Genomic DNA, 71,283 nt, shown 5'->3' with positions numbered 1-71,283 from the left:
CAACTCAGCCCTTTGCGGAGACCACTACCCTGCTGTGGGTTCGGCGCCTGGAGTTCCTGGGACGTAACCCTAAACCTAATCCTACCCCGAACCGGGAACCTCCACTGAAACCTAAGCCTACCTGGATCCCTAACCCTGCGATTGAGCCGCCTTCTGGCATGGGCCCTCACTTCAGCCCTCGAGGGAGATAACGAGACTGGAGTCGCTTCCGCCCTGGCAACGTCCCTGGAAGGAACCCTAACCCTAGCTAAGGCTCTTTCCCCATGGGGACCCAATTCACAAGTCTGACAACACCACCTCCTGGATGCGGTTTTTCCGCCTCCTGGATGCGGTTTAATTCCCAAGGTTTCCAGGGATGAGCAAACCTTCACAAAGAGAGAAAGCACAGGCCAGGCCAGCCAGACTCCTTATTCTGTCGAGGAACAAAGTGCCAGCCTGGTGGCACCAGGAACCAGCACCAGCACGGCGCTGCCTGCCCCACCATCCAGACCATCCAGAGCGGGAAGCTGGCCTACGCTCCCTGCTCAGCCCCAGAACGCATCCCCAAGACCAGAGGCTGCACGCACAGCCTCAGGGAGGAACCGGCGGTGGGCCTACATCTCTCCTCTCTGTGCCTGAAGCTGCGCAGTAGGTTCTGGGTCCGTGCCTCCTTGACTTTGGCTTTCTTAGAGGCCAGCTTCTTCCGCTTCTTGGGAGGGTGGACGAGACGATGCAGAGCAGGAGGGACAAGATAGTCAGGGACATGGGCCAGGTGGGGCTTCACCACAGCAGGGTGTAAGGCAGTTCATGCCACAGCAGCTGGAGGTCAGGGGGGTTGTCTTCGAAGTATGTCTTGTGCCTCTCTGAATGCAGAAGTTCACCACTCCTGGGGTCCAGAAGCAGTGCATGCTGACTCGGCATGCAACCAGGAAGCTCAACATGTCATTTCCAGGCCCGGCTGCAGCAGCCCGAAAGGATTCCGGAGGCCTCCTCGACCACGGGAGGAACAACATGTGTGGCCGGGGCAGCCAAAGAGGGATCCTGACAGCCACCATCCCTTGTGCCCTCAACTCAGCCCATCGGGGAGATCACTGCCCTGCTGCGGGTTCGGCGCCTGGAACCTCCTGGGACCTAACCCTAACCCTAACCCTACCCCGAACGGGGACCCTCCACCAAAACCTAGGCCTGCCTCGAACCCTAATCGTGCATTTGAGCCGCCTTCTGGAATGGGCCCTCACTTCAGGCCTCGAGGGAGATCACGAGACCGGAGTCGCTTCGGCCCTGGCGACGTCCCTGGACCGAACCCTAACCCTAGCTAAGGCTCTCTCCTCATGGGGACCCAATTCCAAGGTCGGACAGCATCACGCGCCTGGGGTCCAGAAGCGGTGCAGGCTGACTCGGCATGGATCTTGGAATCTCACCATGTCGTTTCCCAGGCCCGGCTGCAGCTCCCGAGAGGATTCCGGAGGTCTCCTCGACCAGGGGCTTATCGACGTGTGTGGCCTTGAAAGCCAAAGAGGGTCCCTGACCGGCACGGTCCCTTGTGCCCTCAACTCAGCCCTTCGGGGAGACCACTGCCCGGCTGTGGGTTCGGCGCATGGAACCTCCTGGGACCTAACCCTAACCCTAACCCTACCCTGAACCAGGACCCTCACCGAAACCTAAGCCAGCCTCGATCCCTATTCTTGCATTTGAGACGCCGTCTGGCATGGGCCCTCATTTCAGGCCTCGAGGGAGATCACCAGACCGGAGTCGCTTCGGCCCTGGCGACGTCCCTGGACCGAAACCTAACCCTAGATAAGGCTGTCTATGCATGGGGACCCAATTCCAAGGTAGGACAGCATCACGAGCCTGGGGTCCAGAAGCGGGGCAGGCTGACTTGCCAAGGAACCTGGGAGCTCACCATGTCGTTTCCCAGGCCCGGCTGCAGCTCAAGAGAGGATTCCGGAGGCCTCCTCGACCAGGGGCTTATCGACGTGTGTGGCCTTGGCAGCCAAAGAGGGATCCTGACCGGCACCGTCCTTTGTGCCCGCAACTAAGCCCTTCGGAAAGAACACTGCCCTGCTGTGAGTTCTGCGTCTGGAACCTCTTGGGACCTAACCCTAACCCTAACCCTTTCCCGAACCGTTACCCTCCACTGACACCTAAGCCTGCTTCGTTCCCTTATCCTGCATTTGAGCCGCATTCTGACATGCGCCCTCACTTCAGCCCTCGAGGGAGATCACGAGAGCGGAGTCGCTTCGGCCCTGGCATCGTCCCTGGACCGAACCCTAACCCTAGCTAAGGCTCTCTCCTCTTGGGGACCCAATTCCAAGGTCGGACAGCATCACGCGCATAGGGAACAGAAGTGGGGCAGGCTGACTCGGCAAGGAACCTGGAAGCTCACCATGTCGTTTCCCAGGCCCGGCTGCAGCTCCCGAGAGGATTCCGGAGGCCTCCTCGACCAGGGGCTTATCGCCGTGTGTGGTCTTGGCAGCCAAAGAGGGACCCTACCGGCACCGTCCCTTGTGCCCTCAACTCAGCCCTTCGGGGAGACCACTGCCCTGCTGTGAGGTCAGCGCCCGGAATCTCCTGGGTCCTACCCCTAAACCTAAACCTAACCCGAACCGTTAACTTCCACCGAAACCTAAGCCTGCCTCGATCCGTAATCCTGCATTTCAGCCGCCTCCTGGCATGGGCCCTCACTTCAGCCCTCGAGGGAGATCACGAGACCGGAGTTGCTTCGGCCCTGGCGACGTCCCTGGACGGAACCCTAACCCTAGCTAAGGGTCTCTCCTCATGGGGACCCAATTCTAAGGTCGGACAGCATCACGAGCCTGGGGTCCAGAAGCGGGGCAGGCTGACTTGCCAAGGAACCTGGAAGCTCACCATGTCGTTTCCCAGGCCCGGCTGCAGCTCCCGAGAGGATTCCGGAGGCCTCCTCGACCAGGGGCTTATCGACGTGTGTGGCCTTGGCAGCCAAAGAGGGATCCTGACCGGCACCGTCCTTTGTGCCCAAAACTAAGCCCTTCGGAAAGAACACTGCCCTGCTGTGAGTTCTGCGTCTGGAACCTCTTGGGACCTAACCCTAACCCTAACCCTTCCCCGAACCGTTACCCTCCACTGACACCTAAGCCTGCCTCATTCCCTTATCCTGCATTTGAGCCGCCTTCTGACATGCGCCCTCACTTCAGCCCTCGAGGGAGATCACGAGAGCGGAGTCGCTTCGGCCCTGACATCGTCCCTGGACCGAACCCTAACCCTAGCTAAGGCTCTCTCCTCTTGGGTACCCAATTCCAAGGTCGCACAGCATCACGCGCATAGGGAACAGAAGCGGTGCAGGCTGACTCGGCAAGGAACCTGGAAGCTCACCATGTCGTTTCCCAGGCCCGGCTGCAGCTCCCGAGAGGATTCCGGAGGCCTCTTCGACCAGGGGCTTATCGACGTGTGTGGTCTGGCAGCCAAAGAGGGACCCTACGGGCTCGTCCCTTGTGCCCTCAACTCAGCCCTTCGGGGAGACCACTACCCTGCTGTGAGTTCGGCGCCCGGAACCTCCTGGGACCTACCCCTAAACCTAAACCTAACCTGAACCGTTACCCTCCACCGAAACCTAAGCCAGACTCAATCCCTATTCCTGCATTTGAGCCGCCGTCTGGCATGGGCCCTCATTTCAGGCCTCGAGGGAGATCACAAGACCGGAGTCGCTTCGGCCCTGGCGACGTTCCTGGACCGAACCCTAACCCTAGATAAGGCTCTCTATGCATGGGGACCCAATTACAAGGTAGGACAGCATCACGAGCCTGGGGTCCAGAAGCGGGGCAGGCTGACTTGCCAAGGAACCTGGAAGCTCACCATGTCGTTTGCCAGGCCCGGCTGCAGCTCCCGAGAGGATTCAGGAGGCCTCCTCGACCAGGGGCTTATCGACGTGTGTGGCCTTGGCAGCCAAAGAGGGATCCTGACCGGCACCGTCCTTTGTGCCCGCAACTAAGCCCTTCGGAAAGAACACTGCCCGGCTGTGAGTTCTGCGTCTGGAACCTCTTGGGACCTAACCCTAACCCTAACCCTTCCCTGAACCGTTACCCTCCACTGACACCTAAGCTGCCTCGTTCCCTTATCCTGCATTTGAGCCGCCTTCTGACATGCGCCCTCACTTCAGCCCTCGAGGGAGATCACGAGAGCGGAGTCGCTTCGGCCCTGACATCGTCCCTGGACCGAACCCTAACCCTAGCTAAGGCTCTCTCCTCTTGGGTACCCAATTCCAAGGTCGCACAGCATCACGCGCATAGGGAACAGAAGCGGTGCAGGCTGACTCGGCAAGGAACCTGGAAGCTCACCATGTCGTTTCCCAGGCCCGGCTGCAGCTCCCGAGAGGATTCCGGAGGCCTCTTCGACCAGGGGCTTATCGACGTGTGTGGTCTGGCAGCCAAAGAGGGACCCTACGGGCTCGTCCCTTGTGCCCTCAACTCAGCCCTTCGGGGAGACCACTACCCTGCTGTGAGTTCGGCGCCCGGAACCTCCTGGGACCTACCCCTAAACCTAAACCTAACCTGAACCGTTACCCTCCACCGAAACCTAAGCCAGACTCAATCCCTATTCCTGCATTTGAGCCGCCGTCTGGCATGGGCCCTCATTTCAGGCCTCGAGGGAGATCACAAGACCGGAGTCGCTTCGGCCCTGGCGACGTTCCTGGACCGAACCCTAACCCTAGATAAGGCTCTCTATGCATGGGGACCCAATTACAAGGTAGGACAGCATCACGAGCCTGGGGTCCAGAAGCGGGGCAGGCTGACTTGCCAAGGAACCTGGAAGCTCACCATGTCGTTTGCCAGGCCCGGCTGCAGCTCCCGAGAGGATTCAGGAGGCCTCCTCGACCAGGGGCTTATCGACGTGTGTGGCCTTGGCAGCCAAAGAGGGATCCTGACTGGCACCGTCCTTTGTGCCCGCAACTAAGCCCTTCGGAAAGAACACTGCCCGGCTGTGAGTTCTGCGTCTGGAACCTCTTGGGACCTAACCCTAACCCTAACCCTTCCCTGAACCGTTACCCTCCACTGACACCTAAGCTGCCTCGTTCCCTTATCCTGCATTTGAGCCGCCTTCTGACATGCGCCCTCACTTCAGCCCTCGAGGGAGATCACGAGAGCGGAGTCGCTTCGGCCCTGGCATCGTCCCTGGACCGAACCCTAACCCTAGCTAAGGCTCTCTCCTCTTGGGGACCCAATTCCAAGGTCGGACAGCATCACGCGCATAGGGAACAGAAGCGGTGCAGGCTGACTCGGCAAGGAACCTGGAAGCTCACCATGTCGTTTCCCAGGCCCGGCTGCAGCTCCCGAGAGGATTCCGGAGGCCTCCTCGACCAGGGGCTTATCGACGTGTGTGGTCTTGGCAGCCAAAGAGGGACCCTACCGGCACCGTCTCTTGTGCCCTCAACTCAGCCCTTCGGGGAGACCACTGCCCTGCTGTGGGTTCGGCGCCTGGAACCTCCTGGGACCTAACCCTAAACCTAACCCTACCCCGAACCGTTACCCTCCACCGAAACGTAAGCCTGCCTCATTACCTTATCCTGCATTTGAGCTGCCTTCTGATATGGGCCCTCACTTCTAGCCCTCGAAGGAGATCACGAGACCGGAGTCGCTTCGGCCCTAGCATCGTCCCTGGACCGAAGCCTAAACCTAGCTAAGGCTCTCTCCTCATGGGGACCCAATTCCAATGTCGGACAGCATCACGCGCATAGGGAACAGAAGCGGTGCAGGCTGACTCAGCAAGGAACCTGGAAGCTCACCATGTCGTTTCCCAGGCCTGGCTGCAGCTCCCGATAGGATTCCGGAGGCCTCCTCGACCAGGGGCTTTTCGACGTGTGTGGTCTTGGCAGCCAAAGAGGGACCCTGACAGGCACCGTCCCTTGTGCCCTCAACTCAGCCCTTCGGGGAGACCACTGCCCTGCTGTGAGTTCAGCGCCTGGAACCTCAGGTGACCTAACCCTAACCCTAACCCTACCACGAACCAGGACCATCCCCCGGAACCTAAGCCTGCCTCGACACCTAATCCTGCATTTGAGCCGCCTCCTGGCATGGGCCCTCACTTCAGCCCTCGAGGGAGATCACGAGACCGGAGTCGCTTCGGCCCTGGCGAAGTCCCTGGACTGAACCCTAACCCTAGCTAAGGCTCTCTCCTCATGGGGTCCCAATTCCAAGGTCGGACAGCATCACGCGCCTGGGGTCCAGAAGCGGTGCAGGCTGACTCGGCATGGAACTTGGAATCTCACCATGTCGTTTCCCAGGCCCGGCTGCAGCTCAAGAGAGGATTCCGGAGGCCTCCTCGACCAGGGGCTTATCGACGTGTGTGGCCTTGACAGCCAAAGAGGGTCCCTGACCGGCACGGTCCCTTGTGCCCTCAACTCAGCCCTTCGGGAAGACCACTGCCCGGCTGTGGGTTCGGCGCCTGGAACCTCCTGGGACCTAACCCTAACCCTAACCCTACCCAGAAAAAGGACCCTCCACCGAAACCTAAGCCAGGCTCGATCCCTATTCCTGCATTTGAGCTGCCGTCTGGCATGGGCCCTCATTTCAGGCCTCGAAGGAGATCACCAGACCGGAGTCACTTCGGCCCTGGTGACGTCCCTGGACTGAACCCTAACCCTAGATAAGGCTCTCTCCGCATGGGGACCCAATTCCAAGGTAGGACAGCGTCACGAGCCTGGGGTCCAGAAGCGGGGCAGGCTGACTTGCCAAGGAACCTGGAAGCTCACCATGTCGTTTCCCAGGCCCGGCTGCAGCTCCTGAGAGGATTCCGGAGGCCTCCTCGACCAGGGGCTTATCGACGTGTGTGGCCTTGGCAGCCAAAGAGGGATCCTGACCGGCACCGTCTTTTGTGCCCGCAACTAAGCCCTTCGGGAAGAACACTGCCCTGCTGTGAGTTCGGCGTCTGGAACCTCTTGGAACCTAACCCTAACCCTAACCCTTCCCCGAACCGTTACCTCCACTGAAACCTAGCCTGCCTCGTTCCCTTATCCTGCATTTGAGCCGCCTTCTGGCATGGGCCCTCACTTCAGCCCTCGAGGGAGATCACGAGACCGGAGTCGCTACGGCCCTGGCATCGTCCCTGGACCGAACCCTAACCCTAGCTAAGGCTCTCTCCTGTTTGGGACCCAATTCCAAGGTCGGACAGCATCACGCGCATAGGGAACAGAAGCGGTGCAGGCTGACTCGGCAAGGAACATGGAAGCTCACCATGTCGTATCCCAGGCCCGGCTGCAGCTCCCGAGAGGCTTCCGGAGCCTCCTCGACCAGGGGCTTATCGACGTGTGTGGTCTTGGCAACCAAAGAGGGACCCTGACCGGCACCGTCCCTTGTGCCCTCAACTCAGCCCTTCGGGGAGACCACTGCCCTGCTGTGAGTTCAGCGCCTGGAACCTCCTGGGACCTAACCCTAACCCTAACCCTACCCCGAACCAGGACCCTCCACCGAAACCTAAGCCTGCCTCGACACCTAATCCTGCATTTGAGCCGCCTCCTGGCATGGGCCCTCACTTCAGCCCTCGAGGGAGATCACGAGACCGGAGTCGCTTTAGCCCTGGCGACGTCCCTGGACCGAACCCTAACCATAGCTAAGGCTCTCTGCTCATGGGGACACAATTCCAAGGTCGGACAGCATCACGCGCCTGGGGTCCAGAGGCGGTGCAGGCTGACTCGGCATGGACCTTGCAATCTCACCATGTCATTTCCCAGGCCCGGCTGCAGCTCCCGAGAGGATTCCGGAGGCCTCCTCGACCAGGGTCTTATCGACGTGTGTGGCCTTGACAGCCAAAGAGGGACCCTGAGCGGCACGGTCCCTTGTGCCCTCAACTCAGCCCTTCGGGGAGACCACTGCCCTGCTTTGGGAAAAGCGCCTGGAATCTCCTGGGACCTAACCCTAACCCTAAGCCTACCCCGAACCAGGACCCTCCACCGAAACCTAAGCCAGCCTCGATCCCTATTCCTGCATTTGAGCCGCTTTCTGGAATGGGCCCTCACTTCAGTCCTCGAGGGAGATCACGAGACCCGAGTCGCTTCGGCCCTGGCGACGTCCCAGGACCGAACCCTAACCCTAGTTAAGGCTCTCTCCGCATGGGACCCAATTCCTACGTAGGACAGCATCACGAGCCTGGGGTCCAGAAGCGGTGCAGGCTGACTTGCCCAGAAACCTGGAAGCTCACCATGTCGTTTCCCAGGCCCGGCTGCAGCTCCCAAGAGGATTCCGGAGGCCTCCTCGACCAGGGGCTTATTGCCATGTGTGGTCTTGGCAGCCAAAGAGGGACCCTGACCGGCACCGTCCCTTGTGCCCTCAACTCAGCCCTTCGGGGAGACCACTGCCCTGCTCTGAGTTCAGCGCCTGGAACCTCCTGGGACCTAACCCTAACCCTAACCCTACCCCGAACCAGGACCCTCCACCGAAACCTAAGCCTGCCTCGACACCTAATCCTGCATTTGAGCCGCCTCCTGGCATGGGCCCTCACTTCAGCCCTCGAGGGCGATCACGAGACCAGAGACGCTTCGGCCCTGGTGACGTCCCTGGACTGAACCCTAACCCTAGCTAAGGCTCTCTCCTCATGGGGACCCAATTCCAAGGTCGGACAGCATCACGCGCCTGGGGTCCAGAAGCGGTGCAGGATGACTCCGCATGGAACGTGGAATCTCACCATGTCGTTTCCCAGGCCCGGCTGCAGCTCCCGAGAGGTTTCCGGAGGCCTCCTCGACCAGGGGCTTATCGACGTGTGTGGCCTTGACAGCCAAAGAGGGTCCCTGACCGGCACGGTCCCTTGTGCCCTCAACTCAGCCCTTCGGGGAGACCACTGCCCGGCTGTGGGTTCGGCGCATGGAACCTCCTGGGACCTAACCCTAACCCTAACCCTACCCCGAACCAGGACCCTCACCGAAACCTAAGCCAGCCTCGATCCCTATTCCTGCATTTGAGCCGCCGTCTGGCATGGGCCCTCATTTCAGGCCTCGAGGGAGATCACCAGACCGGAGTCGCTTCGGCCCTGGCGACGTCCCTGGACCGAAACCTAACCCTAGATAAGGCTGTCTATGCATGGGGACCCAATTCCAAGGTAGGACAGCATCACGAGCCTGGGGTCCAGAAGCGGGGCAGGCTGACTTGCCAAGGAACCTGGGAGCTCACCATGTCGTTTCCCAGGCCCGGCTGCAGCTCCCTAGAGGATTCCGGAGGCCTCCTCGACCAGGGGCTTATCGACGTGTGTGGCCTTGGCAGCCAAAGAGGGATCCTGACCGGCACCGTCCTTTGTGCCCGCAACTAAGCCCTTCGGAAAGAACACTGCCCTGCTGTGAGTTCTGCGTCTGGAACCTCTTGGGACCTAACACTAACCCTAACCCTTTCCCGAACCGTTACCCTCCACTGACACCTAAGCCTGCTTCGTTCCCTTATCCTGCATTTGAGCCGCATTCTGACATGCGCCCTCACTTCAGCCCTCGAGGGAGATCACGAGAGCGGAGTCGCTTCGGCCCTGGCATCGTCCCTGGACCGAACCCTAACCCTAGCTAAGGCTCTCTCCTCTTGGGGACCCAATTCCAAGGTCGGACAGCATCACGCGCATAGGGAACAGAAGCTGTGCAGGCTGACTCGGCAAAGAACCTGGAAGCTCTCCATGTCGTTTCCCAGGCCCGGCTGCAGCTCCCGAGAGGATTCCGGAGGCCTCCTCGACCAGGGGTTTATCGCCGTGTGTGGTCTTGGCAGCCAAAGAGGGACCCTACCGGCACCGTCCCTTGTGCCCTCAACTCAGCCCTTCGGGGAGACCACTGCCCTGCTGTGAGGTCAGCGCCCGGAATCTCCTGGGTCCTACCCCTAAACCTAAACCTAACCCGAACCGTTAACTTCCACCGAAACCTAAGCCTGCCTCGATCCGTAATCCTGCATTTCAGCCGCCTCCTGGCATGGGCCCTCACTTCAGCCCTCGAGGGAGATCACGAGACCGGAGTTGCTTCGGCCCTGGCGACGTCCCTGGACGGAACCCTAACCCTAGCTAAGGGTCTCTCCTCATGGGGACCCAATTCTAAGGTCGGACAGCATCACGAGCCTGGGGTCCAGAAGCGGGGCAGGCTGACTTGCCAAGGAACCTGGAAGCTCACCATGTCGTTTCACAGGCCCGGCTGCAGCTCCCGAGAGGATTCCGGAGGCCTCCTCGACCAGGGGCTTATCGACGTGTGTGGCCTTGGCAGCCAAAGAGGGATCCTGACCGGCACCGTCCTTTGTGCCCAAAACTAAGCCCTTCGGAAAGAACACTGCCCTGCTGTGAGTTCTGCGTCTGGAACCTCTTGGGACCTAACCCTAACCCTAACCCTTCCCCGAACCGTTACCCTCCACTGACACCTAAGCCTGCCTCATTCCCTTATCCTGCATTTGAGCCGCCTTCTGACATGCGCCCTCACTTCAGCCCTCGAGGGAGATCACGAGAGCGGAGTCGCTTCGGCCCTGACATCGTCCCTGGACCGAACCCTAACCCTAGCTAAGGCTCTCTCCTCTTGGGTACCCAATTCCAAGGTCGCACAGCATCACGCGCATAGGGAACAGAAGCGGTGCAGGCTGACTCGGCAAGGAACCTGGAAGCTCACCATGTCGTTTCCCAGGCCCGGCTGCAGCTCCCGAGAGGATTCCGGAGGCCTCTTCGACCAGGGGCTTATCGACGTGTGTGGTCTGGCAGCCAAAGAGGGACCCTACGGGCTCGTCCCTTGTGCCCTCAACTCAGCCCTTCGGGGAGACCACTACCCTGCTGTGAGTTCGGCGCCCGGAACCTCCTGGGACCTACCCCTAAACCTAAACCTAACCTGAACCGTTACCCTCCACCGAAACCTAAGCCAGACTCAATCCCTATTCCTGCATTTGAGCCGCCGTCTGGCATGGGCCCTCATTTCAGGCCTCGAGGGAGATCACAAGACCGGAGTCGCTTCGGCCCTGGCGACGTTCCTGGACCGAACCCTAACCCTAGATAAGGCTCTCTATGCATGGGGACCCAATTACAAGGTAGGACAGCATCACGAGCCTGGGGTCCAGAAGCGGGGCAGGCTGACTTGCCAAGGAACCTGGAAGCTCACCATGTCGTTTGCCAGGCCCGGCTGCAGCTCCCGAGAGGATTCCGGAGGCCTCCTCGACCAGGGGCTTATCGACGTGTGTGGCCTTGGCAGCCAAAGAGGGATCCTGACCGGCACCGTCCTTTGTGCCCGCAACTAAGCCCTTCGGAAAGAACACTGCCCGGCTGTGAGTTCTGCGTCTGGAACCTCTTGGGACCTAACCCTAACCCTAACCCTTCCCCGAACCGTTACCCTCCACTGACACCTAAGCTGCCTCGTTCCCTTATCCTGCATTTGAGCCGCCTTCTGACATGCGCCCTCACTTCAGCCCTCGAGGGAGATCACGAGAGCGGAGTCGCTTCGGCCCTGGCATCGTCCCTGGACCGAACCCTAACCCTAGCTAAGGCTCTCTCCTCTTGGGGACCCAATTCCAAGGTCGGACAGCATCACGCGCATAGGGAACAGAAGCGGTGCAGGCTGACTCGGCAAGGAACCTGGAAGCTCACCATGTCGTTTCCCAGGCCCGGCTGCAGCTCCCGAGAGGATTCCGGAGGCCTCCTCGACCAGGGGCTTATCGACGTGTGTGGTCTTGGCAGCCAAAGAGGGACCCTACCGGCACCGTCTCTTGTGCCCTCAACTCAGCCCTTCGGGGAGACCACTGCCCTGCTGTGGGTTCGGCGCCTGGAACCTCCTGGGACCTAACCCTAAACCTAACCCTACCCCGAACCGTTACCCTCCACCGAAACGTAAGCCTGCCTCATTACCTTATCCTGCATTTGAGCTGCCTTCTGATATGGGCCCTCACTTCTAGCCCTCGAAGGAGATCACGAGACCGGAGTCGCTTCGGCCCTGGCATCGTCCCTGGACCGAAGCCTAAACCTAGCTAAGGCTCTCTCCTCATGGGGACCCAATTCCAATGTCGGACAGCATCACGCGCATAGGGAACAGAAGCGGTGCAGGCTGACTCGGCAAGGAACCTGGAAGCTCACCGTGTCGTTTCCCAGGCCTGGCTGTAGCTCCCGAGAGGATTCCGGAGGCCTCCTCGACCAGGGGCTTTTCGACGTGTGTGGTCTTGGCAGCCAAAGAGGGACCCTGACAGGCACCGTCCCTTGTGCCCTCAACTCAGCCCTTCGGGGAGACCACTGCCCTGCTGTGAGTTCAGCGCCTGGAACCTCAGGTGACCTAACCCTAACCCTAACCCTACCACGAACCAGGACCATCCCCCGGAACCTAAGCCTGCCTCGACACCTAATCCTGCATTTGAGCCGCCTCCTGGCATGGGCCCTCACTTCAACCCTCGAGGGAGATCACGAGACCGGAGTCGCTTCGGCCCTGGCGAAGTCCCTGGACTGAACCCTAACCCTAGCTAAGGCTCTCTCCTCATGGGGTCCCAATTCCAAGGTCGGACAGCATCACGCGCCTGGGGTCCAGAAGCGGTGCAGGCTGACTCGGCATGGAACTTGGAATCTCACCATGTCGTTTCCCAGGCCCGGCTGCAGCTCAAGAGAGGATTCCGGAGGCCTCCTCGACCAGGGGCTTATCGACGTGTGTGGCCTTGACAGGCAAAGAGGGTCCCTGACCGGCACGGTCCCTTGTGCCCTCAACTCAGCCCTTCGGGAAGACCACTGCCCGGCTGTGGGTTCGGCGCCTGGAACCTCCTGGGACCTAACCCTAACCCTAACCCTACCCAGAAAAAGGACCCTCCACCGAAACCTAAGCCAGGCTCGATCCCTATTCCTGCATTTGAGCTGCCGTCTGGCATGGGCCCTCATTTCAGGCCTCGAAGGAGATCACCAGACCGGAGTCACTTCGGCCCTGGTGACCTCCCTGGACTGAACCCTAACCCTAGATAAGGCTCTCTCCGCATGGGGACCCAATTCCAAGGTAGGACAGCGTCACGAGCCTGGGGTCCAGAAGCGGGGCAGGCTGACTTGCCAAGGAACCTGGAAGCTCACCATGTCGTTTCCCAGGCCCGGCTGCAGCTCCTGAGAGGATTCCGGAGGCCTCCTCGACCAGGGGCTTATCGACGTGTGTGGCCTTGGCAGCCAAAGAGGGATCCTGACCGGCACCGTCTTTTGTGCCCGCAACTAAGCCCTTCGGGAAGAACACTGCCCTGCTGTGAGTTCGGCGTCTGGAACCTCTTGGAACCTAACCCTAACCCTAACCCTTCCCCGAACCGTTACCTCCACTGAAACCTAGCCTGCCTCGTTCCCTTATCCTGCATTTGAGCCGCCTTCTGGCATGGGCCCTCACTTCAGCCCTCGAGGGAGATCACGAGACCGGAGTCGCTATGGCCCTGGCATCGTCCCTGGACCGAACCCTAACCCTAGCTAAGGCTCTCTCCTGTTTGGGACCCAATTCCAAGGTCGGACAGCATCACGCGCATAGGGAACAGAAGCGGTGCAGGCTGACTCGGCAAGGAACATGGAAGCTCACCATGTCGTATCCCAGGCCCGGCTGCAGCTCCCGAGAGGCTTCCGGAGCCTCCTCGACCAGGGGCTTATCGACGTGTGTGGTCTTGGCAACCAAAGAGGGACCCTGACCGGCACCGTCCCTTGTGCCCTCAACTCAGCCCTTCGGGGAGACCACTGCCCTGCTGTGAGTTCAGCGCCTGGAACCTGCTGGGACCTAACCCTAACCCTAACCCTACCCCGAACCAGGACCCTCCACCGAAACCTAAGCCTGCCTCGACACCTAATCCTGCATTTGAGCCGCCTCCTGGCATGGGCCCTCACTTCAGCCCTCGAGGGAGATCACGAGACCGGAGTCGCTTTAGCCCTGGCGACGTCCCTGGACCGAACCCTAACCATAGCTAAGGCTCTCTGCTCATGGGGACACAATTCCAAGGTCGGACAGCATCATGCGCCTGGGGTCCAGAGGCGGTGCAGGCTGACTCGGCATGGACCTTGCAATCTCACCATGTCATTTCCCAGGCCCGGCTGCAGCTCCCGAGAGGATTCCGGAGGCCTCCTCGACCAGGGTCTTATCGACGTGTGTGGCCTTGACAGCCAAAGAGGGACCCTGAGCGGCACGGTCCCTTGTGCCCTCAACTCAGCCCTTCGGGGAGACCACTGCCCTGCTTTGGGAAAAGCGCCTGGAATCTCCTGGGACCTAACCCTAACCCTAAGCCTACCCCGAACCAGGACCCTCCACCGAAACCTAAGCCAGCCTCGATCCCTATTCCTGCATTTGAGCCGCTTTCTGGAATGGGCCCTCACTTCAGTCCTCGAGGGAGATCACGAGACCCGAGTCGCTTCGGCCCTGGCGACGTCCCAGGACCGAACCCTAACCCTAGTTAAGGCTCTCTCCGCATGGGACCCAATTCCTACGTAGGACAGCATCACGAGCCTGGGGTCCAGAAGCGGTGCAGGCTGACTTGCCCAGAAACCTGGAAGCTCACCATGTCGTTTCCCAGGCCCGGCTGCAGCTCCCGAGAGGATTCCGGAGGCCTCCTCGACCAGGGGCTTATTGCCATGTGTGGTCTTGGCAGCCAAAGAGGGACCCTGACCGGCACCGTCCCTTGTGCCCTCAACTCAGCCCTTCGGGGAGACCACTGCCCTGCTCTGAGTTCAGCGCCTGGAACCTCCTGGGACCTAACCCTAACCCTAACCCTACCCCGAACCAGGACCCTCCACCGAAACCTAAGCCTGCCTCGACACCTAATCCTGCATTTGAGCCGCCTCCTGGCATGGGCCCTCACTTCAGCCCTCGAGGGAGATCACGAGACCAGAGACGCTTCGGCCCTGGTGACGTCCCTGGACTGAACCCTAACCCTAGCTAAGGCTCTCTCCTCATGGGGACCCAATTCCAAGGTCGGACAGCATCACGCGCCTGGGGTCCAGAAGCGGTGCAGGATGACTCCGCATGGAACGTGGAATCTCACCATGTCGTTTCCCAGGCCCGGCTGCAGCTCCCGAGAGGTTTCCGGAGGCCTCCTCGACCAGGGGCTTATCGACGTGTGTGGCCTTGACAGCCAAAGAGGGTCCCTGACCGGCACGGTCCCTTGTGCCCTCAACTCAGCCCTTCGGGAAGACCACTGCCCGGCTGTGTGTTCGGCGCCTGGAACGTCCTGGGACCTAACCCTAACCCTAACCCTACCCAGAAAAAGGACCCTCCACCGAAACCTAAGCCAGGCTCGATCCCTAATCCTGCATTTGAGCTGCCGTCTGGCATGGGCCCTCATTTCAGGCCTCGAAGGAGATCACCAGACCGGAGTCACTTCGGCCCTGGTGACGTCCCTGGACTGAACCCTAACCCTAGATAAGGCTCTCTCAGCATGGGGACCCAATTCCAAGGTAGGACAGCATCACGAGCCTGGGGTCCAGAAGCGGGGCAGGCTGACTTGCCAAAGAACCTGGAAGCTCACCATGTCGTTTGCCAGGCCCGGCTGCAGCCCCTGAGAGGATTCCGGAGGCCTCCTCGACCAGGGGCTTATTGCCATGTGTGGTCTTGGCAGCCAAAGAGGGACCCTGACCGGCACCGTCCCTTGTGCCCTCAACTCAGCCCTTCGGGGAGACCACTGCCCTGCTGTGAGTTCAGCGCCTGGAACCTCCTGGGACCTAACCCTAACCCTAACCCTACCCCGAACCAGGAACCTCCACCGAAACCTAAGCCTGCCTCGACACCTAATCCTGCATTTGAGCCGCCTCCTGGCATGGGCCCTCACTTCAGCCCTCGAGGGAGATCACGAGACCAGTGTCGCTTCTGCCCTGGCGACGTCCCTGGACCGAACCCTAACCCTAGCTAAAGCTCTCTCCTCATGGGGACCCAATTCCAAGGTCGGACAGCATCACGCGCCTGGGGTCCAGAAGCAGTGCAGGCTGACTCGGCATGGAACTTGGAATCTCACCATGTCGTTTCCCAGGCCCGGCTGCAGCTCAAGAGAGGATTCCGGAGGTCTCCTCGACCAGGGGCTTATCGACGTGTGTGGCCTTGACACCAAAGAGGGACCCTGACCGGCACGGTCCCTTGTGCCCTCAACTCAGCCCTTCGGGGAGACCACTGCCCTGCTGTGGGTTCGGCGCCTGGAACCTCCTGGGACCTAACCCTAACCCTAACCCTACCCCGAACCAGGACCCTCCACCGAAACCTAAGCCTGCCTCATTCCCTTATCCTGCATTTGAGCCGCCTTCTGATATGGGCCCTCACTTCAGCCCTCGAAGGAGATCACGAGACCGGAGTCGCTTCGGCCCTGGCGTCGTCCCTGGACCGAACGCTAAACTTAGCTAAGGCTCTCTCCTCATGGGGACCCAATTCCAAGGTCAGACAGCATCACGCGCATAGGGAACAGAAGCGATGCAGGCTGACTCGGCAAGGAACCTGGAAGCTCACCATGTCGTTTCCCAGGCCCGGCAGCAGCTCCCGAGAGGATTACGGAGACCTCCTCGACCAGGGGCTTTTCGACGTGTGTGGTCTTGGCAGCCAAAGAGGGACCCTGACCGGCACCGTCCCTTGTGCCCTCAACTCAGCCCTTCGGGGAGACCACTGCCCTGCTGTGAGTTCAGCGCCTGGAACCTCTTGGGACCTAACCCTAACCCTAACCCTACCACGAACGAGGACCATCCACCGGAACCTAAGCCTGCCTAGACACCTAATCCTGCATTTGAGCCGCCTCCTGGCATGGGCCCTCACTTCAGACCTCGAGGGAGATCACGAGACCGGAGTCGCTACGGCCCTGGCGACGTCCCTGGACTTAACCCTAACCCTAGCTAAGGCTCTCTCCTCATGGGGACCCAATTCCAAGGTCGGACAGCATCACGCGCCTGGGGTCCAGAAGCGGTGCAGGCTGACTCGGCATGGAACTTAGAATCTCACCATGTCGATTCCCAGGCCCGGCTGCAGCTCCAGAGAGGATTCCGGAGGCCTCCTCGACCAGGGGCTTATCGACGTGTGTGGCCTTGACAGCCAAAGAGGGTCCCTGAACGGCACGGTCCCTTGTGCCCTCAACTCAGCCCTTCTGGGAGACCACTGCCCGGCTGTGGGTTCGGCGCCTGGAACCTCCTGGGACCTAACCCTAACCCTAACCCTACCCAGAAAAAGGACCCTCCACCGAAACCTAAGCCAGGCTCGATCCCTATTCCTGCATTTGAGCTGCCGTCTGGCATGGGCCCTCATTTCAGGCCTCGAGGGAGATCACCAGACCGGAGTCGCTTCGGCCCTGGCGACGTCCCTGGACCGAACCCTAACTCTAGATAAGGCTCTCTCTGCATGGGGACCCATTCCAAGGTAGGACAGCATCACGAGCCTGGGGTCCAGAAGCGGGGAAGGCTGACTTGCTAAGGAACCTGGAAGCTCACCATGTCGTTTGCCAGGCCCGGCTGCAGCTCCCGAGAGGATTCCGGAGGCCTCCTCGACCAGGGGCTTATCGACGTGTGTGGCCTTGGCAGCCAAAGAGGGATCCTGACCGGCACCGTCTTTTGTGCGCGCAACTAAGCCCTTCGGAAAGAACACTACCCTGCTGTGAGTTCTGCGTCTGGAACCTCTTGGGACCTAACACTAACCCTAACCTTTCCCCGAACCGTTACCCTCCACTGAAAACTAAGCCTGCCTCGTTCCCTTATCCTGCATTTGAGCCGCCTTGTGGCATGGGCCCTCACTTCAGCCCTCGAGGGAGATCCCGAGGGTGGAGTCGCTACGGCCCTGGCATCGTCCCCGGACCGAACCCTAACCCTAGCTAAGGCTCTCTCCTCTTGGGGACCCAATTCCAAGGTCGGACAGCATCACGTGCATAGGGAACAGAAGTGGTGCAGGCTGACTCGGCAAGGAACCTGGAAGCTCACCATGTCGTTTCCCAGGCACGGCTGCAGCTCCCGAGGGGATTCCGGAGGCCTCCTCGACCAGGGGCTTATCGACGTGTGTGGTCTTGGCAGCCAAAGAGGGACCCTACCGGCACCGTCCCTTGTGCCCTCAACTCAGCCCTTCTGGGAGACCACTGCCCTGCTGTGAGTTCAGCGCCCGGAATCTCCTGGGTCCTACCCCTAAACCTAAACCTAACCTGAAGCGTTACCTTCCACCGAAACCTAAGCCTGCCTCGATCCCTAATCCTGCATTTCAGCCGCCTCCTGGCATGGGCCCTCACTTCAGCCCTCGAGGGAGATCACGAGACCGGAGTCGCTTCGGCCCTGGCGACGTCCCTGGACCGAACCCTAACCCTAGCTAAGGCTCTCTCCTCATGGGGACCCAATTCTAAGGTCGGACAGCATCACGAGCCTGTGGTCCAGAAGCGGTGAAGGCTGACTTGCCCAGGAACCTGGAAGCTCACCATGTCGTTTCCCAGGCCCGGCTGCAGCTCCCGAGAGGATTCAGGAGGCCTCCTCGTCCAGGGGCTTATTGCCGTGTGTGGTCTTAGGAGGCAAAGAGGGACCCTGACCGGCACCGTCCCTTGTGCCCTGAACTCAGCCCTTCGGGGAGACAACTGCACTGCTGTGAGTTCAGCGCCTGGAACCTCCTGGGACCTAACCCTAACCCTAACACTACCCCGAACCAGGACCCTCCCCCGAAACCTATGCCTGCCTCGACACCTAATATTGCATTTGAGCCGCCTCCTGGCCTGGGCCCTCACTTCAGCCCTCGAGGAAGATCACGAGACCGGAGTCGCTTCGACCCTGGCGTCGTCCCTGGACCGAACCCTAACCCTAGCTAAGGCTCTCTCCTCATGGGGACCCAATTCCAAGGTCGGACAGCATCACGCGCCTGGGGTCCAGAAGCGGTGCAGGCTGACTCGTCATGGATCATGGAATCTCACCATGTCGTTTCCCAGGCCCGGCTGCAGCTCCCGAGAGGATTCCGGAGGTCTCCTCGACCAGGGGCTTATCGACGTGTGTGGCCTTGACAGCCAAAGAGGGACCCTGACCGGCACGGTCCCTTGTGCCCTCAACTCAGCCCTTCGGGGAGACCACTGCCCTGCTGTGGGTTCTGCGCCTGGAACCTCCTGGGACCTAACCCTAACCCTAACCCTACGCCGAACCAGGACCCTCCACCGAAACCTAAGCCTGCCTCATTTCCTTATCCTGCATTTGAGCCGCCTTCTGATATGGGCCCTCACTTCAGCCCTCGAAGGAGATCACGAGACCGGAGTCGCTTCGGCCCTGGCGTCGTCCCTGGACTGAACGCTAACCCTAGCTAAGGCTCTCTCCTCATGGGGACCCAATTCCAAGGTCGGACAGCATCACGCGCATAGGGAACAGAAGCGGTGCAGGCTGACTCGGCAAGGAACCTGGAAGCTCACCATGTCGTTTCCCAGGCCCGGCTGCAGCTCCCGAGAGGATTCAGGAGGCCTCCTCGACCAGGGGCTTTTCGACGTGTGTGGTCTTGGCAGCCAAAGAGGGACCCTGACCGGCACCGTCCCTTGTGCCCTCAACTCAGCCCTTCGGGGAGACCACTGCCCTGCTGTGAGTTCAGCGCCTGGAACCTCTTGGGACCTAACCCTAACCCTAAACCTACCACGATCCAGGACCATCCACCGGAACCTAAGCCTGCCTAGACACCTAATCCTGCATTTGAGCCGCATCCTGGCATGGGCCCTCACTTCAGACCTCGAGGGAGATCACGAGACCGGAGTCGCTACGGCCCTGGCGACGTCCCTGGACTTAATCCTAACCCTAGCTAAGGCTCTCTCCTCATGGGGACCCAATTCCAAGGTCGGACAGCATCACGCGCCTGGGGTCCAGAAGCGGTGCAGGCTGACTCGGCATGGAACTTAGAATCTCACCATGTCGATTCCCAGGCTCGGCTGCAGCTCCAGAGAGGATTCCGGAGGCCTCTTCGACCAGGGGCTTATCGACGTGTGTGGCCTTGACAGCCAAAGAGGGTCCCTGAACGGCACGGTCCCTTGTGCCCTCAACTCAGCCCTTCGGGGAGACCACTGCCCGGCTGTGGGTTCGGCGCCTGGAACCTCCTGGGACCTAACCCTAACCCTAACCTTACCCCGAGAAAGGATCCTCCACCGAAACCTAAGCCAGCCTCGATCCCTATTCCTGCATTTGAGCTGCCGTCTGGCATGGGCCCTCATTTCAGGCCTCGAGGGAGATCACCAGACCGGAGACGCTTCGGCCCTGGCGACGTCCCTGGACCGAACCCTAACTCTAGATAAATCTCTCTGCATGGGGACCCATTCCAAGGTAGGACAGCATCACGAGCCTGGGGTCCAGAAGCGGGGCAGGCTGACTTGCCAAGGAACCTGGAAGCTCACCATGTCGTTTCCCAGGCCCGGCTGCAGCTCCGAAAGGATTTCGGAGGCCTCCTCGACCAGGGGCTTTTCGACGTGTGTGGTCTTGGCAGCCAAAGAGGGACCCTGACCGGCACCGTCCCTTGTGCCCTCAACTCAGCATTTCGGGGAGACCACTGCCCTGCTGTGAGTTCAGCGCCTGGAACCTCCTGGGACCTAACCCTAACCCTAACCCTACCACGAACCAGGACCATCCCCCGGAACCTAATCCTGTCTCGACACCTAATCCTGCATTTGAGCCGCCTCCTGGCATGGGCCCTCACTTCAGCCCTCGAGGGAGATCACGAGACCAGAGACGCTTCGGCCCTGGTGACGTCCCTGACTGAACCCTAACCCTAGCTAAGGCTCTCTCCTCATGGGGACCCAATTCCAAGGTCGGACAGCATCACGCGCCTGGGGTCCAGAAGCGGTGCAGGCTGACTCGGCATGGAACGTGGAATCTCACCATGTCGTTTCCCAGGCCCGGCTGCAGCTCCAGAGAAGATTCCGGAGGCCTCCTCGACCAGGGGCTTATCGACGTGTGTGGCCTTGACAGCCAAAGAGGGTCCCTGACAGGCACGGTCCCTTGTGCCCTCAACTCAGCCCTTCGGGAAGACCACTGCCCGGCTGTGGCTTCGGCGCCTGGAACCTCCTGGGACCTAACCCTAACCCTAACCCTACCCAGAAAAAGGACCCTCCACCGAAACCTAAGCCAGGCTCGATCCCTATTCCTGCATTTGAGATGCCGTCTGGCATGGGCCCTCATTTCAGGCCTCGAAGGAGATCACCAGACCGGAGTCACCTCGGCCCTGGTGACGTCGCTGGACTGAACCCTAACCCTAGATAAGGCTCTCTCCGCATGGGGACCCAATTCCAAGGTAGGACAGCGTCACGAGCGTGGGGTCCAGAAGCGGGGCAGGCTGACTTGCCAAGGAACCTGGAAGCTCACCATGTCGTTTCCCAGGCCCGGCTGCAGCTCCTGAGAGGATTCCGGAGGCCTCCTCGACCAGGGGCTTATCGACGTGTGTGGCCTTGGCAGCCAAAGAGGGATCCTGACCGGCACTGTCTTTTGTGACCGCCACTAAGCCTTTCGGGAAGAACACTGCCCTGCTGTGAGTTCGGCGTCTGGAACCTCTTGGAACCTAACCCTAACCCTAACCCTTCCCCGAACCGTTACCTCCACTGAAACCTAGCCTGCCTCGTTCCCTTATCTTGCATTTGAGCCGCCTTCTGGCATGGGCCCTCACTTCAGCCCTCGAGGGATATCACGAGACCGGAGTCGCTACGGCCCTGGCATCGTCCCTGGACCGAACCCTAACCCTAGCTAAGGCTCTCTCCTGTTGGGGACCCAATTCCAAGGTCGGACAGCATCACGCGCATAGGGAACAGAAGCGGTGCAGGCTGACTCGGCAAGGAACATGGAAGCTCACCATGTCGTTTCCCAGGCCCGGCTGCAGCTCCCGAGAGGCTTCCGGAGCCTCCTCGACCAGGGGCTTATCGACGTGTGTGGTCTTGGCAACCAAAGAGGGACCCTGACCGGCACCGTCCCTTGTGCCCTCAATTCAGCCCTTCGGGGAGACCACTGCCCTGCTGTGAGTTCAGCGCCTGGAACCTCCTGGGACCTAACCCTAACCCTAACCCTACCCCGAACCAGGACCCTCCACCGAAACCTAAGCCTGCCTCGACACCTAATCCTGCATTTGAGCCGCCTCCTGGCATGGGCCCTCACTTCAGCCCTCGAGGGAGATCACGAGACCGGAGTCGCTTTAGCCCTGGCGACGTCCCTGGACCGAACCCTAACCATAGCTAAGGCTCTCTGCTCATGGGGACACAATTCCAAGGTCGGACAGCATCATGCGCCTGGGGTCCAGAGGCGGTGCAGGCTGACTCGGCATGGACCTTGCAATCTCACCATGTCGTTTCCCAGGCCCGGCTGCAGCTCCCGAGAGGATGCCGGAGGCCTCCTCGACCAGGGTCTTATCGACGTGTGTGGCCTTGACAGCCAAAGAGGGACCCTGACCGGCACGGTCCCTTGTGCCCTCAACTCAGCCCTTCGGGGAGACCACTGCCCTGCTTTGGGAAAAGCGCCTGGAATCTCCTGGGACCTAACCTTAACCCTAACCCTACCCCGAACCAGGACCCTCCACCGAAACCTAAGCCAGCCTCGATCCCTATTCCTGCATTTGAGCCGCTTTCTGGAATGGGCCGTCACTTCAGTCCTCGAGGGAGATCACGAGACCCGAGTCGCTTCGGCCCTGGCGACGTCCCAGGACCGAACCCTAACCCTAGTTAAGGCTCTCTCCGCATGGGACCCAATTCCTACGTAGGACAGCATCACGAGCCTGGGGTCCAGAAGCGGTGCAGGCTGACTTGCCCAGAAACCTGGAAGCTCACCATGTCGTTTCCCAGGCCCGGCTACAGCTCCCGAGAGGATTCCGGAGGCCTCCTCGACCAGGGGCTTATTGCCATGTGTGGTCTTGGCAGCCAAAGAGGGACCCTGACCGGCACCGTCCCTTGTGCCCTCAACTCAGCCCTTCGGGGAGACCACTGCCCTGCTGTGAGTTCAGCGCCTGGAACCTCCTGGGACCTAACCCTAACCCTAACCCTACCCCGAACCAGGACCCTCCACCGAAACCTAAGCCTGCCTCGACACCTAATCCTGCATTTGAGCCGCCTCCTGGCATGGGCCCTCACTTCAGCCCTCGAGGGAGATCACGAGACCAGAGTCGCTTCTGCCCTGGCGACGTCCCTGGACCGAACCCTAACCCTAGCTAAAGCTCTCTCCTCATGGGGACCCAATTCCAAGGTCGGACAGCATCAAGCGCCTGGGGTCCAGAAGCAGTGCAGGCTGACTCGGCATGGAACTTGGAATCTCACCATGTCGTTTCCCAGGCCCGGCTGCAGCTCCCGAGAGGATTCCAGAGGTCTCCTCGACCAGGGGCTTATCGACGTGTGTGCCCTTGACAGCCAAAGAGGGACCCTGACCGGCACGGTCCCTTGTGCCCTCAACTCAGCCCTTCGGGGAGACCACTGCCCTGCTGTGGGTTCGGCGCCTGGAACCTCCTGGGACCTAACCCTAACCCTAACCCTACCCCGAACCGTTACCCTCCACCGAAACGGAAGCCTGCCTCATTCCCTTATCCTGCATTTGAGCCGCCTTCAGATATGGGCCCTCACCTCAGCCCTCGAAGGAGATCACAAAACCGGAGTCGCTTCGGCCCTTGCGTCGTCCCTGGACCGAACCCTAACCCTAGCTAAGGCTCTCTCCTCATGGGGACCCAATTCCAATGTCGGACAGCATCACGCGCATAGGGAACAGAAGCGGTGCAGGCTGACTCGGCAAGGAACCTGGAAGCTCACCATGTCGTTTCCGAGGCCCGGCTGCAGCTCCGAGAGGATTTCGGAGGCCTCCTCGACCAGGGGCTTTTCGACGTGTGTGGTCTTGGCAGCCAAAGAGGGACCCTGACCGGCACCGTCCCTTGTGCCCTCAACTCAGCATTTCGGGGAGACCACTGCCCTGCTGTGAGTTCGGCGCCTGGAACCTCCTGGGACCTAACCCTAACCCTAACCCTACCACGAACCAGGACCATCCCCCGGAACCTAAGCCTGCCTCGACCCCTAATGCTGCATTTGAGCCGCTTCCTGGCATGGGCCCTCACTTCAGCCCTCGAGGGAGATCACGAGACCAGAGTCGCTTCGGCCCTGGCGACGTCCCTGGACTGAACCCTAACCCTAGCTACGGCTCTCTCCTCATGGGGACCCAATTCCAAGGTCGGACAGCATCACGCGCCTGGGGTCCAGAAGCGGTGCAGGCTGACTCGGCATGGAACTTGGAATCTCACCATGTCGTTTCCCAGGCCCGGCTGCAGCTCCAGAGAGGATTCCGGAGGCCTCCTCGACCAGGGGCTTATCGACGTGTGTGGCCTTGACAGCCAAAGAGGGTCCCTGACCGGCACGGTCCCTTGTGCCCTCAACTCAGCCCTTCGGGAAGACCACTGCCCGGCTGTGGGTTCGGCGCCTGGAACCTCCTGGGACCTAACCCTAACCCTAACCCTACCCAGAAAAAGGACCCTCCACCGAAACCTAAGCCAGGCTCGATCCCTATTCCTGCATTTGAGATGCCGTCTGGCATGGGCCCTCATTTCAGGCCTCGAAGGAGATCACCAGACCGGAGTCACCTCGGCCCTGGTGACGTCGCTGGACTGAACCCTAACCCTAGATAAGGCTCTCTCCGCATGGGGACCCAATTCCAAGGTAGGACAGCGTCACGAGCGTGGGGTCCAGAAGCGGGGCAGGCTGACTTGCCAAGGAACCTGGAAGCTCACCATGTCGTTTCCCAGGCCCGGCTGCAGCTCCTGAGAGGATTCCGGAGGCCTCCTCGACCAGGGGCTTATCGACGTGTGTGGCCTTGGCAGCCAAAGAGGGATCCTGACCGGCACTGTCTTTTGTGCCCGCCACTAAGCCTTTCGGGAAGAACACTGCCCTGCTGTGAGTTCGGCGTCTGGAACCTCTTGGAACCTAACCCTAACCCTAACCCTTCCCCGAACCGTTACCTCCACTGAAACCTAGCCTGCCTCGTTCCCTTATCTTGCATTTGAGCCGCCTTCTGGCATGGGCCCTCACTTCAGCCCTCGAGGGATATCACGAGACCGGAGTCGCTACGGCCCTGGCATCGTCCCTGGACCGAACCCTAACCCTAGCTAAGGCTCTCTCCTGTTGGGGACCCAATTCCAAGGTCGGACAGCATCACGCGCATAGGGAACAGAAGCGGTGCAGGCTGACTCGGCAAGGAACATGGAAGCTCACCATGTCGTTTCCCAGGCCCGGCTGCAGCTCCCGAGAGGCTTCCGGAGCCTCCTCGACCAGGGGCTTATCGACGTGTGTGGTCTTGGCAACCAAAGAGGGACCCTGACCGGCACCGTCCCTTGTGCCCTCAATTCAGCCCTTCGGGGAGACCACTGCCCTGCTGTGAGTTCAGCGCCTGGAACCTCCTGGGACCTAACCCTAACCCTAACCCTACCCCGAACCAGGACCCTCCACCGAAACCTAAGCCTGCCTCGACACCTAATCCTGCATTTGAGCCGCCTCCTGGCATGGGCCCTCACTTCAGCCCTCGAGGGAGATCACGAGACCGGAGTCGCTTTAGCCCTGGCGACGTCCCTGGACCGAACCCTAACCATAGCTAAGGCTCTCTGCTCATGGGGACACAATTCCAAGGTCGGACAGCATCATGCGCCTGGGGTCCAGAGGCGGTGCAGGCTGACTCGGCATGGACCTTGCAATCTCACCATGTCGTTTCCCAGGCCCGGCTGCAGCTCCCGAGAGGATGCCGGAGGCCTCCTCGACCAGGGTCTTATCGACGTGTGTGGCCTTGACAGCCAAAGAGGGACCCTGACCGGCACGGTCCCTTGTGCCCTCAACTCAGCCCTTCGGGGAGACCACTGCCCTGCTTTGGGAAAAGCGCCTGGAACCTCCTGGGACCTAACCTTAACCCTAACCCTACCCCGAACCAGGACCCTCCACCGAAACCTAAGCCAGCCTCGATCCCTATTCCTGCATTTGAGCCGCTTTCTGGAATGGGCCGTCACTTCAGTCCTCGAGGGAGATCACGAGACCCGAGTCGCTTCGGCCCTGGCGACGTCCCAGGACCGAACCCTAACCCTAGTTAAGGCTCTCTCCGCATGGGACCCAATTCCTACGTAGGACAGCATCACGAGCCTGGGGTCCAGAAGCGGTGCAGGCTGACTTGCCCAGAAACCTGGAAGCTCACCATGTCGTTTCCCAGGCCCGGCTACAGCTCCCGAGAGGATTCCGGAGGCCTCCTCGACCAGGGGCTTATTGCCATGTGTGGTCTTGGCAGCCAAAGAGGGACCCTGACCGGCACCGTCCCTTGTGCCCTCAACTCAGCCCTTCGGGGAGACCACTGCCCTGCTGTGAGTTCAGCGCCTGGAACCTCCTGGGACCTAACCCTAACCCTAACCCTACCCCGAACCAGGACCCTCCACCGAAACCTAAGCCTGCCTCGACACCTAATCCTGCATTTGAGCCGCCTCCTGGCATGGGCCCTCACTTCAGCCCTCGAGGGAGATCACGAGACCAGAGTCGCTTCTGCCCTGGCGACGTCCCTGGACCGAACCCTAACCCTAGCTAAAGCTCTCTCCTCATGGGGACCCAATTCCAAGGTCGGACAGCATCAAGCGCCTGGGGTCCAGAAGCAGTGCAGGCTGACTCGGCATGGAACTTGGAATCTCACCATGTCGTTTCCCAGGCCCGGCTGCAGCTCCCGAGAGGATTCCAGAGGTCTCCTCGACCAGGGGCTTATCGACGTGTGTGCCCTTGACAGCCAAAGAGGGACCCTGACCGGCACGGTCCCTTGTGCCCTCAACTCAGCCCTTCGGGGAGACCACTGCCCTGCTGTGGGTTCGGCGCCTGGAACCTCCTGGGACCTAACCCTAACCCTAACCCTACCCCGAACCGTTACCCTCCACCGAAACGGAAGCCTGCCTCATTCCCTTATCCTGCATTTGAGCCGCCTTCAGATATGGGCCCTCACCTCAGCCCTCGAAGGAGATCACAAAACCGGAGTCGCTTCGGCCCTTGCGTCGTCCCTGGACCGAACCCTAACCCTAGCTAAGGCTCTCTCCTCATGGGGACCCAATTCCAATGTCGGACAGCATCACGCGCATAGGGAACAGAAGCGGTGCAGGCTGACTCGGCAAGGAACCTGGAAGCTCACCATGTCGTTTCCGAGGCCCGGCTGCAGCTCCGAGAGGATTTCGGAGGCCTCCTCGACCAGGGGCTTTTCGACGTGTGTGGTCTTGGCAGCCAAAGAGGGACCCTGACCGGCACCGTCCCTTGTGCCCTCAACTCAGCATTTCGGGGAGACCACTGCCCTGCTGTGAGTTCGGCGCCTGGAACCTCCTGGGACCTAACCCTAACCCTAACCCTACCACGAACCAGGACCATCCCCCGGAACCTAAGCCTGCCTCGACCCCTAATGCTGCATTTGAGCCGCTTCCTGGCATGGGCCCTCACTTCAGCCCTCGAGGGAGATCACGAGACCAGAGTCGCTTCGGCCCTGGCGACGTCCCTGGACTGAACCCTAACCCTAGCTACGGCTCTCTCCTCATGGGGACCCAATTCCAAGGTCGGACAGCATCACGCGCCTGGGGTCCAGAAGCGGTGCAGGCTGACTCGGCATGGAACTTGGAATCTCACCATGTCGTTTCCCAGGCCCGGCTGCAGCTCCAGAGAGGATTCCGGAGGCCTCCTCGACCAGGGGCTTATCGACGTGTGTGGCCTTGACAGCCAAAGAGGGTCCCTGACCGGCACGGTCCCTTGTGCCCTCAACTCAGCCCTTCGGGAAGACCACTGCCCGGCTGTGGCTTCGGCGCCTGGAACCTCCTGGGACCTAACCCTAACCCTAACCCTACCCAGAAAAAGGACCCTCCACCAAAACCTAAGCCAGGCTCGATCCCTATTCCTGCATTTGAGATGCCGTCTGGCATGGGCCCTCATTTCAGGCCTCGAAGGAGATCACCAGACCGGAGTCACCTCGGCCCTGGTGACGTCGCTGGACTGAACCCTAACCCTAGATAAGGCTCTCTCCGCATGGGGACCCAATTCCAAGGTAGGACAGCGTCACGAGCCTGGGGTCCAGAAGCGGGACAGGCTGACTTTCCAAGGAACCTGGAAGCTCACCATGTCGTTTCCCAGGCCCGGCTGCAGCTCCTGAGAGGATTCCGGAGGCCTCCTCGACCAGGGGCTTATCGACGTGTGTGGCCTTGGCAGCCAAAGAGGGATCCTGACCGGCACCGTCTTTTGTGCCCGCAACTAAGCCCTTCGGGAAGAACACTGCCCTGCTGTGGGTTCGGCGTCTGGAACCTCTTGGAACCTAACCCTAACCCTAACCCTTCCCCGCACCGTTACCCTCCACTGAAACCTAGCCTGCCTCGTTCCCTTATCCTGCATTTGAGCCGCCTTCTGGCATGGGCCCTCACTTCAGCCCTCGAGGGAGATCACGAGACCGGAGTCGCTACGGCCCTGGCATCGTCCCTGGACCGAACCCTAACCCTAGCTAAGGCTCTCTCCTGTTTGGGACCCAATTCCAAGGTCGGACAGCATCACGCGCATAGGGAACAGAAGCGGTGCAGGCTGACTCGGCAAGGAACATGGAAGCTCACCATGTCGTTTCCCAGGCCCGGCTGCAGCTCCCGAGAGGCTTCCGGAGCCTCCTCGACCAGGGGCTTATCGACGTGTGTGGTCTTGGCAACCAAAGAGGGACCCTGACCGGCACCGTCCCTTGTGCCCTCAACTCAGCCCTTCGGGGAGACCACTGCCCTGCTGTGAGTTCAGCGCCTGGAACGTCCTGGGACCTAACCCTAACCCTAACCCTACCACGAACCAGGACCATCCCTGGGAACCTAAGCCTGCCTCGACACCTAATCCTGCATTTGAGCCGCCTCCTGGCATGGGCCCTCACTTCAGCCCTCGAGGGAGATCACGAGACCAGAGTCGCTTCGGCCCTGGCGACGTCCCTGGACTGAACCCTAACCCTAGCTAAGGCTCTCTCCTCATGGGGACCCAATTCCAAGGTCGGACAGCATCACGCGCCTGGGGTCCAGAAGCGGTGCAGGCTGACTCGGCATGGAACTTGGAATCTCACCATGTCGTTTCCCAGGCCCGTCTGCAGCTCAAGAGAGGATTCCGGAGGCCTCCTCGACCAGGGGCTTATCGACGTGTGTGGCCTTGACAGCCAAAGAGGGTCCCTGATCGGCACGGTCCCTTGTGCCCTCAACTCAGCCCTTCGGGAAGACCACTGCCCGGCTGTGGGTTCGGCGCCTGGAACCTCCTGGGACCTAACCCTAACCCTAACCCTACCCAGAAAAAGGACCCTCCACCGAAACCTAAGCCAGGCTCGATCCCTATTCCTGCATTTGAGCTGCCGTCTGGCATGGGCCCTCACTTCAGCCCTCGAGGGAGATCACGAGACCGGAGTCGCTTCGGCCCTGGCATCGTCCCTGGACCGAACCCTAACCCTAGCTAAGGCTCTCTCCTGTTGGGGACCCAATTCCAAGGTCGGACAGCATCACGCGCATAGGGAACAGAAGCGGTGCAGGCTGACTCGGCAAGGAACATGGAAGCTCACCATGTCGTTTCCCAGGCCCGGCTGCAGCTCCCGAGAGGCTTCCGGAGCCTCCTCGACCAGGGGCTTATCGACGTGTGTGGTCTTGGCAACCAAAGAGGGACCCTGACCGGCACCGTCCCTTGTGCCCTCAATTCAGCCCTTCGGGGAGACCACTGCCCTGCTGTGAGTTCAACGCCTGGAACCTCCTGGGACCTAACCCTAACCCTAACCCTACCCCGAACCAGGACCCTCCACCGAAACCTAAGCCTGCCTCGACACCTAATCCTGCATTTGAGCCGCCTCCTGGCATGGGCCCTCACTTCAGCCCTCGAGGGAGATCACGAGACCGGAGTCGCTTTAGCCCTGGCGACGTCCCTGGACCGAACCCTAACCATAGCTAAGGCTCTCTGCTCATGGGGACACAATTCCAAGGTCGGACAGCATCATGCGCCTGGGGTCCAGAGGCGGTGCAGGCTGACTCGGCATGGACCTTGCAATCTCACCATGTCGTTTCCCAGGCCCGGCTGCAGCTCCCGAGAGGATTCCGGAGGCCTCCTCGACCAGGGTCTTATCGACGTGTGTGGCCTTGACAGCCAAAGAGGGACCCTGACCGGCACGGTCCCTTGTGCCCTCAACTCAGCCCTTCGGGGAGACCACTGCCCTGCTTTGGGAAAAGCGCCTGGAATCTCCTGGGACCTAACCCTAACCCTAACCTTACCCCGAACCAGGACCCTCCACCGAAACCTAAGCCAGCCTCGATCCCTATTCCTGCAATTGAGCCGCTTTCTGGAATGGGCCCTCACTTCAGTCCTCGAGGGAGATCACGAGACCCGAGTCGCTTCGGCCCTGGCGACGTCCCAGGACCGAACCCTAACCCTAGTTAAGGCTCTCTCCGCATGGGACCCAATTCCTACGTAGGACAGCATCACGAGCCTGGGGTCCAGAAGCGGGGCAGGCTGACTTGCCCAGAAACCTGGAAGCTCACCATGTCGTTTCCCTAGCCCGGCTGCAGCTCCCGAGAGGATTCCGGAGGCCTCCTCGACCAGGGGCTTATTGCCATGTGTGGTCTTGGCAGCCAAAGAGGGACCCTGACCGGCACCGTCCCTTGTGCCCTCAACTCAGCCCTTCGGGGAGACCACTGCCCTGCTGTGATTTCAGCGCCTGGAAACTCCTGGGACCTAACCCTAACCCTAACCCTACCCCGAACCAGGACCCTCCACCGAAACCTAAGCCTGCCTCGACACCTAATCCTGCATTTGAGCCGCCTCCTGGCATGGGCCCTCACTTCAGCCCTCGAGGGAGATCACGAGACCAGAGTCGCTTCTGCCCTGGCGACGTCCCTGGACCGAACCCTAACCCTAGCTAAAGCTCTCTCCTCATGGGGACCCAATTCCAAGGTCGGACAGCATCACGCGCCTGGGGTCCAGAAGCAGTGCAGGCTGACTCGGCATGGAACTTGGAATCTCACCATGTCGTTTCCCAGGCCCGGCTGCAGCTCCCGAGAGGATTCCGGAGCCTCCTCGACCAGGGGCTTATCGACGTGTGTGGCCTTGACAGCCAAAGAGGGACCCTGACCGGCACGGTCCCTTGTGCCCTCAACTCAGCCCTTCGGGGAGACCACTGCCCTGCTGTGGGTTCGGCGCCTGGAACCTCCTGGGACGTAACCCTAACCCTAACCCTACCCCGAACCAGGACCCTCCACCGGAACCTAAGCCTGCGTCATTCCCTTATCCTGCATTTGAGCCGCCTTCTGATATGGGCCCTCACTTCAGCCCTCGAAGGAGATCACAAAACCGGAGTCGCTTCGGCCCTTGCGTCGTCCCTGGACCGAACCCTAACCCTAGCTAAGGCTCTCTCCTCATGGGGACCCAATTCCAATGTCGGACAGCATCACGCGCATAGGGAACAGAAGCGGTGCAGGCTGACTCGGCAAGGAACCTAGAAGCTCACCATGTCGTTTCCCAGGCCCGGCTGCAGCTCCAGAGAGGATTCCGGAGGCCTCCTCGACCAGGGGCTTTTCGACGTGTGTGGTCTTGGCAGCCAAAGAGGGACCCTGACCGGCACCGTCCCTTGTGCCCTCAACTCAGCCCTTCGGGGAGACCACTGCCCTGCTGTGAGTTCAGCGCCTGGAACCTCCTGGGTCCTAACCCTAACCCTAACCCTACCACGAACCAGGACCATCCCCCGGAACCTAAGCCTGCCTCGACACCTAATCCTGCATTTGAGCCGCCTCCTGGCATCGGACCTCACTTCAGCCCTCGAGGGAGATCACGAGACCAGAGTCGCTTCGGCCCTGGCGACGTCCCTGGACTGAACCCTAACCCTAGCTAAGGCTCTCTCCTCATGGGGACCCAATTCCAAGGTCGGACAGCATCACGCGCCTGGGGTCCAGAAGCGGTGCAGGCTGACTCGGCATGGAACTTGGAATCTCACCATGTCGTTTCCCAGGCCCGGCTGCAGCTCAAGAGAGGATTCCGGAGGCCTCCTCGACCACGGGCTTATCGACGTGTGTGGCCTTGACAGCCAAAGAGGGTCCCTGACCGGCACGGTCCCTTGTGCCCTCAACTCAGCCCTTCGGGAAGACCACTGCCCGGCTGTGGGTTCGGCGCCTGGAACCTCCTGGGACCTAACCCTAACCCTACCCAGAAAAAGGACCCTCCACCGAAACCTAAGCCAGGCTCGATCCCTATTCCTGCATTTGAGCTGCCGTCTGGCATGGGCCCTCATTTCAGGCCTCGAAGGAGATCACCAGACCGGAGTCACCTCGGCCCTGGTGACGTCGCTGGACTGAACCCTAACCCTAGATAAGGCTCTCTCCGCATGGGGACCCAATTCCAAGGTAGGACAGCGTCACGAGCCTGGGGTCCAGAAGCGGGACAGGCTGACTTTCCAAGGAACCTGGAAGCTCACCATGTCGTTTCCCAGGCCCGGCTGCAGCTCCTGAGAGGATTCCGGAGGCCTCCTCGACCAGGGGCTTATCGACGTGTGTGGCCTTGGCAGCCAAAGAGGGATCCTGACCGGCACCGTCTTTTGTGCCCGCAACTAAGCCCTTCGGGAAGAACACTGCCCTGCTGTGGGTTCGGCGTCTGGAACCTCTTGGAACCTAACCCTAACCCTAACCCTTCCCCGCACCGTTACCCTCCACTGAAACCTAGCCTGCCTCGTTCCCTTATCCTGCATTTGAGCCGCCTTCTGGCATGGGCCCTCACTTCAGCCCTCGAGGGAGATCACGAGACCGGAGTCGCTACGGCCCTGGCATCGTCCCTGGACCGAACCCTAACCCTAGCTAAGGCTCTCTCCTGTTTGGGACCCAATTCCAAGGTCGGACAGCATCACGCGCATAGGGAACAGAAGCGGTGCAGGCTGACTCGGCAAGGAACATGGAAGCTCACCATGTCGTTTCCCAGGCCCGGCTGCAGCTCCCGAGAGGCTTCCGGAGCCTCCTCGACCAGGGGCTTATCGACGTGTGTGGTCTTGGCAACCAAAGAGGGACCCTGACCGGCACCGTCCCTTGTGCCCTCAACTCAGCCCTTCGGGGAGACCACTGCCCTGCTGTGAGTTCAGCGCCTGGAACGTCCTGGGACCTAACCCTAACCCTAACCCTACCACGAACCAGGACCATCCCTGGGAACCTAAGCCTGCCTCGACACCTAATCCTGCATTTGAGCCGCCTCCTGGCATGGGCCCTCACTTCAGCCCTCGAGGGAGATCACGAGACCAGAGTCGCTTCGGCCCTGGCGACGTCCCTGGACTGAACCCTAACCCTAGCTAAGGCTCTCTCCTCATGGGGACCCAATTCCAAGGTCGGACAGCATCACGCGCCTGGGGTCCAGAAGCGGTGCAGGCTGACTCGGCATGGAACTTGGAATCTCACCATGTCGTTTCCCAGGCCCGTCTGCAGCTCAAGAGAGGATTCCGGAGGCCTCCTCGACCAGGGGCTTATCGACGTGTGTGGCCTTGACAGCCAAAGAGGGTCCCTGATCGGCACGGTCCCTTGTGCCCTCAACTCAGCCCTTCGGGAAGACCACTGCCCGGCTGTGGGTTCGGCGCCTGGAACCTCCTGGGACCTAACCCTAACCCTAACCCTACCCAGAAAAAGGACCCTCCACCGAAACCTAAGCCAGGCTCGATCCCTATTCCTGCATTTGAGCTGCCGTCTGGCATGGGCCCTCACTTCAGCCCTCGAGGGAGATCACGAGACCGGAGTCGCTTCGGCCCTGGCATCGTCCCTGGACCGAACCCTAACCCTAGCTAAGGCTCTCTCCTGTTGGGGACCCAATTCCAAGGTCGGACAGCATCACGCGCATAGGGAACAGAAGCGGTGCAGGCTGACTCGGCAAGGAACATGGAAGCTCACCATGTCGTTTCCCAGGCCCGGCTGCAGCTCCCGAGAGGCTTCCGGAGCCTCCTCGACCAGGGGCTTATCGACGTGTGTGGTCTTGGCAACCAAAGAGGGACCCTGACCGGCACCGTCCCTTGTGCCCTCAATTCAGCCCTTCGGGGAGACCACTGCCCTGCTGTGAGTTCAACGCCTGGAACCTCCTGGGACCTAACCCTAACCCTAACCCTACCCCGAACCAGGACCCTCCACCGAAACCTAAGCCTGCCTCGACACCTAATCCTGCATTTGAGCCGCCTCCTGGCATGGGCCCTCACTTCAGCCCTCGAGGGAGATCACGAGACCGGAGTCGCTTTAGCCCTGGCGACGTCCCTGGACCGAACCCTAACCATAGCTAAGGCTCTCTGCTCATGGGGACACAATTCCAAGGTCGGACAGCATCATGCGCCTGGGGTCCAGAGGCGGTGCAGGCTGACTCGGCATGGACCTTGCAATCTCACCATGTCGTTTCCCAGGCCCGGCTGCAGCTCCCGAGAGGATTCCGGAGGCCTCCTCGACCAGGGTCTTATCGACGTGTGTGGCCTTGACAGCCAAAGAGGGACCCTGACCGGCACGGTCCCTTGTGCCCTCAACTCAGCCCTTCGGGGAGACCACTGCCCTGCTTTGGGAAAAGCGCCTGGAATCTCCTGGGACCTAACCCTAACCCTAACCTTACCCCGAACCAGGACCCTCCACCGAAACCTAAGCCAGCCTCGATCCCTATTCCTGCAATTGAGCCGCTTTCTGGAATGGGCCCTCACTTCAGTCCTCGAGGGAGATCACGAGACCCGAGTCGCTTCGGCCCTGGCGACGTCCCAGGACCGAACCCTAACCCTAGTTAAGGCTCTCTCCGCATGGGACCCAATTCCTACGTAGGACAGCATCACGAGCCTGGGGTCCAGAAGCGGGGCAGGCTGACTTGCCCAGAAACCTGGAAGCTCACCATGTCGTTTCCCTAGCCCGGCTGCAGCTCCCGAGAGGATTCCGGAGGCCTCCTCGACCAGGGGCTTATTGCCATGTGTGGTCTTGGCAGCCAAAGAGGGACCCTGACCGGCACCGTCCCTTGTGCCCTCAACTCAGCCCTTCGGGGAGACCACTGCCCTGCTGTGATTTCAGCGCCTGGAAACTCCTGGGACCTAACCCTAACCCTAACCCTACCCCGAACCAGGACCCTCCACCGAAACCTAAGCCTGCCTCGACACCTAATCCTGCATTTGAGCCGCCTCCTGGCATGGGCCCTCACTTCAGCCCTCGAGGGAGATCACGAGACCAGAGTCGCTTCTGCCCTGGCGACGTCCCTGGACCGAACCCTAACCCTAGCTAAAGCTCTCTCCTCATGGGGACCCAATTCCAAGGTCGGACAGCATCACGCGCCTGGGGTCCAGAAGCAGTGCAGGCTGACTCGGCATGGAACTTGGAATCTCACCATGTCGTTTCCCAGGCCCGGCTGCAGCTCCCGAGAGGATTCCGGAGCCTCCTCGACCAGGGGCTTATCGACGTGTGTGGCCTTGACAGCCAAAGAGGGACCCTGACCGGCACGGTCCCTTGTGCCCTCAACTCAGCCCTTCGGGGAGACCACTGCCCTGCTGTGGGTTCGGCGCCTGGAACCTCCTGGGACGTAACCCTAACCCTAACCCTACCCCGAACCAGGACCCTCCACCGGAACCTAAGCCTGCGTCATTCCCTTATCCTGCATTTGAGCCGCCTTCTGATATGGGCCCTCACTTCAGCCCTCGAAGGAGATCACAAAACCGGAGTCGCTTCGGCCCTTGCGTCGTCCCTGGACCGAACCCTAACCCTAGCTAAGGCTCTCTCCTCATGGGGACCCAATTCCAATGTCGGACAGCATCACGCGCATAGGGAACAGAAGCGGTGCAGGCTGACTCGGCAAGGAACCTAGAAGCTCACCATGTCGTTTCCCAGGCCCGGCTGCAGCTCCAGAGAGGATTCCGGAGGCCTCCTCGACCAGGGGCTTTTCGACGTGTGTGGTCTTGGCAGCCAAAGAGGGACCCTGACCGGCACCGTCCCTTGTGCCCTCAACTCAGCCCTTCGGGGAGACCACTGCCCTGCTGTGAGTTCAGCGCCTGGAACCTCCTGGGTCCTAACCCTAACCCTAACCCTACCACGAACCAGGACCATCCCCCGGAACCTAAGCCTGCCTCGACACCTAATCCTGCATTTGAGCCGCCTCCTGGCATCGGACCTCACTTCAGCCCTCGAGGGAGATCACGAGACCAGAGTCGCTTCGGCCCTGGCGACGTCCCTGGACTGAACCCTAACCCTAGCTAAGGCTCTCTCCTCATGGGGACCCAATTCCAAGGTCGGACAGCATCACGCGCCTGGGGTCCAGAAGCGGTGCAGGCTGACTCGGCATGGAACTTGGAATCTCACCATGTCGTTTCCCAGGCCCGGCTGCAGCTCAAGAGAGGATTCCGGAGGCCTCCTCGACCACGGGCTTATCGACGTGTGTGGCCTTGACAGCCAAAGAGGGTCCCTGACCGGCACGGTCCCTTGTGCCCTCAACTCAGCCCTTCGGGAAGACCACTGCCCGGCTGTGGGTTCGGCGCCTGGAACCTCCTGGGACCTAACCCTAACCCTACCCAGAAAAAGGACCCTCCACCGAAACCTAAGCCAGGCTCGATCCCTATTCCTGCATTTGAGCTGCCGTCTGGCATGGGCCCTCATTTCAGGCCTCGAAGGAGATCACCAGACCGGAGTCACTTCGGCCCTGGTGACGTCCCTGGACTGAACCCTAACCCTAGATAAGGCTCTCTCCGCATGGGGACCCAATTCCAAGGTAGGACAGCGTCACGAGCCTGGGGTCCAGAAGCGGGGCAGGCTGACTTGCCAAGGAACCTGGAAGCTCACCATGTCGTTTCCCAGGCCCGGCTGCAGCTCCTGAGAGGATTCCGGAGGCCTCCTCGACCAGGGGCTTATCGACGTGTGTGGCCTTGGCAGCCAAAGAGGGATCCTGACCGGCACCGTCTTTTGTGCCCGCAACTAAGCCCTTCGGGAAGAACACTGCCCTGCTGTGGGTTCAGCGTCTGGAACCTCTTGGAACCTAACCCTAACCCTAACCCTTCCCCGAACCGTTACCTCCACTGAAACCTAGCCTGCCTCGTTCCCTTATCTTGCATTTGAGCCGCCTTCTGGCATGGGCCCTCACTTCAGCCCTCGAGGGATATCACGAGACCGGAGTCGCTACGGCCCTGGCATCGTCCCTGGACCGAACCCTAACCCTAGCTAAGGCTCTCTCCTGTTGGGGACCCAATTCCAAGGTCGGACAGCATCACGCGCATAGGGAACAGAAGCGGTGCAGGCTGACTCGGCAAGGAACATGGAAGCTCACCATGTCGTTTCCCAGGCCCGGCTGCAGCTCCCGAGAGGCTTCCGGAGCCTCCTCGACCAGGGGCTTATCGACGTGTGTGGTCTTGGCAACCAAAGAGGGACCCTGACCGGCACCGTCCCTTGTGCCCTCAATTCAGCCCTTCGGGGAGACCACTGCCCTGCTGTGAGTTCAGCGCCTGGAACCTCCTGGGACCTAACCCTAACCCTAACCCTACCCCGAACCAGGACCCTCCACCGAAACCTAAGCCTGCCTCGACACCTAATCCTGCATTTGAGCCGCCTCCTGGCATGGGCCCTCACTTCAGCCCTCGAGGGAGATCACGAGACCGGAGTCGCTTTAGCCCTGGCGACGTCCCTGGACCGAACCCTAACCATAGCTAAGGCTCTCTGCTCATGGGGACACAATTCCAAGGTCGGACAGCATCATGCGCCTGGGGTCCAGAGGCGGTGCAGGCTGACTCGGCATGGACCTTGCAATCTCACCATGTCGTTTCCCAGGCCCGGCTGCAGCTCCCGAGAGGATGCCGGAGGCCTCCTCGACCAGGGTCTTATCGACGTGTGTGGCCTTGACAGCCAAAGAGGGACCCTGACCGGCACGGTCCCTTGTGCCCTCAACTCAGCCCTTCGGGGAGACCACTGCCCTGCTGTGGGTTCGGCGCCTGGAACCTCCTGGGACCTAACCCTAACCCTAACCCTACCCCGAACCAGGACCCTCCACCGAAACCTAAGCCAGCCTCGATCCCTATTCCTGCATATGAGCCGCTTTCTGGAATGGGCCGTCACTTCAGTCCTCGAGGGAGATCACGAGACCCGAGTTGCTTCGGCCCTGGCGACGTCCCAGGACCGAACCCTAACCCTAGTTAAGGCTCTCTCCGCATAGGACCCAATTCCTACGTAGGACAGCATCACGAGCCTGGGGTCCAGAAGCGGTGCAGGCTGACTTGCCCAGAAACCTGGAAGCTCACCATGTCGTTTCCCAGGCCCGGCTGCAGCTCCCGAGAGGATTCCGGAGGCCTCCTCGACCAGGGGCTTATTGCCATGTGTGGTCTTGGCAGCCAAAGAGGGACCCTGACCGGCACCGTCCCTTGTGCCCTCAACTCAGCCCTTCGGGGAGACCACTGCCCTGCTGTGAGTTCAGCGCCTGGAACCTCCTGGGACCTAACCCTAACCCTAACCCTACCCCGAACCAGGACCCTCCACCGAAACCTAAGCCTGCCTCGACACCTAATCCTGCATTTGAGCCGCCTCCTGGCATGGGCCCTCACTTCAGCCCTCGAGGGAGATCACGAGACCAGAGTCGCTTCTGCCCTGGCGACGTCCCTGGACCGAACCCTAACCCTAGCTAAAGCTCTCTCCTCATGGGGACCCAATTCCAAGGTCGGACAGCATCAAGCGCCTGGGGTCCAGAAGCAGTGCAGGCTGACTCGGCATGGAACTTGGAATCTCACCATGTCGTTTCCCAGGCCCGGCTGCAGTTCCCGAGAGGATTCCAGAGGTCTCCTCGACCAGGGGCTTATCGACGTGTGTGCCCTTGACAGCCAAAGAGGGACCCTGACCGGCACGGTCCCTTGTGCCCTCAACTCAGCCCTTCGGGGAGACCACTGCCCTGCTGTGGGTTCGGCGCCTGGAACCTCCTGGGACCTAACCCTAACCCTAACCCTACCCCGAACCGTTACCCTCCACCGAAACGGAAGCCTGCCTCATTCCCTTATCCTGCATTTGAGCCGCCTTCAGATATGGGCCCTCACCTCAGCCCTCGAAGGAGATCACAAAACCGGAGTCGCTTCGGCCCTTGCGTCGTCCCTGGACCGAACCCTAACCCTAGCTAAGGCTCTCTTCATGGGGACCCAATTCCAATGTCGGACAGCATCACGCGCATAGGGAACAGAAGCGGTGCAGGCTGACTCGGCAAGGAACCTGGAAGCTCACCATGTCGTTTCCGAGGCCCGGCTGCAGCTCCGAGAGGATTTCGGAGGCCTCCTCGACCAGGGGCTTTTCGACGTGTGTGGTCTTGGCAGCCAAAGAGGGACCCTGACCGGCACCGTTCCTTGTGCCCTCAACTCAGCATTTCGGGGAGACCACTGCCCTGCTGTGAGTTCAGCGCCTGGAACCTCCTGGGACCTAACCCTAACCCTAACCCTACCACGAACCAGGACCATCCCCGGAACCTAAGCCTGCCTCGACCCCTAATGCTGCATTTGAGCCGCTTCCTGGCATGGGCCCTCACTTCAGCCCTCGAGGGAGATCACGAGACCAGAGTCGCTTCGGCCCTGGCGACGTCCCTGGACTGAACCCTAACCCTAGCTACGGCTCTCTCCTCATGGGGACCCAATTCCAAGGTCGGACAGCATCACGCGCCTGGGGTCCAGAAGCGGTGCAGGCTGACTCGGCATGGAACTTGGAATCTCACCATGTCGTTTCCCAGGCCCGGCTGCAGCTCCAGAGAGGATTCCGGAGGCCTCCTCGACCAGGGGCTTATCGACGTGTGTGGCCTTGACAGCCAAAGAGGGTCCCTGACCGGCACGGTCCCTTGTGCCCTCAACTCAGCCCTTCGGGAAGACCACTGCCCGGCTGTGGCTTCGGCGCCTGGAACCTCCTGGGACCTAACCCTAACCCTAACCCTACCCAGAAAAAGGACCCTCCACCAAAACCTAAGCCAGGCTCGATCCCTATTCCTGCATTTGAGATGCCGTCTGGCATGGGCCCTCATTTCAGGCCTCGAAGGAGATCACCAGACCGGAGTCACCTCGGCCCTGGTGACGTCGCTGGACTGAACCCTAACCCTAGATAAGGCTCTCTCCGCATGGGGACCCAATTCCAAGGTAGGACAGCGTCACGAGCCTGGGGTCCAGAAGCGGGACAGGCTGACTTGCCAAGGAACCTGGAAGCTCACCATGTCGTTTCCCAGGCCCGGCTGCAGCTCCTGAGAGGATTCCGGAGGCCTCCTCGACCAGGGGCTTATCGACGTGTGTGGCCTTGGCAGCCAAAGAGGGATCCTGACCGGCACCGTCTTTTGTGCCCGCAACTAAGCCCTTCGGGAAGAACACTGCCCTGCTGTGGGTTCGGCGTCTGGAACCTCTTGGAACCTAACCCTAACCCTAACCCTTCCCCGCACCGTTACCCTCCACTGAAACCTAGCCTGCCTCGTTCCCTTATCCTGCATTTGAGCCGCCTTCTGGCATGGGCCCTCACTTCAGCCCTCGAGGGAGATCACGAGACCGGAGTCGCTACGGCCCTGGCATCGTCCCTGGACCGAACCCTAACCCTAGCTAAGGCTCTCTCCTGTTGGGGACCCAATTCCAAGGTCGGACAGCATCACGCGCATAGGGAACAGAAGCGGTGCAGGCTGACTCTGCAAGGAACATGGAAGCTCACCATGTCGTTTCCCAGGCCCGGCTGCAGCTCCCGAGAGGCTTCCGGAGCCTCCTCGACCAGGGGCTTATCGACGTGTGTGGTCTTGGCAACCAAAGAGGGACCCTGACCGGCACCGTCCCTTGTGCCCTCAACTCAGCCCTTCGGGGAGACCACTGCCCTGCTGTGAGTTCAGCGCCTGGAACCTCCTGGGACCTAACCCTAACCCTAACCCTACCCAGAAAAAGGACCCTCCACCGAAACCTAAGCCAGGCTCGATCCCTATTCCTGCATTTGAGCTGCCGTCTGGCATGGGCCCTCATTTCAGGCCTCGAAGGAGATCACCAGACCGGAGTCACTTCGGCCCTGGTGACGTCCCTGGACTGAACCCTAACCCTAGATAAGGCTCTCTCCGCATGGGGACCCAATTCCAAGGTAGGACAGCATCACGAGCCTGGGGTCCAGAAGCGGGGCAGGCTGACTTGCCAAGGAACCTGGAAGCTCACCATGTCGTTTCCCAGGCCCGGCTGCAGCTCCCGAGAGGACTCCGGAGGCCTCCTCGACCAGGGGCTTATTGCCATGTGTGGTCTTGGCAGCCAAAGAGGGACCCTGACCGGCACCGTCCCTTGTGCCCTCAACTCACCCTTCGGGGAGACCACTGCCCTGCTGTGAGTTCAGCGCCTGGAACCTCCTGGGACCTAACCCTAACCCTAACCCTACCCCGAACCAGGACCCTCCACCGAAACCTAAGCCTGCCTCGACACCTAATCCTGCATTTGAGCCGCCTCCTGGCATGGGCCCTCACTTCAGCCCTCGAGGGAGATCACGAGACCAGAGTCGCTTCGGCCCTGGCGACGTCCCTGGACCGAACCCTAACCCTAGCTAAAGCTCTCTCCTCATGGGGACCCAATTCCAAGGTCGGACAGCATCACGCGCCTGGGGTCCAGAAGCGGTGCAGGCTGACTCGGCATGGAACTTGGAATCTCACCATGTCGTTTCCCAGGCCCGGCTGCAGCTCCCGAGAGGATTCCGGAGGTCTCCTCGACCAGGGGCTTATCGACGCGTGTGGCTTGACAGCCAAAGAGGGACCCTGACCGGCACGGTCCCTTGTGCCCTCAACTCAGCCCTTCGGGGAGACCACTGCCCTGCTGTGGGTTCAGCGCCTGGAACCTCCTGGGACCTAACCCTAACCCTAACCCTACCCCGAACCAGGACCCTCCACCGAAACCTAAGCCTGCCTCATTCCCTTATCCTGCATTTGAGCCGCCTTCTGATATGGGCCCTCACTTCAGCCCTCGAAGGAGATCACAAAACCGGAGTCGCTTCGGCCCTTGCGTCGTCCCTGGACCGAACCCTAACCCTAGCTAAGGCTCTCTCCTCATGGGGACCCAATTCCAATGTCGGACAGCATCACGCGCATAGGGAACAGAAGCGGTGCAGGCTGACTCGGCAAGGAACCTGGAATCTCACCATGTCGTTTCCCAGGCCCGGCTGCAGCTCCCGAGAGGATTCCGGAGGCCTCCTCGACCAGGGGCTTTTCGACGTGTGTGGTCTTGGCAGCCAAAGAGGGACCCTGACCGGCACCGTCCCTTGTGCCCTCAACTCAGCCCTTCGGGGAGACCACTGCCCTGCTGTGAGTTCAGCGCCTGGAACGTCCTGGGACCTAACCCTAACCCTAACCCTACCACGAACCAGGACCATCCCTGGGAACCTAAGCCTGCCTCGACACCTAATCCTGCATTTGAGCCGCCTCCTGGCATGGGCCCTCACTTCAGCCCTCGAGGGAGATCACGAGACCAGAGTCGCTTCTGCCCTGGCGACGTCCCTGGACCGAACCCTAACCCTAGCTAAAGCTCTCTCCTCATGGGGACCCAATTCCAAGGTCGGACAGCATCAAGCGCCTGGGGTCCAGAAGCAGTGCAGGCTGACTCGGCATGGAACTTGGAATCTCACCATGTCGTTTCCCAGGCCCGGCTGCAGCTCCCGAGAGGATTCCAGAGGTCTCCTCGACCAGGGGCTTATCGACGTGTGTGCCCTTGACAGCCAAAGAGGGACCCTGACCGGCACGGTCCCTTGTGCCCTCAACTCAGCCCTTCGGGGAGACCACTGCCCTGCTGTGGGTTCGGCGCCTGGAACCTCCTGGGACCTAACCCTAACCCTAACCCTACCCCGAACCGTTACCCTCCACCGAAACGGAAGCCTGCCTCATTCCCTTATCCTGCATTTGAGCCGCCTTCAGATATGGGCCCTCACCTCAGCCCTCGAAGGAGATCACAAAACCGGAGTCGCTTCGGCCCTTGCGTCGTCCCTGGACCGAACCCTAACCCTAGCTAAGGCTCTCTCCTCATGGGGACCCAATTCCAATGTCGGACAGCATCACGCGCATAGGGAACAGAAGCGGTGCAGGCTGACTCGGCAAGGAACCTGGAAGCTCACCATGTCGTTTCCGAGGCCCGGCTGCAGCTCCGAGAGGATTTCGGAGGCCTCCTCGACCAGGGGCTTTTCGACGTGTGTGGTCTTGGCAGCCAAAGAGGGACCCTGACCGGCACCGTCCCTTGTGCCCTCAACTCAGCATTTCGGGGAGACCACTGCCCTGCTGTGAGTTCGGCGCCTGGAACCTCCTGGGACCTAACCCTAACCCTAACCCTACCACGAACCAGGACCATCCCCCGGAACCTAAGCCTGCCTCGACCCCTAATGCTGCATTTGAGCCGCTTCCTGGCATGGGCCCTCACTTCAGCCCTCGAGGGAGATCACGAGACCAGAGTCGCTTCGGCCCTGGCGACGTCCCTGGACTGAACCCTAACCCTAGCTACGGCTCTCTCCTCATGGGGACCCAATTCCAAGGTCGGACAGCATCACGCGCCTGGGGTCCAGAAGCGGTGCAGGCTGACTCGGCATGGAACTTGGAATCTCACCATGTCGTTTCCCAGGCCCGGCTGCAGCTCCAGAGAGGATTCCGGAGGCCTCCTCGACCAGGGGCTTATCGACGTGTGTGGCCTTGACAGCCAAAGAGGGTCCCTGACCGGCACGGTCCCTTGTGCCCTCAACTCAGCCCTTCGGGAAGACCACTGCCCGGCTGTGGCTTCGGCGCCTGGAACCTCCTGGGACCTAACCCTAACCCTAACCCTACCCAGAAAAAGGACCCTCCACCAAAACCTAAGCCAGGCTCGATCCCTATTCCTGCATTTGAGATGCCGTCTGGCATGGGCCCTCATTTCAGGCCTCGAAGGAGATCACCAGACCGGAGTCACCTCGGCCCTGGTGACGTCGCTGGACTGAACCCTAACCCTAGATAAGGCTCTCTCCGCATGGGGACCCAATTCCAAGGTAGGACAGCGTCACGAGCCTGGGGTCCAGAAGCGGGACAGGCTGACTTTCCAAGGAACCTGGAAGCTCACCATGTCGTTTCCCAGGCCCGGCTGCAGCTCCTGAGAGGATTCCGGAGGCCTCCTCGACCAGGGGCTTATCGACGTGTGTGGCCTTGGCAGCCAAAGAGGGATCCTGACCGGCACCATCTTTTGTGCCCGCAACTAAGCCCTTCGGGAAGAACACTGCCCTGCTGTGGGTTCGGCGTCTGGAACCTCTTGGAACCTAACCCTAACCCTAACCCTTCCCCGCACCGTTACCCTCCACTGAAACCTAGCCTGCCTCGTTCCCTTATCCTGCATTTGAGCCGCCTTCTGGCATGGGCCCTCACTTCAGCCCTCGAGGGAGATCACGAGACCGGAGTCGCTACGGCCCTGGCATCGTCCCTGGACCGAACCCTAACCCTAGCTAAGGCTCTCTCCTGTTTGGGACCCAATTCCAAGGTCGGACAGCATCACGCGCATAGGGAACAGAAGCGGTGCAGGCTGACTCGGCAAGGAACATGGAAGCTCACCATGTCGTTTCCCAGGCCCGGCTGCAGCTCCCGAGAGGCTTCCGGAGCCTCCTCGACCAGGGGCTTATCGACGTGTGTGGTCTTGGCAACCAAAGAGGGACCCTGACCGGCACCGTCCCTTGTGCCCTCAACTCAGCCCTTCGGGGAGACCACTGCCCTGCTGTGAGTTCAGCGCCTGGAACGTCCTGGGACCTAACCCTAACCCTAACCCTACCACGAACCAGGACCATCCCTGGGAACCTAAGCCTGCCTCGACACCTAATCCTGCATTTGAGCCGCCTCCTGGCATGGGCCCTCACTTCAGCCCTCGAGGGAGATCACGAGACCAGAGTCGCTTCGGCCCTGGCGACGTCCCTGGACTGAACCCTAACCCTAGCTAAGGCTCTCTCCTCATGGGGACCCAATTCCAAGGTCGGACAGCATCACGCGCCTGGGGTCCAGAAGCGGTGCAGGCTGACTCGGCATGGAACTTGGAATCTCACCATGTCGTTTCCCAGGCCCGGCTGCAGCTCAAGAGAGGATTCCGGAGGCCTCCTCGACCAGGGGCTTATCGACGTGTGTGGCCTTGACAGCCAAAGAGGGTCCCTGATCGGCACGGTCCCTTGTGCCCTCAACTCAGCCCTTCGGGAAGACCACTGCCCGGCTGTGGGTTCGGCGCCTGGAACCTCCTGGGACCTAACCCTAACCCTAACCCTACCCAGAAAAAGGACCCTCCACCGAAACCTAAGCCAGGCTCGATCCCTATTCCTGCATTTGAGCTGCCGTCTGGCATGGGCCCTCATTTCAGGCCTCGAAGGAGATCACCAGACCGGAGTCACTTCGGCCCTGGTGACGTCCCTGGACTGAACCCTAACCCTAGATAAGGCTCTCTCCGCATGGGGACCCAATTCCAAGGTAGGACAGCGTCACGAGCGTGGGGTCCAGAAGCGGGGCAGGCTGACTTGCCAAGGAACCTGGAAGCTCACCATGTCGTTTCCCAGGCCCGGCTGCAGCTCCTGAGAGGATTCCGGAGGCCTCCTCGACCAGGGGCTTATCGACGTGTGTGGCCTTGGCAGCCAAAGAGGGATCCTGACCGGCACTGTCTTTTGTGCCCGCCACTAAGCCTTTCGGGAAGAACACTGCCCTGCTGTGAGTTCGGCGTCTGGAACCTCTTGGAACCTAACCCTAACCCTAACCCTTCCCCGAACCGTTACCTCCACTGAAACCTAGCCTGCCTCGTTCCCTTATCTTGCATTTGAGCCGCCTTCTGGCATGGGCCCTCACTTCAGCCCTCGAGGGATATCACGAGACCGGAGTCGCTACGGCCCTGGCATCGTCCCTGGACCGAACCCTAACCCTAGCTAAGGCTCTCTCCTGTTGGGGACCCAATTCCAAGGTCGGACAGCATCACGCGCATAGGGAACAGAAGCGGTGCAGGCTGACTCGGCAAGGAACATGGAAGCTCACCATGTCGTTTCCCAGGCCCGGCTGCAGCTCCCGAGAGGCTTCCGGAGCCTCCTCGACCAGGGGCTTATCGACGTGTGTGGTCTTGGCAACCAAAGAGGGACCCTGACCGGCACCGTCCCTTGTGCCCTCAATTCAGCCCTTCGGGGAGACCACTGCCCTGCTGTGAGTTCAGCGCCTGGAACCTCCTGGGACCTAACCCTAACCCTAACCCTACCCCGAACCAGGACCCTCCACCGAAACCTAAGCCTGCCTCGACACCTAATCCTGCATTTGAGCCGCCTCCTGGCATGGGCCCTCACTTCAGCCCTCGAGGGAGATCACGAGACCGGAGTCGCTTTAGCCCTGGCGACGTCCCTGGACCGAACCCTAACCATAGCTAAGGCTCTCTGCTCATGGGGACACAATTCCAAGGTCGGACAGCATCATGCGCCTGGGGTCCAGAGGCGGTGCAGGCTGACTCGGCATGGACCTTGCAATCTCACCATGTCGTTTCCCAGGCCCGGCTGCAGCTCCCGAGAGGATGCCGGAGGCCTCCTCGACCAGGGTCTTATCGACGTGTGTGGCCTTGACAGCCAAAGAGGGACCCTGACCGGCACGGTCCCTTGTGCCCTCAACTCAGCCCTTCGGGGAGACCACTGCCCTGCTTTGGGAAAAGCGCCTGGAACCTCCTGGGACCTAACCTTAACCCTAACCCTACCCCGAACCAGGACCCTCCACCGAAACCTAAGCCAGCCTCGATCCCTATTCCTGCATTTGAGCCGCTTTCTGGAATGGGCCGTCACTTCAGTCCTCGAGGGAGATCACGAGACCCGAGTCGCTTCGGCCCTGGCGACGTCCCAGGACCGAACCCTAACCCTAGTTAAGGCTCTCTCCGCATGGGACCCAATTCCTACGTAGGACAGCATCACGAGCCTGGGGTCCAGAAGCGGTGCAGGCTGACTTGCCCAGAAACCTGGAAGCTCACCATGTCGTTTCCCAGGCCCGGCTACAGCTCCCGAGAGGATTCCGGAGGCCTCCTCGACCAGGGGCTTATTGCCATGTGTGGTCTTGGCAGCCAAAGAGGGACCCTGACCGGCACCGTCCCTTGTGCCCTCAACTCAGCCCTTCGGGGAGACCACTGCCCTGCTGTGAGTTCAGCGCCTGGAACCTCCTGGGACCTAACCCTAACCCTAACCCTACCCCGAACCAGGACCCTCCACCGAAACCTAAGCCTGCCTCGACACCTAATCCTGCATTTGAGCCGCCTCCTGGCATGGGCCCTCACTTCAGCCCTCGAGGGAGATCACGAGACCAGAGTCGCTTCTGCCCTGGCGACGTCCCTGGACCGAACCCTAACCCTAGCTAAAGCTCTCTCCTCATGGGGACCCAATTCCAAGGTCGGACAGCATCAAGCGCCTGGGGTCCAGAAGCAGTGCAGGCTGACTCGGCATGGAACTTGGAATCTCACCATGTCGTTTCCCAGGCCCGGCTGCAGCTCCCGAGAGGATTCCAGAGGTCTCCTCGACCAGGGGCTTATCGACGTGTGTGCCCTTGACAGCCAAAGAGGGACCCTGACCGGCACGGTCCCTTGTGCCCTCAACTCAGCCCTTCGGGGAGACCACTGCCCTGCTGTGGGTTCGGCGCCTGGAACCTCCTGGGACCTAACCCTAACCCTAACCCTACCCCGAACCGTTACCCTCCACCGAAACGGAAGCCTGCCTCATTCCCTTATCCTGCATTTGAGCCGCCTTCAGATATGGGCCCTCACCTCAGCCCTCGAAGGAGATCACAAAACCGGAGTCGCTTCGGCCCTTGCGTCGTCCCTGGACCGAACCCTAACCCTAGCTAAGGCTCTCTCCTCATGGGGACCCAATTCCAATGTCGGACAGCATCACGTGCATAGGGAACAGAAGCGGTGCAGGCTGACTCGGCAAGGAACCTGGAAGCTCACCATGTCGTTTCCGAGGCCCGGCTGCAGCTCCGAGAGGATTTCGGAGGCCTCCTCGACCAGGGGCTTTTCGACGTGTGTGGTCTTGGCAGCCAAAGAGGGACCCTGACCGGCACCGTCCCTTGTGCCCTCAACTCAGCATTTCGGGGAGACCACTGCCCTGCTGTGAGTTCGGCGCCTGGAACCTCCTGGGACCTAACCCTAACCCTAACCCTACCACGAACCAGGACCATCCCCCGGAACCTAAGCCTGCCTCGACCCCTAATGCTGCATTTGAGCCGCTTCCTGGCATGGGCCCTCACTTCAGCCCTCGAGGGAGATCACGAGACCAGAGTCGCTTCGGCCCTGGCGACGTCCCTGGACTGAACCCTAACCCTAGCTACGGCTCTCTCCTCATGGGGACCCAATTCCAAGGTCGGACAGCATCACGCGCCTGGGGTCCAGAAGCGGTGCAGGCTGACTCGGCATGGAACTTGGAATCTCACCATGTCGTTTCCCAGGCCCGGCTGCAGCTCCAGAGAGGATTCCGGAGGCCTCCTCGACCAGGGGCTTATCGACGTGTGTGGCCTTGACAGCCAAAGAGGGTCCCTGACCGGCACGGTCCCTTGTGCCCTCAACTCAGCCCTTCGGGAAGACCACTGCCCGGCTGTGGGTTCGGCGCCTGGAACCTCCTGGGACCTAACCCTAACCCTAACCCTACCCAGAAAAAGGACCCTCCACCGAAACCTAAGCCAGGCTCGATCCCTATTCCTGCATTTGAGATGCCGTCTGGCATGGGCCCTCATTTCAGGCCTCGAAGGAGATCACCAGACCGGAGTCACCTCGGCCCTGGTGACGTCGCTGGACTGAACCCTAACCCTAGATAAGGCTCTCTCCGCATGGGGACCCAATTCCAAGGTAGGACAGCGTCACGAGCGTGGGGTCCAGAAGCGGGGCAGGCTGACTTGCCAAGGAACCTGGAAGCTCACCATGTCGTTTCCCAGGCCCGGCTGCAGCTCCTGAGAGGATTCCGGAGGCCTCCTCGACCAGGGGCTTATCGACGTGTGTGGCCTTGGCAGCCAAAGAGGGATCCTGACCGGCACTGTCTTTTGTGCCCGCCACTAAGCCTTTCGGGAAGAACACTGCCCTGCTGTGAGTTCGGCGTCTGGAACCTCTTGGAACCTAACCCTAACCCTAACCCTTCCCCGAACCGTTACCTCCACTGAAACCTAGCCTGCCTCGTTCCCTTATCTTGCATTTGAGCCGCCTTCTGGCATGGGCCCTCACTTCAGCCCTCGAGGGATATCACGAGACCGGAGTCGCTACGGCCCTGGCATCGTCCCTGGACCGAACCCTAACCCTAGCTAAGGCTCTCTCCTGTTGGGGACCCAATTCCAAGGTCGGACAGCATCACGCGCATAGGGAACAGAAGCGGTGCAGGCTGACTCGGCAAGGAACATGGAAGCTCACCATGTCGTTTCCCAGGCCCGGCTGCAGCTCCCGAGAGGCTTCCGGAGCCTCCTCGACCAGGGGCTTATCGACGTGTGTGGTCTTGGCAACCAAAGAGGGACCCTGACCGGCACCGTCCCTTGTGCCCTCAATTCAGCCCTTCGGGGAGACCACTGCCCTGCTGTGAGTTCAGCGCCTGGAACCTCCTGGGACCTAACCCTAACCCTAACCCTACCCCGAACCAGGACCCTCCACCGAAACCTAAGCCTGCCTCGACACCTAATCCTGCATTTGAGCCGCCTCCTGGCATGGGCCCTCACTTCAGCCCTCGAGGGAGATCACGAGACCGGAGTCGCTTTAGCCCTGGCGACGTCCCTGGACCGAACCCTAACCATAGCTAAGGCTCTCTGCTCATGGGGACACAATTCCAAGGTCGGACAGCATCATGCGCCTGGGGTCCAGAGGCGGTGCAGGCTGACTCGGCATGGACCTTGCAATCTCACCATGTCGTTTCCCAGGCCCGGCTGCAGCTCCCGAGAGGATGCCGGAGGCCTCCTCGACCAGGGTCTTATCGACGTGTGTGGCCTTGACAGCCAAAGAGGGACCCTGACCGGCACGGTCCCTTGTGCCCTCAACTCAGCCCTTCGGGGAGACCACTGCCCTGCTTTGGGAAAAGCGCCTGGAACCTCCTGGGACCTAACCTTAACCCTAACCCTACCCCGAACCAGGACCCTCCACCGAAACCTAAGCCAGCCTCGATCCCTATTCCTGCATTTGAGCCGCTTTCTGGAATGGGCCGTCACTTCAGTCCTCGAGGGAGATCACGAGACCCGAGTCGCTTCGGCCCTGGCGACGTCCCAGGACCGAACCCTAACCCTAGTTAAGGCTCTCTCCGCATGGGACCCAATTCCTACGTAGGACAGCATCACGAGCCTGGGGTCCAGAAGCGGTGCAGGCTGACTTGCCCAGAAACCTGGAAGCTCACCATGTCGTTTCCCAGGCCCGGCTACAGCTCCCGAGAGGATTCCGGAGGCCTCCTCGACCAGGGGCTTATTGCCATGTGTGGTCTTGGCAGCCAAAGAGGGACCCTGACCGGCACCGTCCCTTGTGCCCTCAACTCAGCCCTTCGGGGAGACCACTGCCCTGCTGTGAGTTCAGCGCCTGGAACCTCCTGGGACCTAACCCTAACCCTAACCCTACCCCGAACCAGGACCCTCCACCGAAACCTAAGCCTGCCTCGACACCTAATCCTGCATTTGAGCCGCCTCCTGGCATGGGCCCTCACTTCAGCCCTCGAGGGAGATCACGAGACCAGAGTCGCTTCTGCCCTGGCGACGTCCCTGGACCGAACCCTAACCCTAGCTAAAGCTCTCTCCTCATGGGGACCCAATTCCAAGGTCGGACAGCATCAAGCGCCTGGGGTCCAGAAGCAGTGCAGGCTGACTCGGCATGGAACTTGGAATCTCACCATGTCGTTTCCCAGGCCCGGCTGCAGCTCCCGAGAGGATTCCAGAGGTCTCCTCGACCAGGGGCTTATCGACGTGTGTGCCCTTGACAGCCAAAGAGGGACCCTGACCGGCACGGTCCCTTGTGCCCTCAACTCAGCCCTTCGGGGAGACCACTGCCCTGCTGTGGGTTCGGCGCCTGGAACCTCCTGGGACCTAACCCTAACCCTAACCCTACCCCGAACCGTTACCCTCCACCGAAACGGAAGCCTGCCTCATTCCCTTATCCTGCATTTGAGCCGCCTTCAGATATGGGCCCTCACCTCAGCCCTCGAAGGAGATCACAAAACCGGAGTCGCTTCGGCCCTTGCGTCGTCCCTGGACCGAACCCTAACCCTAGCTAAGGCTCTCTCCTCATGGGGACCCAATTCCAATGTCGGACAGCATCACGCGCATAGGGAACAGAAGCGGTGCAGGCTGACTCGGCAAGGAACCTGGAAGCTCACCATGTCGTTTCCGAGGCCCGGCTGCAGCTCCGAGAGGATTTCGGAGGCCTCCTCGACCAGGGGCTTTTCGACGTGTGTGGTCTTGGCAGCCAAAGAGGGACCCTGACCGGCACCGTCCCTTGTGCCCTCAACTCAGCATTTCGGGGAGACCACTGCCCTGCTGTGAGTTCGGCGCCTGGAACCTCCTGGGACCTAACCCTAACCCTAACCCTACCACGAACCAGGACCATCCCCCGGAACCTAAGCCTGCCTCGACCCCTAATGCTGCATTTGAGCCGCTTCCTGGCATGGGCCCTCACTTCAGCCCTCGAGGGAGATCACGAGACCAGAGTCGCTTCGGCCCTGGCGACGTCCCTGGACTGAACCCTAACCCTAGCTACGGCTCTCTCCTCATGGGGACCCAATTCCAAGGTCGGACAGCATCACGCGCCTGGGGTCCAGAAGCGGTGCAGGCTGACTCGGCATGGAACTTGGAATCTCACCATGTCGTTTCCCAGGCCCGGCTGCAGCTCCAGAGAGGATTCCGGAGGCCTCCTCGACCAGGGGCTTATCGACGTGTGTGGCCTTGACAGCCAAAGAGGGTCCCTGACCGGCACGGTCCCTTGTGCCCTCAACTCAGCCCTTCGGGAAGACCACTGCCCGGCTGTGGCTTCGGCGCCTGGAACCTCCTGGGACCTAACCCTAACCCTAACCCTACCCAGAAAAAGGACCCTCCACCAAAACCTAAGCCAGGCTCGATCCCTATTCCTGCATTTGAGATGCCGTCTGGCATGGGCCCTCATTTCAGGCCTCGAAGGAGATCACCAGACCGGAGTCACCTCGGCCCTGGTGACGTCGCTGGACTGAACCCTAACCCTAGATAAGGCTCTCTCCGCATGGGGACCCAATTCCAAGGTAGGACAGCGTCACGAGCCTGGGGTCCAGAAGCGGGACAGGCTGACTTTCCAAGGAACCTGGAAGCTCACCATGTCGTTTCCCAGGCCCGGCTGCAGCTCCTGAGAGGATTCCGGAGGCCTCCTCGACCAGGGGCTTATCGACGTGTGTGGCCTTGGCAGCCAAAGAGGGATCCTGACCGGCACCGTCTTTTGTGCCCGCAACTAAGCCCTTCGGGAAGAACACTGCCCTGCTGTGGGTTCGGCGTCTGGAACCTCTTGGAACCTAACCCTAACCCTAACCCTTCCCCGCACCGTTACCCTCCACTGAAACCTAGCCTGCCTCGTTCCCTTATCCTGCATTTGAGCCGCCTTCTGGCATGGGCCCTCACTTCAGCCCTCGAGGGAGATCACGAGACCGGAGTCGCTACGGCCCTGGCATCGTCCCTGGACCGAACCCTAACCCTAGCTAAGGCTCTCTCCTGTTTGGGACCCAATTCCAAGGTCGGACAGCATCACGCGCATAGGGAACAGAAGCGGTGCAGGCTGACTCGGCAAGGAACATGGAAGCTCACCATGTCGTTTCCCAGGCCCGGCTGCAGCTCCCGAGAGGCTTCCGGAGCCTCCTCGACCAGGGGCTTATCGACGTGTGTGGTCTTGGCAACCAAAGAGGGACCCTGACCGGCACCGTCCCTTGTGCCCTCAACTCAGCCCTTCGGGGAGACCACTGCCCTGCTGTGAGTTCAGCGCCTGGAACGTCCTGGGACCTAACCCTAACCCTAACCCTACCACGAACCAGGACCATCCCTGGGAACCTAAGCCTGCCTCGACACCTAATCCTGCATTTGAGCCGCCTCCTGGCATGGGCCCTCACTTCAGCCCTCGAGGGAGATCACGAGACCAGAGTCGCTTCGGCCCTGGCGACGTCCCTGGACTGAACCCTAACCCTAGCTAAGGCTCTCTCCTCATGGGGACCCAATTCCAAGGTCGGACAGCATCACGCGCCTGGGGTCCAGAAGCGGTGCAGGCTGACTCGGCATGGAACTTGGAATCTCACCATGTCGTTTCCCAGGCCCGTCTGCAGCTCAAGAGAGGATTCCGGAGGCCTCCTCGACCAGGGGCTTATCGACGTGTGTGGCCTTGACAGCCAAAGAGGGTCCCTGATCGGCACGGTCCCTTGTGCCCTCAACTCAGCCCTTCGGGAAGACCACTGCCCGGCTGTGGGTTCGGCGCCTGGAACCTCCTGGGACCTAACCCTAACCCTAACCCTACCCAGAAAAAGGACCCTCCACCGAAACCTAAGCCAGGCTCGATCCCTATTCCTGCATTTGAGCTGCCGTCTGGCATGGGCCCTCACTTCAGCCCTCGAGGGAGATCACGAGACCGGAGTCGCTTCGGCCCTGGCATCGTCCCTGGACCGAACCCTAACCCTAGCTAAGGCTCTCTCCTGTTGGGGACCCAATTCCAAGGTCGGACAGCATCACGCGCATAGGGAACAGAAGCGGTGCAGGCTGACTCGGCAAGGAACATGGAAGCTCACCATGTCGTTTCCCAGGCCCGGCTGCAGCTCCCGAGAGGCTTCCGGAGCCTCCTCGACCAGGGGCTTATCGACGTGTGTGGTCTTGGCAACCAAAGAGGGACCCTGACCGGCACCGTCCCTTGTGCCCTCAATTCAGCCCTTCGGGGAGACCACTGCCCTGCTGTGAGTTCAACGCCTGGAACCTCCTGGGACCTAACCCTAACCCTAACCCTACCCCGAACCAGGACCCTCCACCGAAACCTAAGCCTGCCTCGACACCTAATCCTGCATTTGAGCCGCCTCCTGGCATGGGCCCTCACTTCAGCCCTCGAGGGAGATCACGAGACCGGAGTCGCTTTAGCCCTGGCGACGTCCCTGGACCGAACCCTAACCATAGCTAAGGCTCTCTGCTCATGGGGACACAATTCCAAGGTCGGACAGCATCATGCGCCTGGGGTCCAGAGGCGGTGCAGGCTGACTCGGCATGGACCTTGCAATCTCACCATGTCGTTTCCCAGGCCCGGCTGCAGCTCCCGAGAGGATTCCGGAGGCCTCCTCGACCAGGGTCTTATCGACGTGTGTGGCCTTGACAGCCAAAGAGGGACCCTGACCGGCACGGTCCCTTGTGCCCTCAACTCAGCCCTTCGGGGAGACCACTGCCCTGCTTTGGGAAAAGCGCCTGGAATCTCCTGGGACCTAACCCTAACCCTAACCTTACCCCGAACCAGGACCCTCCACCGAAACCTAAGCCAGCCTCGATCCCTATTCCTGCAATTGAGCCGCTTTCTGGAATGGGCCCTCACTTCAGTCCTCGAGGGAGATCACGAGACCCGAGTCGCTTCGGCCCTGGCGACGTCCCAGGACCGAACCCTAACCCTAGTTAAGGCTCTCTCCGCATGGGACCCAATTCCTACGTAGGACAGCATCACGAGCCTGGGGTCCAGAAGCGGGGCAGGCTGACTTGCCCAGAAACCTGGAAGCTCACCATGTCGTTTCCCTAGCCCGGCTGCAGCTCCCGAGAGGATTCCGGAGGCCTCCTCGACCAGGGGCTTATTGCCATGTGTGGTCTTGGCAGCCAAAGAGGGACCCTGACCGGCACCGTCCCTTGTGCCCTCAACTCAGCCCTTCGGGGAGACCACTGCCCTGCTGTGATTTCAGCGCCTGGAAACTCCTGGGACCTAACCCTAACCCTAACCCTACCCCGAACCAGGACCCTCCACCGAAACCTAAGCCTGCCTCGACACCTAATCCTGCATTTGAGCCGCCTCCTGGCATGGGCCCTCACTTCAGCCCTCGAGGGAGATCACGAGACCAGAGTCGCTTCTGCCCTGGCGACGTCCCTGGACCGAACCCTAACCCTAGCTAAAGCTCTCTCCTCATGGGGACCCAATTCCAAGGTCGGACAGCATCACGCGCCTGGGGTCCAGAAGCAGTGCAGGCTGACTCGGCATGGAACTTGGAATCTCACCATGTCGTTTCCCAGGCCCGGCTGCAGCTCCCGAGAGGATTCCGGAGCCTCCTCGACCAGGGGCTTATCGACGTGTGTGGCCTTGACAGCCAAAGAGGGACCCTGACCGGCACGGTCCCTTGTGCCCTCAACTCAGCCCTTCGGGGAGACCACTGCCCTGCTGTGGGTTCGGCGCCTGGAACCTCCTGGGACGTAACCCTAACCCTAACCCTACCCCGAACCAGGACCCTCCACCGGAACCTAAGCCTGCGTCATTCCCTTATCCTGCATTTGAGCCGCCTTCTGATATGGGCCCTCACTTCAGCCCTCGAAGGAGATCACAAAACCGGAGTCGCTTCGGCCCTTGCGTCGTCCCTGGACCGAACCCTAACCCTAGCTAAGGCTCTCTCCTCATGGGGACCCAATTCCAATGTCGGACAGCATCACGCGCATAGGGAACAGAAGCGGTGCAGGCTGACTCGGCAAGGAACCTAGAAGCTCACCATGTCGTTTCCCAGGCCCGGCTGCAGCTCCAGAGAGGATTCCGGAGGCCTCCTCGACCAGGGGCTTTTCGACGTGTGTGGTCTTGGCAGCCAAAGAGGGACCCTGACCGGCACCGTCCCTTGTGCCCTCAACTCAGCCCTTCGGGGAGACCACTGCCCTGCTGTGAGTTCAGCGCCTGGAACCTCCTGGGTCCTAACCCTAACCCTAACCCTACCACGAACCAGGACCATCCCCCGGAACCTAAGCCTGCCTCGACACCTAATCCTGCATTTGAGCCGCCTCCTGGCATCGGACCTCACTTCAGCCCTCGAGGGAGATCACGAGACCAGAGTCGCTTCGGCCCTGGCGACGTCCCTGGACTGAACCCTAACCCTAGCTAAGGCTCTCTCCTCATGGGGACCCAATTCCAAGGTCGGACAGCATCACGCGCCTGGGGTCCAGAAGCGGTGCAGGCTGACTCGGCATGGAACTTGGAATCTCACCATGTCGTTTCCCAGGCCCGGCTGCAGCTCAAGAGAGGATTCCGGAGGCCTCCTCGACCACGGGCTTATCGACGTGTGTGGCCTTGACAGCCAAAGAGGGTCCCTGACCGGCACGGTCCCTTGTGCCCTCAACTCAGCCCTTCGGGAAGACCACTGCCCGGCTGTGGGTTCGGCGCCTGGAACCTCCTGGGACCTAACCCTAACCCTACCCAGAAAAAGGACCCTCCACCGAAACCTAAGCCAGGCTCGATCCCTATTCCTGCATTTGAGCTGCCGTCTGGCATGGGCCCTCATTTCAGGCCTCGAAGGAGATCACCAGACCGGAGTCACTTCGGCCCTGGTGACGTCCCTGGACTGAACCCTAACCCTAGATAAGGCTCTCTCCGCATGGGGACCCAATTCCAAGGTAGGACAGCGTCACGAGCCTGGGGTCCAGAAGCGGGGCAGGCTGACTTGCCAAGGAACCTGGAAGCTCACCATGTCGTTTCCCAGGCCCGGCTGCAGCTCCTGAGAGGATTCCGGAGGCCTCCTCGACCAGGGGCTTATCGACGTGTGTGGCCTTGGCAGCCAAAGAGGGATCCTGACCGGCACCGTCTTTTGTGCCCGCAACTAAGCCCTTCGGGAAGAACACTGCCCTGCTGTGGGTTCAGCGTCTGGAACCTCTTGGAACCTAACCCTAACCCTAACCCTTCCCCGAACCGTTACCTCCACTGAAACCTAGCCTGCCTCGTTCCCTTATCTTGCATTTGAGCCGCCTTCTGGCATGGGCCCTCACTTCAGCCCTCGAGGGATATCACGAGACCGGAGTCGCTACGGCCCTGGCATCGTCCCTGGACCGAACCCTAACCCTAGCTAAGGCTCTCTCCTGTTGGGGACCCAATTCCAAGGTCGGACAGCATCACGCGCATAGGGAACAGAAGCGGTGCAGGCTGACTCGGCAAGGAACATGGAAGCTCACCATGTCGTTTCCCAGGCCCGGCTGCAGCTCCCGAGAGGCTTCCGGAGCCTCCTCGACCAGGGGCTTATCGACGTGTGTGGTCTTGGCAACCAAAGAGGGACCCTGACCGGCACCGTCCCTTGTGCCCTCAATTCAGCCCTTCGGGGAGACCACTGCCCTGCTGTGAGTTCAGCGCCTGGAACCTCCTGGGACCTAACCCTAACCCTAACCCTACCCCGAACCAGGACCCTCCACCGAAACCTAAGCCTGCCTCGACACCTAATCCTGCATTTGAGCCGCCTCCTGGCATGGGCCCTCACTTCAGCCCTCGAGGGAGATCACGAGACCAGAGTCGCTTCGGCCCTGGCGACGTCCCTGGACCGAACCCTAACCCTAGCTAAAGCTCTCTCCTCATGGGGACCCATTTCCAAGGTCGGACAGCATCACGCGCCTGGGGTCCAGAAGCGGTGCAGGCTGACTCGGCATGGAACTTGGAATCTCACCATGTCGTTTCCCAGGCCCGGCTGCAGCTCCCGAGAGGATTCCGGAGGTCTCCTCGACCAGGGGCTTATCGACGCGTGTGGCTTGACAGCCAAAGAGGGACCCTGACCGGCACGGTCCCTTGTGCCCTCAACTCAGCCCTTCGGGGAGACCACTGCCCTGCTGTGGGTTCAGCGCCTGGAACCTCCTGGGACCTAACCCTAACCCTAACCCTACCCCGAACCAGGACCCTCCACCGAAACCTAAGCCTGCCTCATTCCCTTATCCTGCATTTGAGCCGCCTTCTGATATGGGCCCTCACTTCAGCCCTCGAAGGAGATCACAAAACCGGAGTCGCTTCGGCCCTTGCGTCGTCCCTGGACCGAACCCTAACCCTAGCTAAGGCTCTCTCCTCATGGGGACCCAATTCCAATGTCGGACAGCATCACGCGCATAGGGAACAGAAGCGGTGCAGGCTGACTCGGCAAGGAACCTGGAATCTCACCATGTCGTTTCCCAGGCCCGGCTGCAGCTCCCGAGAGGATTCCGGAGGCCTCCTCGACCAGGGGCTTTTCGACGTGTGTGGTCTTGGCAGCCAAAGAGGGACCCTGACCGGCACCGTCCCTTGTGCCCTCAACTCAGCCCTTCGGGGAGACCACTGCCCTGCTGTGAGTTCAGCGCCTGGAACGTCCTGGGACCTAACCCTAACCCTAACCCTACCACGAACCAGGACCATCCCTGGGAACCTAAGCCTGCCTCGACACCTAATCCTGCATTTGAGCCGCCTCCTGGCATGGGCCCTCACTTCAGCCCTCGAGGGAGATCACGAGACCAGAGTCGCTTCGGCCCTGGCGACGTCCCTGGACTGAACCCTAACCCTAGCTAAGGCTCTCTCCTCATGGGGACCCAATTCCAAGGTCGGACAGCATCACGCGCCTGGGGTCCAGAAGCGGTGCAGGCTGACTCGGCATGGAACTTGGAATCTCACCATGTCGTTTCCCAGGCCCGGCTGCAGCTCAAGAGAGGATTCCGGAGGCCTCCTCGACCAGGGGCTTATCGACGTGTGTGGCCTTGACAGCCAAAGAGGGTCCCTGACCGGCACGGTCCCTTGTGCCCTCAACTCAGCCCCTCGGGAAGACCACTGCCCGGCTGTGGGTTCGGCGCCTGGAACCTCCTGGGACCTAACCCTAACCCTAACCCTACCCAGAAAAAGGACCCTCCACCGAAACCTAAGCCAGGCTCGATCCCTATTCCTGCATTTGAGCTGCCGTCTGGCATGGGCCCTCATTTCAGGCCTCGAAGGAGATCAGCAGACCGGAGTCACTTCGGCCCTGGTGACGTCCCTGGACTGAACCCTAACCCTAGATAAGGCTCCCTCAGCATGGGGACCCAATTCCAATGTAGGACAGCATCACGAGCCTGGGGTCCAGAAGCGGGGCAGGCTGACTTGCCAAGGAACCTGGAAGCTCACCATGTCGTTTCCCAGGCCCGGCTGCAGCTCCTGAGAGGATTCCGGAGGCCTCCTCGACCAGGGGCTTATTGCCATGTGTGGTCTTGACAGCCAAAGAGGGACCCTGACCGGCACCGTCCCTTGTGCCCTCAACTCAGCCCTTCGGGGAGACCACTGCCCTGCTGTGAGTTCAGCGCCTGGAACCTCCTGGGAACTAACCCTAACCCTAACCCTACCCCGAACCAGGACCCTCCACTGAAACCTAAGCCTACGTCATTCCCTTATCCTGCATTTGAGCCGCCTTCTGATATGGGCCCTCACTTCAGCCCTCGAAGGAGATCACAAAACCGGAGTCGCTTCGGCCCTTGCGTCGTCCCTGGACCGAACCCTAACCCTAGCTAAGGCTCTCTCCTCATGGGGACCCAATTCCAATGTCGGACAGCATCACGCGCATAGGGAACAGAAGCGGTGCAGGCTGACTCGGCAAGGAACCTAGAAGCTCACCATGTCGTTTCCCAGGCCCGGCTGCAGCTCCAGAGAGGATTCCGGAGGCCTCCTCGACCAGGGGCTTTTCGACGTGTGTGGTCTTGGCAGCCAAAGAGGGACCCTGACCGGCACCGTCCCTTGTGCCCTCAACTCAGCCCTTCGGGGAGACCACTGCCCTGCTGTGAGTTCAGCGCCTGGAACCTCCTGGGTCCTAACCCTAACCCTAACCCTACCACGAACCAGGACCATCCCCCGGAACCTAAGCCTGCCTCGACACCTAATCCTGCATTTGAGCCGCCTCCTGGCATCGGACCTCACTTCAGCCCTCGAGGGAGATCACGAGACCAGAGTCGCTTCGGCCCTGGCGACGTCCCTGGACTGAACCCTAACCCTAGCTAAGGCTCTCTCCTCATGGGGACCCAATTCCAAGGTCGGACAGCATCACGCGCCTGGGGTCCAGAAGCGGTGCAGGCTGACTCGGCATGGAACTTGGAATCTCACCATGTCGTTTCCCAGGCCCGGCTGCAGCTCAAGAGAGGATTCCGGAGGCCTCCTCGACCACGGGCTTATCGACGTGTGTGGCCTTGACAGCCAAAGAGGGTCCCTGACCGGCACGGTCCCTTGTGCCCTCAACTCAGCCCTTCGGGAAGACCACTGCCCGGCTGTGGGTTCGGCGCCTGGAATCTCCTGGGACCTAACCCTAACCCTACCCAGAAAAAGGACCCTCCACCGAAACCTAAGCCAGGCTCGATCCCTATTCCTGCATTTGAGCTGCCGTCTGGCATGGGCCCTCATTTCAGGCCTCGAAGGAGATCACCAGACCGGAGTCACTTCGGCCCTGGTGACGTCCCTGGACTGAACCCTAACCCTAGATAAGGCTCTCTCCGCATGGGGACCCAATTCCAAGGTAGGACAGCGTCACGAGCCTGGGGTCCAGAAGCGGGGCAGGCTGACTTGCCAAGGAACCTGGAAGCTCACCATGTCGTTTCCCAGGCCCGGCTGCAGCTCCTGAGAGGATTCCGGAGGCCTCCTCGACCAGGGGCTTATCGACGTGTGTGGCCTTGGCAGCCAAAGAGGGATCCTGACCGGCACCGTCTTTTGTGCCCGCAACTAAGCCCTTCGGGAAGAACACTGCCCTGCTGTGAGTTCAGCGTCTGGAACCTCTTGGAACCTAACCCTAACCCTAACCCTTCCCCGAACCGTTACCTCCACTGAAACCTAGCCTGCCTCGTTCCCTTATCTTGCATTTGAGCCGCCTTCTGGCATGGGCCCTCACTTCAGCCCTCGAGGGATATCACGAGACCGGAGTCGCTACGGCCCTGGCATCGTCCCTGGACCGAACCCTAACCCTAGCTAAGGCTCTCTCCTGTTGGGGACCCAATTCCAAGGTCGGACAGCATCACGCGCATAGGGAACAGAAGCGGTGCAGGCTGACTCGGCAAGGAACATGGAAGCTCACCATGTCGTTTCCCAGGCCCGGCTGCAGCTCCCGAGAGGCTTCCGGAGCCTCCTCGACCAGGGGCTTATCGACGTGTGTGGTCTTGGCAACCAAAGAGGGACCCTGACCGGCACCGTCCCTTGTGCCCTCAATTCAGCCCTTCGGGGAGACCACTGCCCTGCTGTGAGTTCAGCGCCTGGAACCTCCTGGGACCTAACCCTAACCCTAACCCTACCCCGAACCAGGACCCTCCACCGAAACCTAAGCCTGCCTCGACACCTAATCCTGCATTTGAGCCGCCTCCTGGCATGGGCCCTCACTTCAGCCCTCGAGGGAGATCACGAGACCGGAGTCGCTTTAGCCCTGGCGACGTCCCTGGACCGAACCCTAACCATAGCTAAGGCTCTCTGCTCATGGGGACACAATTCCAAGGTCGGACAGCATCATGCGCCTGGGGTCCAGAGGCGGTGCAGGCTGACTCGGCATGGACCTTGCAATCTCACCATGTCGTTTCCCAGGCCCGGCTGCAGCTCCCGAGAGGATTCCGGAGGCCTCCTCGACCAGGGTCTTATCGACGTGTGTGGCCTTGACAGCCAAAGAGGGACCCTGACCGGCACGGTCCCTTGTGCCCTCAACTCAGCCCTTCGGGGAGACCACTGCCCTGCTTTGGGAAAAGCGCCTGGAATCTCCTGGGACCTAACCCTAACCCTAACCCTACCCCGAACCAGGACCCTCCACCGAAACCTAAGCCAGCCTCGATCCCTATTCCTGCATTTGAGCCGCTTTCTGGAATGGGCCGTCACTTCAGTCCTCGAGGGAGATCACGAGACCCGAGTCGCTTCGGCCCTGGCGACGTCCCAGGACCGAACCCTAACCCTAGTTAAGGCTCTCTCCGCATGGGACCCAATTCCTACGTAGGACAGCATCACGAGCCTGGGGTCCAGAAGCGGTGCAGGCTGACTTGCCCAGAAACCTGGAAGCTCACCATGTCGTTTCCCAGGCCCGGCTGCAGCTCCCGAGAGGATTCCGGAGGCCTCCTCGACCAGGGGCTTATTGCCATGTGTGGTCTTGGCAGCCAAAGAGGGACCCTGACCGGCACCGTCCCTTGTGCCCTCAACTCAGCCCTTCGGGGAGACCACTGCCCTGCTGTGAGTTCAGCGCCTGGAACCTCCTGGGACCTAACCCTAACCCTAACCCTACCCCGAACCAGGACCCTCCACCGAAACCTAAGCCTGCCTCGACACCTAATCCTGCATTTGAGCCGCCTCCTGGCATGGGCCCTCACTTCAGCCCTCGAGGGAGATCACGAGACCAGAGTCGCTTCTGCCCTGGCGACGTCCCTGGACCGAACCCTAACCCTAGCTAAAGCTCTCTCCTCATGGGGACCCAATTCCAAGGTCGGACAGCATCAAGCGCCTGGGGTCCAGAAGCAGTGCAGGCTGACTCGGCATGGAACTTGGAATCTCACCATGTCGTTTCCCAGGCCCGGCTGCAGTTCCCGAGAGGATTCCAGAGGTCTCCTCGACCAGGGGCTTATCGACGTGTGTGCCCTTGACAGCCAAAGAGGGACCCTGACCGGCACGGTCCCTTGTGCCCTCAACTCAGCCCTTCGGGGAGACCACTGCCCTGCTGTGGGTTCGGCGCCTGGAACCTCCTGGGACCTAACCCTAACCCTAACCCTACCCCGCACCGTTACCCTCCACCGAAACGGAAGCCTGCCTCATTCCCTTATCCTGCATTTGAGCCGCCTTCAGATATGGGCCCTCACCTCAGCCCTCGAAGGAGATCACAAAACCGGAGTCGCTTCGGCCCTTGCGTCGTCCCTGGACCGAACCCTAACCCTAGCTAAGGCTCTCTCCTCATGGGGACCCAATTCCAATGTCGGACAGCATCACGCGCATAGGGAACAGAAGCGGTGCAGGCTGACTCGGCAAGGAACCTGGAAGCTCACCATGTCGTTTCCGAGGCCCAGCTGCAGCTCCGAGAGGATTTCGGAGGCCTCCTCGACCAGGGGCTTTTCGACGTGTGTGGTCTTGGCAGCCAAAGAGGGACCCTGACCGGCACCGTCCCTTGTGCCCTCAACTCAGCATTTCGGGGAGACCACTGCCCTGCTGTGAGTTCAGCGCCTGGAACCTCCTGGGACCTAACCCTAACCCTAACCCTACCACGAACCAGGACCATCCCCCGGAACCTAAGCCTGCCTCGACCCCTAATGCTGCATTTGAGCCGCTTCCTGGCATGGGCCCTCACTTCAGCCCTCGAGGGAGATCACGAGACCAGAGTCGCTTCGGCCCTGGCGACGTCCCTGGACTGAACCCTAACCCTAGCTACGGCTCTCTCCTCATGGGGACCCAATTCCAAGGTCGGACAGCATCACGCGCCTGGGGTCCAGAAGCGGTGCAGGCTGACTCGGCATGGAACTTGGAATCTCACCATGTCGTTTCCCAGGCCCGGCTGCAGCTCCAGAGAGGATTCCGGAGGCCTCCTCGACCAGGGGCTTATCGACGTGTGTGGCCTTGACAGCCAAAGAGGGTCCCTGACCGGCACGGTCCCTTGTGCCCTCAACTCAGCCCTTCGGGAAGACCACTGCCCGGCTGTGGCTTCGGCGCCTGGAACCTCCTGGGACCTAACCCTAACCCTAACCCTACCCAGAAAAAGGACCCTCCACCAAAACCTAAGCCAGGCTCGATCCCTATTCCTGCATTTGAGATGCCGTCTGGCATGGGCCCTCATTTCAGGCCTCGAAGGAGATCACCAGACCGGAGTCACCTCGGCCCTGGTGACGTCGCTGGACTGAACCCTAACCCTAGATAAGGCTCTCTCCGCATGGGGACCCAATTCCAAGGTAGGACAGCGTCACGAGCCTGGGGTCCAGAAGCGGGACAGGCTGACTTGCCAAGGAACCTGGAAGCTCACCATGTCGTTTCCCAGGCCCGGCTGCAGCTCCTGAGAGGATTCCGGAGGCCTCCTCGACCAGGGGCTTATTGCCATGTGTGGTCTTGGCAGCCAAAGAGGGACCCTGACCGGCACCGTCCCTTGTGCCCTCAACTCAGCCCTTCGGGGAGACCACTGCCCTGCTGTGAGTTCAGCGCCTGGAACCTCCTGGGACCTAACCCTAACCCTAACCCTACCACGAACCAGTCCATCCCCCGGAACCTAAGCCTGCCTCGACACCTAATCCTGCATTTGAGCCGCCTCCTGGCATGGGCCCTCACTTCAGCCCTCGAGGGAGATCACGAGACCGGAGTCGCTTCGGCCCTGGCGACGTCCCTGGACCAAACCCTAACCCTAGCTAACGCTCTCTCCTCATGGGGACCCAATTCCAAGGTCGGACAGCATCACGCGCCTGGGGTCCAGAAGCGGTGCAGGCTGATTCGGCATGGAACTTGGAATCTCACCATGTCGTTTCCCAGGCCCGGCTGCAGCTCAAGAGAGGATTCCGGAGGCCTCCTCGACCAGGGTCTTATAGACGTGTGTGGCCTTGACAGCCAAAGGGGGACCCTGACCGGCACGGTCCCTTGTGCCCTCAACTCAGCCCTTCGGGGAGACCACTGCCCTGATGTCGGTTAGGCGCCGGGAGCCTACAGGTACCCAACCCTAACCCTAAAACTGCCCATATCCAGGACCCTCCACTGAAACCTAAACCTGCCTCGATCTGTAATCCTGCATTTGAGCCGCCTTCTGGCATGGGCTCTCACTTCAGCCCTCGAGGGAGATCACGAGACCGGAGTCGCGTCGGCCATGGCGACGTCCCTGTAACGAACCCTAACCGTAGCTGAGGCTCTCTCCTCTTGGGGACCCAATTCCAAGGTCTGACAGCATCACGCGCCTGGGGTTCAGAAGCGGTGCAGGCTGACTCAGCAAGGAACCTGGAAACTCACCATGTCGTTTCCCAGGCCCTGCTTCAGCTCCCGAGAGGATATCAGAGTCCTTCTCGACCAGGGGCTTATCGACGTGTGTGGACTTGGCAGCCAAAGAGGAATCCTCCAATGCACCGTCCCTTGTGCCCTCAACTCAGCCCTTCGGGAAGACCACTGCCCTGCTGTTGGTTCGGCGCCTGGAGCCTCCAGGTACCCAACCCTAACCCTAACCCTAACCTGATCCGGGACCCTCAACCAAAACCTAAGCTTACCTCGATCCCTAATCCTGCATTTGAGACGCCTTCTGGCATGGGCCCTCACTTCAGCCCTCGAGGGAGATCTGGAGACCGGAGTCGCTTTGGCCCTGGCGACGTCCCTGGACCGAACCCTAACCCTAGCTAACGCTCTCTCCTCATGGGGACCCAATTCCAAGGTCTGACAGCATCACGTGCCTGGTGTCCTGAAGCGGTGCAGACTGACTCGGGAAGGAACCTGGAAGATCACCATGTTGTTTCCCAGGTCCGGCTGCAGCTTCTGAGAGGGTTCCGGAGGCCTCCTCGACCATGGGCTTATCGACATGTGTGGCCTTGGCAGCCAAAGAGGGATCCTGACCGGCACCGTCCCTTGTGCCCTCAACTCAGCCCTTCGGGGAGACCACTGCCCTGATGTCAGTTCGGCGCCTGGAACCTCCAGGTACCCAACCCTAACCCTAACCCTACTCCGAAACGGGACCCTCCACCGAAACCTAAGCCTGCCTGGATCCTTAATCCTGCATTTGAGCCGCCTTCTGGCATGGGCCCTCACTTCCACCCTCGAGGGAGATCACGAGATAGGATTCTCTTCGACCCTGGCGACGTCCCTGGTCCGAACCCTAACCCCAGCTAACGCTCTCTCCTCATGGGGACCCAATTCCAAGGTCTGACAGCATCACGCGCCTGGGGTTCAGAAGCGGTGCAGGCTGACTCGGCAAGAACCTGGAAGCTCACCATGTCGTTTCCCAGGCCCGGCTGCAGCTCTCGAGAGGATTCCGGAGGCCTCCTCGACCAGGGGCTTATCGACGTGTGTGGCCTTGGCAGCCAAAGAGGGATCCTGACTGGCACCGTCCCTCGTGCCCTCAACTCAGCCCTTTGGGGAGACCACTGCCCTGATGTGGGTTTTGTGCCTGGAGCCTCTAGGTACACAACCCTAACCCTAACCCTACCCCGATCCGGGACCCTCCAACGAAACCTAAGCCTACCTCGATCCCTAATCCTGCATTTGAGCCGCCTTCTGGCATGGAACCTCACTTCTGCCCTCGAGGGAGATCACAAGACAGGAGTCGCTTCGGACCAGGCGACGTCCCTTTACGGAACCCTCACCCTAGCTAAGCCTCTCTCCTCATGGGGACCCAATTCAAAGGTCTGACAGCATCTCGCACCTGGGACCAGAAGCGTTGCAGGCTGACTCGGCAAGGAACCTGGAAGATCACCATGGCTTTTCCCAAGCTCGGCTGCAGCTCCCAAGAGGATTCCGGAGGCTCCTCCATCAGGGGCCGATCGACGTGTGTGGCCTTGGCAGCCAAAGACGGATCCTGACCGGCACCGTCACTTGTGCACTCAACTCAGCCCTTCGGGGAGACCACCACCCTGCTGTGGGTTCGGCGCCTGGAGGTCCTGGGAGCTAACCCTAACCCTAACCCTACCTCGATCCGGGACCCTCCACCGAAACCTAAGCCTGTCTCGATCCCTAACCCTGCAGTTGAGCCGCCTTCTGGCATGGGCCCTCACTTCAGCCCTCAAGGAAGATCACGAGACCGGAGTCGCTACGGCCTTGGCAACGTCCCTGGACCGAACTCTAACCCTAGCTAAGGCTTTCTCCCCATGGGGACCCAATTCCAACGTCTGACAACACCACGCGCCTGGCGTCCCGAAGTGGTCAGGCTATGTCGGCATGGAACCTGGAAACTCACCATGTCATTTCTCAGGCCCAGCTGTAGCTGCCCAAGAGGATTCCTGAGGCTCCTCCATCAGGGTCGATCGACGTGTGTGGCATTGGCAGCCAAAGAGGGATCCTGACCGGCACCGTCCCTTGTGATCTCAACTCAGCCCTTCAAGGAAACCACGACCCTGCTGTGGGTTCGGCGCCTGGAGCTCCTGGGAGCTAACCCTAACCCTAACCTACCCCAATCCTGGACCCTCCACCGAAACCTAAGCCTGCCTCGATCACTACCCATGCAATTGAACCACCTTCTGGCATGGGCCCTGACTTCAGCCCTCGAGGGAGATCACGAGACTAGAGTCGCCACTGACCTGGTGACGTCCCTTACCGAACCCTAACCCTAGCTAAGGCTCTACCCCATCGGGACCCAATTTTACCGTCTGAAATCACCATGCGCCTGGGGTCCAGATGCGGTGTAAGCTGACTCGGCATGGAACCTGGAAGCTCACCATGTCGTTTCCCAGTCCCGGCGCCAGCTGCCCGAGTGGATTCTGGAGGCCTCCTCGATCAGGGGATGTGTTGCCTTGGCAGACCAAGACGGATCCTGACGGGCACCCTCCCTTGTGTCCTCAACCTAGCCCTTCAGGGAGACCACTGTATTTCTGTGGGTTCGTCGTCTGGAGCTCCTGGGATTTAAACTTCACCCTAAACCTACCCTCTGGAGGTTTCTACAGCTATCCTCAAATCCTAACCCTCTCAGCCATCCTCAAATCTCAGCCATCCTCAAATCTCAGCCATCCTCAAATCCTAACCATCTCAGCCATCCTCAAATCCTAACCTTCTACTTGAGCCGCCCCATTGCATGGGCCCTCATTTCAGGCCTTGAGAGAGATTTCGGGCTCAGTGTGCCTTCGGCCCTGGTGACGTCCCTGGACCAAACCCTAATCCTAGGTAAGGCTCTCTCTCCGTGGGGACCCAATCCCTACGTCTGACAACACCATACGCCTTGGGACATGAAGGGTTGCATGGTCACTTGGTATGGTATCTGGAAGCTCACCATATCGTTTCCCATGCCTGTTGCAGCTGCCAGTGAGGATTCCTGAGTCTTCCCCCACCAGGCGCTCATAGAGTTGTGTGGCCTTGGAAGAACAGAGTCTGACCCTGCCCGGCACTCTCCCTTGTGCCCTGAACTCAGTCCTTCGTGGAGACCACGGAAGTGTTCTGGCTTCAGCACTTGGGGGCTCCTGGGACGTAACCCCAATCCTACCCTTAACCGGACCCTCATCCAAATCCTAAGCTGGACTTGAACCCTATCCCTTCATTTTAACCTCACCTTCACATGAGCCCTCACTTCATCTCTCGAGGGAGATCTCGAGACTGGAGTTACTTCGATCCTGGCTACGTCCCTGGTCCAAACACTAACCGTAGCTAAGTCTCTCTCCTCTTGTGGACCCAATCCCAAGGTCTGGCAACACCACGCGCCTGGGGTTCCAGAAGCGACGCAGTGTCCCTCGGCATGGTGCCGGGAACCTCACAATGTCATTCTGCAGGCCCGGCTGCAGTTGTCTGAGAGAATTCCTGAGGCCTACCCGACCAGTGGCCCATAGATTTGCGTGGCCAGGAAGCCAAAGACTGAACCTTACCAGCCCTCTCCCCTGTGCCCTCAACTTAGCCCATTCGGGTGACCACTGCCCTGCTGTGGGTTCAGTACCTGGAGCCTCTTGGGTCCTAACCCAAACCCTACCCCTAACCAGAAACCTCAACCGAATCCTAACCCGATCTTGAAACCTAATCAAACAATTGACCCCCGCTGTCTCCTGGTCCCTTACTTCATTCCTCTAGGGAGATCACGAGACTGGAGTTGCTTTGGCCCTGGCAACGTCCTGGACCGAACCCTAACCCTAGCTCAGACTCTCTCCCAATGGGGATGTAAGCAACAAACTATAAATCGTCTATGAGAAAAATTGAAAAAACCCAAAGAAAAGGAAAACATTCCATGCTCACGTATTAGAAGAACAAACATTGTTAAGATGTCAATACTACCAAAGCAGTCGACACACTCAATGCAATCCCTATCAAAATAACACGAGCTTTCTCCACAGAGCTAGAACAAACAACCCTACAATGTGTAAGGATCCAGAAAAGATACCAAAAAGTAAAGTCATGTTGAAAAAGAAAACAAAGGTGGAAACATGACTATTTTGGATTTATGGTGTATTAGAAAGCTGCATTCATCAAGACAGGACGTACAGGCACAGAAACGGAGACAGACGTCAATGGAACAGAATATGGAACCCAGAAATATACCCTCAAACATATGGTGAGGAATCTTTGTTAACACAGAAAGAATATCGAATGGAATCAGAGTCTCTTCAGAAAATGATACTCGGAATACTGGACACTGAGAATGTTGAACCTGGACACTGTCCTTAAACGACACACACACACACACACACACACACACACACACCTCATAATAGATGAATTATCTAAATGTAATTCAGGAACATTCAAAATCCTGGAGGAGATAACAGGCAATGTACCTCCTTGATCCTGGCCACAGCAACTTCTCGCTTGTCATGTCTCCAGAAGCAAGGGCAATAGAAACCACAATGAACTATTGGGTCCTGAAGATAAAAAGCTTCTTCACAGAAGGGGACAAAATCAGCCAAACTAAAAGGCAACTGAATGAAATGGGAGACGATATTTGCAAGTGACATATCAGATAAAGGGTTAGTATCCAAAATCTATAAAAAACTGATCACACTCAACACCCAGAAACCAAATAATCCAGTGAAGAAATGGACAAAAGACATGAAGAGACACTTTAAGAAAGATGGCATCCAGATCGGTCACACATGAAAAGATGCTCAATCTCACTGGTCATCACTGAAATACAAATGAAACCCACAATGAGATATCCCCTCACACCTATCAGAATGGCTAAAATTAACATCTCCTGAAATGACAGATGTTGGCAAGGATGCAGGGAAAGGGAACCCTTTTGCAATGCTGGTGCGAATGCAAAGCGGTGTAGCCATTCTGGACAATAGTATGGAGATTCGTCACAAAAACAAAAAATAGAACTACACTAGGACCCAGCAATTGCACTACTACGTGTTTATCCAAAAGATACACTAACGCTGACTCGAAGTGGCACGTGTACTCCAATATTTCTAGCAGCATTCTCAACAATAGCTAAGTTATGCAAAGAGCCCAAATGACCACTGACAGATGAATGGATAAAGAAGATATGGTATATGCATACAATGGACTATCACTCGGCGACCAAAAAGAATGAAATCTCGCTCTTTGCATCAACGTGGATGGAACCGGACTTTCTTAAGCTAAGCAAAATATGTCAGAGAACGACACACATCCTATGATTTCTCTCATCTGTCGAATTTAATAAAACTGAACATAGTGCAAGGAAAGCAAAAATAAGATACATACAGAGAGGGAGTCAAATGATAAGAAACTGTTAAATAGAGGGAAGAACCTCAGGGTTCCTGGAGGGTTACTGAATAGGGGTATGGGCTAAATGGGTGACGGGCATTAGGGGTGGACCTTGGGATGAGTATTGGGTATATTTTGTACTTGATGGATCACTAAATTCTACTGCTGAAACTGTATTCCTCTATAAGGTAACTAACTTGGGCTTCAATTTTAAAAAGAAGAAATATTAAAAATAAGTAAAGAAATGTACCACCAGTCAAAAGAAAAGAATATTTAAATCGGGCTCTTGAGTGGAAAGGAAAGACTAAAAGTGTTACAGACAAGAAAGGATCAGAGAAAACATCAAGAAACAATGACAAAACAACTAGTAGAATGGGACTAAATGTATACCTAGCAATAATCACTCTGACTATAAATGGAATAAATGCTCCAATCCAAAGACATTGGATAGGGCGTCAGAATGGACTAAACAAACAAACAAACAAGCAACAAAAAACAATGTCTATCTAGATGCTGCCTACAAAGCCTTATTTGGACTTAAGTCTCCTGCAGATTTGTTATTTTTTTAAATTTTTTTAATGTTTATTTATTTTTGAGACAGAGAGAGACCGAGCATGAACGGGGGAGGGTCAGAGAGAGGGAGACACAGAATCTGAAACAGGCTCCAGGCTCTGAGCTGTCAACACAGAGCCCGACGCGGGGCTCGACCTCATGGACCGCGAGATCATGACCTGAGCCGAAGTCGGCCCCTTAACCGACTGAGCCACCCAGGCGCCCCAAGTCTCCTGCAGATTTGAAGTGAGGGAATGAAGAAATATTTATCATGCCAATAATGTCAAAAGAAAGCCAGTAGCCATACTTATATCATGCAAAATAAACTTTAAAACCGAGACTCTATTTTGGTACCCTTTGGGTAAATACCTAATAGTGACATTGCATGCACCCAGTATTTATAGCAGAATTATCAACAGTAGCCCAACTATGGAGAAAGCCTAAGTATCCATCAACTGAGGAAGGTGTAAAGAAGTTGTGGTGTGTGTATGTATACGTATGTATATGCATATGGACATATGTGTATGTTCATATATACATACATACGTATATACAATGAAATATAACTCAGCTTCAAGAAGAATGAAATCTTGCCATTTGCAACGATGTGGATGGAGCTCGAATGTATTTAGCTACGTGAAATACGTCAATCAGAGAAAGACACATATATGATTTCACTCATGTGGAAGTTAAGAAACAAAACACATGAAAACTTAGGAAGGAGCCAGGAAAAGAGAAGTGTGGTAACAAACCACCTGAGTCTCTTAATGTTAGAGAAAAAAAAAGTGAAAGTTGATGGAGGGAGATGGGTCAGCGCTGGGC

The sequence above is a fragment of the Prionailurus viverrinus genome, unplaced genomic scaffold (genome assembly GCF_022837055.1).
Source record: "Prionailurus viverrinus isolate Anna unplaced genomic scaffold, UM_Priviv_1.0 scaffold_38, whole genome shotgun sequence".
NCBI classification, from domain to species: Eukaryota; Metazoa; Chordata; class Mammalia; order Carnivora; family Felidae; genus Prionailurus; species Prionailurus viverrinus.
The sequence above is the reverse complement of the archived record's forward strand: the minus strand, read 5'-3'. Positions refer to the sequence as shown.